Genomic DNA, 72,089 nt, shown 5'->3' with positions numbered 1-72,089 from the left:
TAATGTACACACTATTTTTCAATTTTATATGAAATAATTAAAAAACACTTTTTCAGAGAAGTATAAACTCTGGAAATACATGTTATCAAACTTCAGCCACTCACAGATTTAGCTATTAGAATCAAAGTCAAAATAAAAGTTATCTTAGCTCACCTGTAAGATATATATGTTCTGGGTATTTTTTTTTTAATGTAAGAAATAATTTATTTTTGTTAACCAATTATTTATTTTCTCTACTTCAAACAACATATATTTAATATGTTTAATAGTAAAATCTTATTTTTGTTGTGAAGATGATTAAACAATAAATAATATGAATACAACTTTAGATTATCACCAATATAAGAAGCAATGCATTTTTAAAAATAACTATTACATTCAAGCTTAAAAACTTGAGTTAGTAAAAAAAAATTAAACTAAGAAATTTTGTTTCTGATTCATACTTGCCTCTCAATATCTATTACTTTGGTGAATAAAAGTGCCATCGGCCAAATGTTTGTGTTTCCCCAAGTTTATTTGTTAAAATTCTAGAAATTTTAATCCTCAATGTAGTGCTATCAGGAGGTGGGGTCTTTGGGAGATAATTAGGTCAGAAGGTAAAACCCTCATGAATGGGATTAGTGTCATAAAAGGGATTACAGAAAACTGTCTGTCACTCTTTCCCCCATGTAAGAGTATAAGAATTAGACAGCAGTCTGCAACACTTAAAAGTGCCCTCACCAGAACCCAACAATGCTGGCACAAGGATCTTAGATTTCCAGCCTCCAAAATTGTGAGAAATTAATTTATGTTGTTCAGAAACCACCCAGTTTATCATATTTTGTTATGGCAGCCCAAAGTAAGACAAAAAGTAAAAGGGGAAAGTTAAACTAATAATAAACATTAAAAATTATATACTACCAAACACTGAATTAGCAGGTTCCTATGACATCCACAAAATACAGTATTGTTATACATAGCAACGTCTTCATTTGAAAACATTGAATTAAGTTAATGTGAATTATATTTTTCTAGCTTCAATTAAAATAACATATTAAATGTGATTTGACAAGTATAATTCAATAATGTGGGAAACTATTTTTAAAAAATATCTATAATAAGTACATTAATCAAAATAAAGCAATTACATATAGCCAAGCAAGCTGGTGGTAGCATAACATTTGGAATAAAACTGAGGTCAAGTGATGATGGAGATAATGTCCTGAGAACTGATTACAAATGTCAACAGCCAAAACAAGACTTTTAGAGACTATAATTCACAGACTAGAACACAGCAGAAATAGGGGTAAATAAAAGTTAGTAATTGTGATCTGAGAAACATTATAGTTACACTATAGTGTAATAGAGTAGGTAAGAATTCTTTGGGTAAACACCCAATTTTAGAACATTGTTCTATCTATGCTCCATTGATAGTCTACAAATATCAAATTTGACATGTGGGCACACAAACCAAAAGGACAAGATGACTAGATTAAAATGCAGAGAGAAAGGCAGATAAATAATGAGGACATTTAATCATGAAGCCATCCAAAGGAGAACATTCCAAAGGAGAGGAAGTAAAAGACCTGAATTAGATCCATGATTAAAAGTATGTCTTGTATATCTTAAGATGTTTCATGATCTGATAATGACCTGAGTGTGTGTGTGGATATATATATATATATATAATATATATATACACACACACACATACATGTATATATGGATATATATGTGTATATATATACACACACATACATAAACATATGCATACATATACACATACACTCAGTATATTATCAGATATACATAAATGTTTGCCATGTTTCCAGCAAACTTATAAAAATGAATAAAGTGAAGTGATTCTTAAAAAGCCTTTTTCTTTTTTTTTTTTTTTTTTGCGTATTTGTTCTGGTGCTGTTATATATTCCCTTTTAAATTACAGGAACAAAATTAAAAACATTGCAAATATCCCAGATTGAAAATAACCCAGATTTTTATAAGTATCAATCATAACTGGAAGAATAATGACAATGAATACATTTTTTAAAATATTTAGTGTGCATTTACAAAATTTACTTATATAAATGTAAAAAATTATGTTATTTCTTGTTAATTTCTTAAACATATTGCATACTTAGTAGCCTATTCTCACATGGCAGAGGAGTAACAAGAATAAAAGGAATTTAGTTATTAATACAACATGTCTTCAAAATTTTTGCCTAATTATCAGTCACCTAATAGGACAAGAAGAGAATTATGTCATACTAAAATGTAGGTAGACTTATATACCTTAAGCAAATTGTTATTCTTTTGACTATACAAAAATACTTCCATGGTATTTGCAGTAAAAATTGTTATTTTTATTTTATCATGGCTTCACTTACTTTGTTTTTTATTCCACCCATGCTATTCAAAGAGGAGAAAATAACTAAGGTAACTTGTAATACACAGGAAAAATAACAATTAAAAATAATCCAAATACACTAAAAAATTATTATATACTTCTATTGTCAGACCAGTGGTATTTCTATTTGATGGTGTAAAATGTAGGTCATAAATACTAAATTTATGGTTAACTTTTGTTCCATTATGTTGTAAATTCATCTTCTTCTTTGTCATGATGTGGTACATAAATTCTTTGATTTACTTTCTGGGATAAATTTGCTTATATCTATTCTTTAATTTTTAAAAGATGGGGGTCTTACTGTGTTGTCCAGGCTGGATTTGAATTTCTGGGCTCAAGTGATACTGAGTAGGTGATACTACAGGCATGTACCACTGTACCCAGCTAAATTTACTCATATCTATTAATTGACCCAGATACATTTAATTATTTCACATCTTCTTCTTTTTGTGGCTTGTATATAGAGTTTTGTTTCCTGATAATACATGTCCAATAAAATATTGAATTTATTTAGTGGATGGGATATAGTCATCAGATGAATTTATTTTTTCAATTCAATGTGTTGACATACATTACTTATGTACAATAAGGTAACACATGCTTAATTAAAAAAAAAAGCTAAACAGAAAAAGAAAGATATATTACATACAAGGGAGAAAATATTATAATCATCACTGATTTCTCTCTACTATCATTTTCCTTAAATTTGAAATTTTTTATTTAACAATTCTTTTGGTGCAGATCTACTAGCACAAACTATTCCCAAGGTTTTTTGTACTATTTTGTCTTGATGTAAAATGTTTTATTTCATTTTAATTATAAAAGATTGTTTTGTTGCCTATAAAATTCTGAATAAAGTTTTTATTTTTATTTTATAGTTTCATTTTAGTTTCAGAATGTCTATAATACCATTTTATTGTCTTCCTTTCTTTTGTCCACATTTTCTTAAAGATAAATCACAGGAGATTCTAATTTTTTCTCTGTATGTCATATATATATTTTTTCCCTTTGTCATTTTTCTCTTTATTACTGATTTTACACAATTTTATCATAATGTACTTTAGATTAGTTTAACTTTTATTTTGATTATATATTCTGCTTAGAAATGGACTCTTTAATTCCAAACATTTGAAAAATTTGAAAGTATTAGTTTGTATTGATTTATAATTATTTATTTTACATCACCTATTTTTTAACTTATAGAATTGAAGTATTATGCAAAACAATGTGCCTTTGTGTCCCAGAAATTTTATTTTACTTTAGATTTGTTTCTATCGATCAGCTGATATATCCCATCTGTTCATTCATTAAGGTCATTGTTTACTTTAAATCTTTAAATACTATCAAAGCTGATTCCAAATACTTAGTTGCAAATTTCATCATCAGCCATCTTAGGGTATGTTTCTATTATCTAAGCTTTTCTAGTAAATAGATTACATTTTCCTTATTGTTCTCATGTCTAATAAAATTTCCTTGACATGGAATGTATTTTGAAGAACTCCGAAGAGATTTGGTTTTGGTTATTTTCCTCTGAAGAGGAAAATATTTTTGATTTTTATTCAATAAGACTGTTATGTTGAGAAAAGTAACCTTATGCTTGTTAAAACTTATTCTGCACTTTTAGAGAGCACAACATTTCAAAAATCTGAAACATTTATGAACCCCTTCTAACTTGGTGGGACTTCTCTGCTGATTGTACTAATCAAGAACATAACAAATTTTATGCAGATAGTTGGCCTCATCAGCTTTGATTGTTCATTCTTGAATTTACTGGCACAATCACCAGTTCCTGTGGACTCTACCACCCCTAGTCAATAAGTATGCAGATTTCTCCATGTTTTTTTTTTTTTCATCATAAATAAAGGGTAAATCAGGACAAAAAAGAAGTTAATAAGTGTGAACATTAATTAGTGTGTTTCTGGTCTTTCTAGAATTAAATTTATACATTCTTTCTGTCTATTATCATTTCCTAGTGTTTTCCTTTTTATGCATATATTTTAAAACTTTCTAATTCTTACTTGCTGCAATGATTGTTCAATATAAGGTCACTTGTCCCTAATTCAATTGTATTTTCTATGCTGCATTTCTCCTAAAATGAATTACTTGGAACAGAGACCCTATGACTCAAAAAGCCTAAAATATTTACTATCTGGCTATTTACAAAAAAAATTTGCAGATCTATAATGAAGACAGTAAAATTACTTGAGAGATTTTCTCCCCAAATGCAATAATAATACAATGTAAATTTCTTAAGAATAACTGTTTTACTCATTTTACTTTTAGCTTACAAATTTGAAACCAAGTATTTATCATCTTTTTTCATTTTAAGAAACAAATGTGCAGAGGTGGCTGGCAAGATGGCCAAAAAGGAACAGCTCCAGTCTCCAACTCCCAGTGAGATCAACATAGAAAGTGGTTGATTTCTGTATTTCCAACTGAGGCACCGGCTCATCTCAGTGGGACTGGTTAGACAGCGAGTGAGTGAAACCAATGGAGGGTGAAGCAAAGCAGAGTGGGGGCATCCCCTCACCTGGAAAGTGCAAGAATTGGAGAACTCCCTCCCCTAGGCAAGGGAAGCCAGGAGGGACTGTGCCATGAGGAATGGTGCTATGTGGCCCACATACTATGCTTGTCCCACAGTCTTCACAACCCGCAGATTAGGAGATTACCTCAGGTGCCTACACCACCAGGATCCTGAGTTTCAAGCACAAAACCAGGCAGCCATTTGGGAAGACACTGAGCAAGCTGAAAGAGTTTTTTGTTGTTGTTGTCATTTGTTTGTTTTTGTTTTTCATACTCTAGTGGTTCCTGGAACACCAGTGAGAAGGAACTGTTCTCTCCCCTGAAAAGGGGGCTGAATCCAGGGAGCCAAGTGATCTAGCTCAGTGGATCCCACCCCCACAGAGTCCAGCAAGCTAAGATCCACTGGCTTGAAATTCTTGCTGCCAGCACAGCAGTCTGAAGTTGATCTGGGGTGCTCGAGATTGGTGGGGGAAGGGGTGCCCACAATTACCGAGGCTTGCATAAGTGGTTTTCCCCTAACATTGTAAATAAAGCCTCCAGGAAGTTCAAACTGGATGGAGCCCATTGCAGCTTGACAAAGCCACTGTAGCCAGACTGTGTTTCTAGATTCCTCCTCTCTGGGCAGGGCATCTCTGAAAGAAAGTCAGCAGCTCCAGTCAGGGGCTTAGATGTAACACCCATCTCCCTGAGACAGAGCACCTGAGGGAAGGGGCAGCTGTGGGTGCAGCTTCAGCAGACTTAAAGGTTCCTGCCTGCTGGCTCTGAAGAGAGCAGCGTATCTCCCAGCACAGTTCTCAAGGTCTGCTAATGGACAGACTGCTATCTCAAGTGAGTCTCTGACCCCTGTGGCCTCCTGACTGGGAGACACCTCCCAGAAGGAGTTGACAGATACCTCACACAGGTGAGCTCCAGCTAGCATCTGGCAGGTGCCCCTCTGGGATAAAACTTCCAGAGGAAAGAATAGGCAGCAATCTTTGCTGTTCTGCAGCAAGTGCTGGTGATGCTCAGGCAAACAGGGTTTGGAGTGGACCTCCAGCAAACTCTAGCGTACCTGACTCAGAGGGGCCTGACTGTTAGAAAACTAACAAACAGAAAGGAATAGCAACCACATCAACAAAAAGGACATCTACTCAAAAACCCCATCCAAAGGTAACCACATCAAAGGACAAAGGTAGATAAATCTGCAAAGATGAAGAAAAACCAGCACAAAAAGGCTGAAAATTCCAAAAACCTAAACATCTTTTCTTCTCCAAAGGAACACAACTCTTTGCCAGCAAGGGAACAAAACTGGATGGAAAATGAGTTTGACAAATTGACAGAAGTAGGCTTCAGATGGTGGCTAATAACAAACTCTTCTGAGCTGAAGGAGCATGTTCTAACCCAATGCAAGGAACTTAAGAACTTTGAAAAAGGTTAAAGGAATTGCTAACTAAAATAACCAGCTTAAAGTAGCACATAAATGACCTGATGTAGCTGAAAAGCAAAGCACAAGAACTTCATCTTTCAATCACTGAATTGATCAAGCAGAGGAAAGGATATCAGATTGAAGATCAACTTAAGGAAATAAAAAGTGAAGACAAGATTAGAGAAAAAAGAATGAAAATGAATGAACAAAGTCTCCTAGAAACATGGGACTATCTGAAATGATCAATCCTAAGATTGACTGGTGTACCTGAAAGTGACAGGGAGAATGGAACCAAGTTGGAAAACACTCTTCAGGACATTATCCAGGACAACTTCCCCAGCCTAACAAGAAAGGCCAACATTCAAATTCAGGAAACACAGAGGACAGCACAAAAATATTTCTCAAGAAGAGCAAACCCAAGACATATAACTGTCAGATTCACCAAGATTGAAATCAAGGAAAAAATTTTAAGAGCAGCCAGAGAGAAAGATTGGGTCACCCACAAAGGGAAGCCATCAGACTAACAGCATATCTCTCTGAGGAAACCCTGTAAGCCAGAAGAAAGAGCGGGCCAATATTTAACCATCTTAAAGAATTTCCAACCCATAATTTCATAGCCAGCCAAACTATGCTTCGTAAGTGAAAAAGAAATAAAACCCTTTATATACAAGCAATTGAAGAGAGATTTTTGTCATCACCCGTACTGCCTTGCAAAGGCTCCTGAAGGAAGCACTAAATACGGAAAGAAAAAGTCAGTACCAGCCACTGAAAAACACACCAAATAATAAAGACCATTGACACTAACAAGCAAAATAACCAGCTAACATCATAATGAAAAGATCAGATTTGCACATAACAATGTTAACCTTAAATGTAAACAAGCTAAAGGCCCTAATTAAAAGACACAGACTGGAAAACTGGAGAGTCAAGATCCATTGGTGTGCTGTATTCAAGAGACCCATTTCACATGCAAAGACATACGTAGGCTCAAAATATGGAGGAATATTTGCAAAGTAAATGGAAAGAAAAAAAAACAGCCAGAGGTTGCAATCCTAGTCTCTGATAAAACACACTTTAAACCAGTAAAGATCACAAAAGACAAAGAAAGGCATTACATAATGGCAAAGGGATCAATGTAACAAGAAGAGCTAAGTATCCTAAATACATATGCACCCAGATTCATATAGCAAGTTCTTAAAGACCTACAAAAAGACTTAGACTCCTACACAATAACAGTGGGAGACTTTAACACTCCACTGTCAATATTAGACAGATCAATGAGACAGAAAATTAATAAGGATATTCAGAACTTGAATTCAGCTCTGAACCAAGTGAACCTGATAGACATCTACAGAACACTCTACCCCAAATCAACAGAATAAACATTCTTTACAGTACCACATCTCGCTTATTCTAAAATTGACCAAATAATCTGAAGTAAAACACTCCTCAGCAAATGGAAAAGAAAGAAAATCATAACAAACAGTTGCTCAGACCACAGTGCAATCAAATTAGAACTCAGGATTAAGACTCCCTCAAAACTGAACAACCTGATCCTGAATGAGCACTGTGTAAATAACAAAAGTAAGGTACAAATAAATAAGTTCTTTGAAACCAATGAGAACAAAGACACAATGTGCCACAATCTCTGGGACACAGCTAATGCAGAGTTTACAGGGAAATTTATAGCACTAAAAGCCCACAAGAGAAAGTGGGAAAGATCTAAAATCAACACCCTAACATCACAATTAAAAGAATTAGAGAAGTAAGAGCAAACAAATTCAAAAGCTAGCAGAAGACAAGAAATAACTAAGATCTGAGCAGAACTGAAGGAGTTAGAGACATGAAAAGCCCTTCAAAAAAATCAATAAATCAAGGAGCTGGCTTTTTGAAGATTAATAAAATAGATAGACTGCTAGCCAGCCTAATAAAGAAGAAAGAGAAAAAATCTACCATCAGATAATATTATAAACATCTCTACACAAACTGGAAAATCTAGAAAAATGGATAAATTCCTGGATAAATACACCCTTTGAAGACTGAACCAGGAAGAAGTCAAATCCCTGAATAGACCAATAACAAGTTCTGAAATTGAGGCAGTAATTAATAGCCTACCAACCAAAAAAAGCTGAGGACTGGACAGATTCACAGCTGAATTAAATCAAAGTTACAAAGAAGAGCTGGTACCATTCCTTCTGAAACTATTCCAAACAATAAAAAAAGAGGGACTCCTCCCTAATGCATTGTATGAGGCCAGCATCATCCTGATACCAAAATCTGGCAGACACAACAAAAAAAAAATGAAAATTTCAGGCCAATATCCCTGATGAACATCGATGTGAAAATATTCAATATTTGCTTTGAAGACCAATCAGGGGAGAAATCTTCAATATAATACTGGCAAACTGAATCCAGCAGCACATCAAAAGGCTATCCACCAGGATCAAGTTGGCTTCATCCCTGGGATGCAAGGCTGGTTAAACATACACAAATCAGTAAATGTAATCCATCACATAAACAGAACCAATGACAAAAAAAAAACACGATTGTCTTAATAGATGCAGAAAAAGGCCTTCGATAAAATTCAACACCCGTTCATGCTAAAAATTGTCAATAAACTAGGTATTGATGGATGTATCTCAAAATTGTAAGAGTTAGTTGTGACAAACCCACATCCAATATTATACTGAATGGGCAAAAGCTGGAAGCATTTCCTTTGAAAACTGGCACAAGAAAAGAATGACTTCTCTCACCACCCCTATTCAACATAGTATTGAAAGTTCTGGCCAGGGCAATCAGGCAAGAGAAAAAAATAAATAGTATTCATATAGGAAGAGAGGAAGTCAAATTGTCCCTGTTTGCAGATAACATGATTGTATATTTAGAAAACCCCATCATCTCAGCCCAAAATCTTCTTAAGCTAATAAGCAATTTCAGCAAAGTCTAGCATACAAAATCAATATGCAAAAATCACCAGCATGCCTATACATCAATATTAGACAAACAAAGAGCCAAATCATGAGTGAACTCCTTTCACAATTGCTAGAAAGAGAATAAAATACTGAGGTATAAAACTTACAAGGGATGTGAAGGACCTCTTCAAGGAGAACTACAAACCACTGCTCAAGGAAATAAGAGAGGATACAAAGGGAAAAACATTCTATGCTCACAGATAGGAAGAATCAATATCGTGAAAATGGCCATACTGCTCAAAGTAATTTATAGATTCAATGCTATCCCCATCAAGCTACCACTGACTTTATTCACATAATTACAAAAAAACTACTTTAAATTTAATAGGAAATGAAAAAAAGAGACTGTATAGCCAAGAAAATCCTAAGCAAACAGAGCAAAGCTCAAGGCATCATACTACCTGACTTCAAACTATATTACAAAGCTACAGTAACAAAAACAGCATGGTACTGTACCAAAACAGATATATAGACCAATGGAACAAAACAGAGACCTCAGAAATAACACTACACCTCTCCAACCATCTGATCTTTGACAAACCTGACAGAAACAAGCAATGGGGAAAGGACTCCCTATTTAATAAATGTGTTGGGACACTAGCTAATCATATGCAGAAAACTGAAATTGAACCCCTTTCTTACAACTTATACAAAAATTAACCCAAGATGGATTAAAGACCTAAACATAAAATCTAAAACAATAAAAACTCTAGAAGAAAACCCAGGCAATACCATTCAGTACATAGGCATGGGCAAAGACTTCATGACTAAAACACCAAAGCCAAAATTGACAAATGAGATCTAATTAAACTAAAGAGCTTCTGCACAGCAAAAGAAACTCTCATCAGAGTGAACTGGAAACATGAACGGGAGAATATTTTTACAATATATCCATCTGACAAAGGGCTAATATTCAGAACCTACTAGGAACTTAAATGAATTTATAAGAAAAAAACAACCCCATCAAAAAGTGGGTGAAGTGTGTGAACAGAAGCTTCTCAAAAGAAGACATTTATGTAGCCAACAAACATATGAAAAAAGCTCATCATCTCTGGAGAAATGCAAATCAAAACCACAATGAGATATAATCTCATGCCAGTTAGAATGACGATAATTAAAACGTCAGGAAACAACAGATGCTGGAGAGAATGTGAAGAAATAAGAATGCTTTTACACTGTTGGTGGGAGTGTAAATTAGTTCAACCATTGTGAAAGACAGTATGGCAATTCCTCAAGGATCTAGAACCAGAAATACCATTTGACCCAGCAATCTCATTACTGGGTATATACACAAAGGATTATAAATCATTGTACTATAAAGACACATGCAGACACATGTTTATTGCAGCACTTTTCACAATAGCAAAGATTTGCAACTAACCCAAATGCCATCAATGATAGACTGGTTAAAGAAAATGTGTCACATATACACCATAGAACACTATGCAGCCATAAAAAAGAGGATGAGTTCATGTCCTTCACAGGGACGTGGATGAAGCTGGAAACCATCATTCTCAGCAAACTAACACAGGAACAGAAAACCAAACACTGCATGTATCACTCATAAGTAGGAGTTGAACAATGAGAACACCTGAACACAAGGAGGGGTACATCACACATCGGGGCCTGTTGGGGGCTGGTGGGCTAGGGGAGGGATAGCATTAGGAGAATACCTAATGTAGATGATAGATTGTTGGGTACAGCAATCCACCATGGCACATGTATACCTATGTAACAAACCTGCATGTTCTGCACATGTACCCCAGAACTTAAAGTATAATAATAATAAATATATATATATATAGTGTGTGTATATATATATGTGTGTGTGTGTGTACACATATATATATATATATGTGTGTGTGAGTACACACACACACACACATATATATAATATATCCTTTAAAAAAAAAAAGTGCTGGGAAATACTGAATAGAGATATAGATACTGAATAGAAATATTTCCAAAATAGGCAATTTACGCATTTGTATATATAGAGATTTTTGTCACAATATTAAATGATTTTCAACTCTTCTAAATAATATTATAAAATGATTCTTTGTAAATACTTACAAATTTAATAAATGCATGATATATTTACTTTGGTTAAATTTCAGAATGAATACCTGTATGTAAAATATTTAGCAACATATTTCTCTTTGTACATTTTTTATTTCACACATACATTTTGGAGAAATAAATTTTTTTTTTTACTTCATTCCAAGAATCCTCCACCCACATATATGTTATTTTTATTTTTATGCTTTAATGTAACTATGCACAGATTTTACTAAGTGTAAAGTGTTACCTCTTTGAGATGAAAATGATTGCACATTTCTGATGTTTCAAATGTCTGATTATCTAAAATATGACTTTATTATTCATTTAAGTCACTATTTCTCCTTCTTTACCCACAATATTTTAGCTCCTTTTTTAGATTATATAAGAAACTTATTCATGACTTGCCAGACTTATCCATTTGAATTTGACTCATTACTCTGTTTACCTTTTCATCTGCATTAGCAGTGAATCTAATACATTTATAAACTGATATTTTATACTCGACCTTATAATATTTGCTGGTGACTACTGTTGTAATTCAAGGAAAATATGTGAATTTTGCTGTATATTTTAAAATGCATATATATTATTATTTCCAGAAAAGATGCAAGCCTTAAAATGACCAAGAAAAATGATCAAACTAATGTTTTGAAATAAATTACTTAATTACATTTTTCCGACAGTGAAGACATCAGGCGGGACAACTAAGGGGGCTGACTAGATGCAGGTGACAAACATTTCTCTTACTGAGAGAAGTCATAATATTATATAAGCTATCACACTTTAAGCAGATCTTCTGAGAAAAAAAAATAACTGAAAGTTGATAGAGAGGTGAAAGCTGGGAAGTTTGCACAAAGTTACTGAGTGTTAGTACTGGCTCCAGTCCTAAGGAAGGGGAAAGTGAAGGAACTCTAGGGCACCACAGTTCTGCTGCAGTGCATAGATCTCTAAGATCATAGCTGCAAGAGATCTCATGATCTTACATAAAGATTTGAATGTCCAAACCATAGATCTCTAAGATCATAGCTGCAAGAGATCTCATGATCTTACATAAAGATTTGAATGTTCAGGGGGAACTTCCTGGAATGTAGGCAGAGACAGAGCTCAAATTTGCATGGAACCCAGAAGGTTTCATGGTGCACAATGCTGCTGAGGTAGAATGTGACCATAGGGGTCCATCTCCCAAGCTGTCCATCTCACTCTGATTAATAATAGCCCTGCTGACTGCCAAGTAGGGAGAGATGGGCTGCCCTTCCCATGGACTGGGGCACATCTGATCTACATACCCTTTTGTCTACCAGACCCTTCCAAAACCATCTACCTCGTTGTTTCTACAGGAGGATGCCTTAGATAGTCTCTACTGACCTACCCAAGTGTTTTGCTGGCAGCCTGAGAACAGTTCAGGCCCCTTAGCCCAGCTAGTGGCTAACCCTGAGAGACCAGAGAGCAAAATCATTGGCCCAAATAGGATTCAGGCACACTGCCCAGGGGTATCAAGCTGAGATCTGAGGCCTGAGCTGTAGCAGGGGAGGAGCTACAGCATAGAAAAGTGTGACCTTGGTTTCTGTCCTGACAGGGGAAATTGACATCCCTGCTATGCAACATCAGCCTGGGAAAGGTGTAGCCTATTAACCAGCTGCAGCTTTTTTCCGAGGGAGGCTTGCAACCCAGCTATCTGTGAGGAGAAGGATTGGGACAAGTTTAGCTGGTTGGGCCTGCTCCTAGGGCAAATTGCAAAGGGAGGACCTGTTGGGGAGTGAGAGCTGAGTGTGCTTCACAGCTGTCTGCTTGACTAAAAAGCTTGAGACACAGATGCCATACCAGCGGCACATCTGTGGTATCTCCACCCTGCCAAGGAATCCATTGCCTTTGACCCAGTACATCAACAGAACACCCACAGACATACCTTGCAACTTTCTCTGACTCTGCCAAGCTCAGAGGACCAGTGGGTCCCTGGGAAGTTGCAGGTCTCCTGGTGAACTAAGCTTCAGCTTGACCTGATTTTAAGGGAAAGAGGAGTGCAGCCTGTCAAATCCCCAACCCTTGTCCTAGCCACTAGCCAAAGCTAAGGAAATGCAGGCACAGCATCACTAGTTAGAATGGTCTCTGCCAAAATATGGAATGGACTTTATGGTAGAGTCATCTCTTGTATCTTTTCTCCCTTTTCCAGAGCACTGCTACAAAAACACTGAAATACAAAATAGGTACAGAACTGAACAGGAGCTTATCTGTTGACCATTACTCTTAAGTTCCATCTACTGCATCACAGCCTCAATGACACTACCGAATAAAAATTTCTTTAGCACACAATTCCTGTGAAACCAAATGCAAGAAACAATCCACAACTAAGGAAAACATACAGAGCCTTGACGCTCTGAAAGTCTCCAGAAATGAAGCCATTTGACTACATAAAACATACACCACAGTCAAATACTAAATATAAATATATATATTTCTATATAATATACATTATATATATTTTATATATATAATATATATATGTAGCTCCATCCAAATGAATGAATTTCAAAGAGAAAAGAAACATAATCCACTCCAAAAATTCAAAAAGTCTGTGATTTTCTCAGCTGTAGAAGATTGCACTAGCTCCCTGGCAAAGGGTTCTAACCAGATTGAAATATATGAAATGACAGACATAGAATTCAGAATCTGGATGGCAAGGAAACACAATGAGGTTCAAGAGAAAGTTGAAATCCAATCCCTGGAAGCCAGAAAAATGATTCAAGATTCATATGAAAGATGACATAGTTATTTTAAGAAAGAAACAAACTGAACTTCTACAAGTGATAATTTCACTGTAGGAATTTCAAAATACAACTGGAAGCCTCAACAACAGACTACACACTAAGCAGAGGAAAGAATTCCAGAGGTCAAAGATTGATTCTATAAATCAACCCAATCAGAAAAAAATAAAGATAAAAGAATTTTAAAAAGTAAACAAAGCAGTTGCTATGGTTTGGATGTTTGTCCAGTCCAAATTTTATGTTAAAATATTATTTCCAATGTTGGAGTTGAAGCCTGGTGGGAGGTAACTGGAACATGCGGATGGATCCCTCATGAATGACTTAATATCATCTCATATAAACAGTTAGTTTATATGAGATCTGATTATTTAAAAGAGTCTGGGACCTCCCCCTTCTCTCTAGCTTCCACTCTTGTCATGTGGTGTGCCTGATGTCTCTCTGCCTTCACCATGATTGAAAGCTTCTTGAGTCCTCACCAGGAGCAGATGCTGGTGCCATGCTTTTGTACATCCTGCAAAATTAGAAGCCAAAAATCCCCTTTTTTCCTTATACTTACTCAGGCTTAGTTGTTTCTTCCTAGCAACATAAAAATGGGCTTAAAAAGCCTCCAAAAATATATAAAGAGAAAAAATGCGTAACTCGTTGGCATTATTTGGAAAGAAGACTAAATAGTACCCAATTTGGAAAACATATTTTAGGATATAATCAATGAAAAATTTTTCAAGCTTAATAAAATGTTTATTATGAAAACTCAAGAAATTCAGAGAACCCCTATGAGATAGTATACAAGATGAAGATCTTCAAAACATATAGGCATCGTACTTCCCAGATTAAAGTGAAAGAAAAAAATCTTAAAGGTACCTAGAAAAAAGGTTCATATCACTTAAAAACGGACCGTCATCAGGCTAACAGCAGATGTCTCGGTGGAAACTTTAAAGCCAGAAGAGAATGGGACCTATTTTTAGCACTTTTAAAGAAAATGAGTTCTAACAAAGAATTTTGTATCCTACCAAACTAAGCTTTAAAAGTGAAGGAGACATAAAATCTTTTTGGTACAAGCAACTGTTAACGGAATATGTTAACACTAGATAAGCCTCAGAAAAGATCCTTAAAAGAGTTCTAAATATGGAAATGAAATAATGATGCATGCTGCCACAAAAACACTCATAGATACATAGTCTACAGACCCTATAAAGAAACTACATAATTGACACTACATAGCAACCAGTTAACAACATCATGACAGGATCAAAACCTCAATGTTTTTGATTAACATCAATGTTAACCTTGAATCTACATGGTGAAAATGCCATAAAAAAAAAGAAAACCAAAACTAATACTCAATATTCTTCTCTCTTCCAGAAACTTATCGCACATGTAATGAATTCATAGGCTAAAAGTAAAAACATAGAGAAAGACTGATCATTCAAACAGAAAATAAAAGAACAGATTGCTGTTCTTGCTTCATATAACAGAGCCTTTCAATCAGTAGCAATTAAAAAGAACAAATAAGGTCATTACATAATAATGAAGGGGTCAATTCAACCAGAAGGCTTAATTTTCTTAAATATATATAGATTTAACACTAGAGTGCTCAGATTCATAAAACAAGTATGTCTGGACTTATGAAAAGACATAGATAGTCACACAATAATAGTGGGGGATTTCAACACCTCACCAACAGCATTAGAGCATAGAGGCAGAAACTAACAAAGAATTTCTGGATATAAAATTTTACAATTAACCAATTGGACCTAATAGACATATACAGAATACTTCACCTAACAATCACACAATATACATTCTCCTCTGCCAGTGGAGCATACTCTAAAATCAACAAGATTCTCAGCATAGTACAATTCTCAATACACTCAAAAAAGTCAAAATCATACCAAATATTTCAAATGAGCCATCATTCTCAGCAAACTGACACAAGAATAGAAAACCAAACACCGCATGTTCTCAATCATAGGTGGGTGTTGAACAATGAGAACACGTGGACCCAGGGAGAGCAGCATCACACACTGGGGGCAGTTTGAGGGGGCTAGGGGAGGGACAGCGGGTGGTGAGAAGGGTGGGGAGGAATAACATGGGGAGAAATGCTAGATATAGACAAATGGGGAATAGAGGCAGCAAACCACCTGGTTATGTATGCATCTATGCAACAACCTTGCATGACCTGCACATGTACCCCAGAACCTAAAGTAAAATAAAATAATTTTTAAAAAAAAGTCAAATAAAAATAGAAATTAATAAAAAGAGGATCTCTCAAAACCACACAATTACATAGAAACTAAAGAATGTGTTCCATACAAAGGATCAATTAAACAAAAGTTTTTTTTTTTTTTGAAAGGATAAACAAGTACATTAGACCACTAACTAGATTAACAAAGACTACAAGAGAGAAGATCCAAATAAGCACAATCAGAAATGATGAAGATGAGATTACAATTGATCCCACAGAAATACAAAAGATCTTCACAATTTTGATAACTTCTATTTACACAAACTTGAAAACCTAGGATAAATATTTAAAGTTCCGTAAAGACAGTTTCCCAAGATGACATCAAGAGAAAATTAAAACCCTGAACAGACCAATAATGAGTTCTGAAATACAATCAGTATTAGAAAACCTACCAACCAGAATAAAAGCCTAGGACCAGATGAATTCACAGCTAAATTCTACCAGATATCAAAGAAGAGTGGCAGCAATCCTACTGAAACTATTTCAAAAAAGTTGAAGCAGAAGTATTCCTTCCTAAGTGATTCTATAAAAATAACATCATCCTTATACCAACATCTGTCAAAAAGACAAAGAAAAAATAAATCTACAAGCCAATATCCCTGATGAATATAGAAGCAAAAATTGTCAAGAAAATACCAGTAAACCAAATCCAGCAGCACATGAAAAAGCTAATTCACCATGACCAAGTAGGCTTCATCCTGGGATATAAGGTTGGTTCAACGTAAGCCAATATATAAATGTGGTTCAACACATAAACAGAATTGAGAACAACAACCAAATCATCATCTCAATAGACACAAAAAAAGCTTTTGAAAACATCCAACAAATCTTCATGGTAAAAACCCCCTAGGCATTGAAGGAACATACCTCAAAATAATAAAAGCCATTTATGATAAATGACAGCCAATATTATACTGTACAGGCAAAAGCTGCAAACATTCCCTTTGAGAACTAGAACAAGACAAGGATGACTAATCTCATCACTCCTATTAAACATAGTACTGGAAGTCCTAGCCAGAGAAATGAGGCAAAATAAATAAATGAAAGCATCCAAATAGGAAAAGAAGTATACTAACACTCTTCACTGGTGTTATGTTTCTATATTTAGAAAACCCTAAATACTTTGCCAGAAGACTCCTGGAACTGATAAATTGCTTCAGTAAAGTCTAAAGATATGATATCAAAGTGTAAAAATCACTAGCCTATTTATACACCAATAATGTTCAAGGTAAGAATCAAATCAAGAACCCAATCACTAATCATCAGAGAAATGAAGATAGAAACTACAATGAGATACCAGAATGACTATCATTAAAAAGTCAAAAAACAACAGATGCTGGTGCGGCTGCGTAGAAAAGGGAACACTTATGCACCATTGGTGGGAATGTAAATTAATTAATTTCCTGTGGAAAGCAGTTTGGAGATTTCTGAAAGAACAAAATACAGAACTACCATTCATCCCAGCAATTCCATTACTGGGTATATATTGAAAAGAATTTAAATTATTTTACCAAAAAGATGGATACACTCCCATGTTCATTTCAGCACTATTTCCAGCAACAAAAATTTGAAATCAACCTCGGTGCCCATCAGTGGTGGATTGGATAAAGAAAACATGGTACAAATACTCCATGCAATAGTATGCAACAATAAGAAAGAATGAAATCATGTACTTTGCAGCAACATGGATGCAGCTGGAGCCCTTAACCTAGGTGAATTGACACAGGCACAGAAAATCAAATATTGCATGTTCTCCCTTATGAATGGGAGCTAAACATTGGGCGCCCATGGACAGGAAGATGAGAACATTCAATATTGGAGACTACAACAAGAAGTGGGGTGCAGCAGGGATTAAAAAATTACCATTCAATACCATGGTCACTACCTGGGTGATGGGTTCAAACCTCGACATCATGCAAAATGCCCGTGTAACAAATGTGCACGTGTACTCTCTTAATCTAAAATAAAATTAATGTCAACAAATTTATGTGCTCCTATATTTTGGTATAGATATATGTATTTAAAAATATAGTAAAAAACTGGTTTTAAAATGAAATTAATAATTGTATTTTAAGAGCAAGAGTAATCTGTTTGGAGGAATAGGGAAAAAATTGTCAATGAAATACTTCTGTATTTTATAAATAAATATATATATATACATGAAGCAGTATTCTGTAATGCCTAAAAATGTAGGACATGAGCAAGATTGGTGAAATTTAAAATCTGACTTTCCCATTTACTCATAGTTGTTTCCTTGGGCAATATACTAAACAAAATGTCCATTTTACTTTATTAACATGGGAATAAGAATAGTCCTTTAATCCTAGGGTTACTAGAAGGATTAAATGTATAAATATAATTAAGTTTTTTGGCACAATGCCCAGCACTTTTTAAGCACCATGGACTTATTATTTATTTATGTGTGTATTTTCCTTATTAAATGGCATTACTCTGCATTTGTTCTATGATATTGATTAAACTTCAAATTTAATTATAGATAGTTTTGAATGTAAGACAAAATATATTATGCAACAAATTCTAATGGTAAAAACTACAGTTTAACACAGCAAAGCTTTAATGTTATTGATAGGCTCCATGCAACTGTAACTTCCATAGAAATGATGTATAAGAAAACCAACTTTACCATTATCTAATTGACATAAACAAGAGTGTGGTTTCTAAGCACCACCAAATTTCTAAATAAAGACCCAAAATACTTCTTAAACATTGAAGTCAGTATGAGCTATCCATGTATTTAAGAAAGATTAATCAAAGCAAAAAAGGTAATTATTTATCAAATTTTTGGTGACTCAGTGACTGATGGCATTTAGTCTCTGTGGTGGGTTAAATTATATAAATGTATGCAAAGTGAAAATTGTAATTTGCATCTTGTACCACCACACAGTTCAACAATGAACAGTAGCCATTATGTTAAGTTCATTGTTTATTTTTTAACCATACTTTATTGCTTATTACTGTGCAGTTGTGTGCTTATATTAAGCAAATTGGAAATTTTCCCTAGATTTTTATTTGACAATAATTTGTATTTATTCATTCATTCATTTTCCAACATGCTTAGTCTAGCTCAGGGTGGCAGGTGGCCAAAGCCTATCCTGGAACCTCAGGGCACAAGGCGGGAACTATCCCTGGATAGGTCCCTATCTTATCGCAAAGCACGCTCACACACACATCCATGCTAACTTAGATGGGGACCAGGTAAACATGCCAATTCACCAAACATGCACATCTTTGGGATGTGGGAGAAAATCAGAGTACCCAGAGGAAACCCATGCAAACATAGGAGAATGAACACACTTCACTCAGAGTGGACCAGGCTGGATCTTGATTTTCTTCTCATCAGTATTAAAAGAAAGTGAGGTTGAATGAAATGTTGTTATTCGAGGCCCTGCTGTATTTCTAGAAAGAACTCTCACAAACTGACAAGGTGAAAAACGAACATTCATTAGAAAATAAAAAAGCAATGTGAATTTAAAAAAATAGAAAAGCAAATCAAAATTATAGCCAAGCTTATTATAAGAGATTCAGATAGGTTAGTAGCCAAAAAATACAAATTAAAGTAATAAAAACATATCACTTTATGTTTTATATATGGCTATACATGTTTTAGAAGTTATATAACATCTTTCATTCTTAGGAATTTAGGAAGAATACTTCCAAATATCACTGGTGAACAAGTAGGGTTAGAAATTTTCTGAAAAGAGATGGTAATAGGTATGAAATTTATATGTATGTATATACACATCTAGCAGAGCCTTTCTGCTTCTAATAATTGATTAATAGCTTTTATTAGATGAATCCTCTTACCAATGACAATTAACAACTTTGTAAAGATTCTCTAGGGTGACCAAATATGACTTAAACTGGAGGATACATCCTAGAGATAAGGGAAACCCTCTGGATGAGACCTCTATTTAACTGACTTTTCTAGAAGGCCACTCCATAGTCTGCTTAGCACACAGAGCCTAGAGTTCAATAGAAATCAGTGACCATACTAGGTAGAGATATCAGAGTTTCGGGCTACAGAATAACTGGAAATTTAAGGAAAGGGGAAATCATAGCAGTAGAGCCCACAAATCTACATATAAATTATTTTCCAGTCTTTCACTGGGTCATAATATAGGCATATTTGGGGACAGGCAACAGGATCTGAAAGATAGCAATAGCTGTTAGGCAGAAATACCTGAGCTGAGATTTCAGCAACTGTTGCTACTATGAAGACAGAGTCAAGTACTATCGATTTAGAATTTGGTAAACAATTTGAACTTTTTAGAAAAATTGAGAGAGGTCACACCTTAACAGAAAAGTATCATATTGTGAGAACAAGGTGTGGGTACTTGGACACAAGCAAACTGTAATGAACTTCTAATATCAGCCCACAGAGGATCAAGGTCATCGACTGATAACTTGCCACTCTGCTTGAATAAAATATATCATTTTGTAAAAGAAGGTAATATAATCCAGAATGCACACAACGATGAAAATGGGCAATGTAAATATAAATTATAAGCCTTTAGTGAAGCTGGAAAAATGTGACCTGTAATCTAGAGGGAAAAAAAACACACAAGTTTTTCTGATGTTGAAATTAGCAGAGAGTTATTTAAGGAAAATTATAACCAGGCACTTTAGTTTTAAGTTGTTGAACTGAACTAAATGACAAAAATAGCATAAAGATAAAGGGCAGGAGGGGAAAATGAGATTCTATAACCAAAAAAAATTATATTATGCATAAAATGAAAATTATTAATTATAAAATAAAACCTCTCTCATAAAAAAGGGAAAAAAGATACTACAATTAGCCAGAGGAATAATTATACACTACCTGCGGGAAACAAACAGTAAGAATGCTTACCTCTAATAAGAAGACAATGGCTGAAACCTGAATTGTGCGTGTGCAAGTTTGAATTCAAGGAGCCATGTGGAAAACAACTACTGGAAGCCTGAAGGAAGTGAACAGAGGTTTTGCTCACTGCCTACCACAAGAGAAACGACGGGGTTGTTTTAATACCAACAAGTTAAAGAAGCTTCACAAATGCCGTGGGGCTGTGACACATCCCGTGCTAACAAAGCAGTAAATAAACCTGTACAAATTCAAGGTCACCAGCCGGTCATTAAACTGTATGATAGAATAAAATATGGCTCAAATATGCTTAGAGGGAAACATAACTTCAAACAATTACACTAGAAAAGAAGCAAAACTTTAAATATTTGAATAAAACATTTCCTAAACTTCAATCATATTTAAATATCACATCTATATTTAACAAAGGATGTACGTGTCCCTACTCATAAAACACTCAAGAAATTTAAAGAAGATTTTAATAAATGAGAGGATTTATCACCTAAAGAATTGGAAGGCACTTTTTTTTCTTGAGAGGGAGCTTTCACTCTTGTTGACCAGGCTGGAGTGCACTGGCGAGCAATCTCACCTCACTGCAACCTCTACCTCCTGGGTTTAAGCAACTCTCCTGCCTCAGCCTCCCAAGTAGCTGGGATTACAGGCATGTGCTACTAGGCCTAGCTAATTTTTGTATTTTTAGTAGAGATGGGGTTTCATCATGTTGGTCAGGCTGGTCTCGAACTCCTGACCTCAGGTGATCAGCCCACCTTGGCCTTCCAAAGTGCTGGGATTACAGGCGTGAGCCACTGTGCTGGGCTGGAAGACTCATTTTAATGTATCAATTCTATCTAAAGTAATAGATTTAAAACAATGTGAAATTTTTTAAAAAGGTATTTTAAATTAAATTACAAGTATATAGAGATTTTTTGGTAAACAGAAAGGACCTAGCCTAAGACAACAACAACAAAAAAAGACAAAGAAAAAAACAAACAAAAACTTGTTTGATTATTACAATGACACACTTATTTATTACTTCATTCATGTATGCACTTTTAAATTGACTTTACAGAAAATTGTATATATTGTGTGATGTTTTGAAATATATATATATAGCTCTCATAGAAGTAGAGAGTGAATGGAGGTTACTAGAGGCTCAGATGTTTGGAAGTGGGGGTTTGGAACTGGGATTTGAGGAGATGTTGGTCAAAAGATACAAAATGATAGTCAGGTGAGAGGAAATAAGTTCAGGGTAACTGTTGTGCAGCATGGTGACTGTAGTTAAAAACAAAACAAAAACATTGGAAGTTTGGGGAGGATATACCCTACTTTCTACCATTATACGGCAATCAAAATGATATGGATTGGTGCAAGCATAGAAAAATAAATCCATTAAATAAATAGATACTCCAAATATAAATCCATCAAGTGTTTATGATGTGCAGGTTTGTTACAGAGGTAAACATGTATCATGATGATTTGCTGCACTTATCAGCTGTCCCACTGTGTGTTGTTCCCCCAACCTGTCCATGTGTTCTCACCGTTCAGCTCCCATTTACAAGTGAGAACATGTGGTGTTTGTTTTTCTGTTCCTATGTTAGTTTGCTGAGAATAATGGCTTCTAGCTCCATCCATGTCCCTGCAAAGGACATGATCTTGTTCTTTTTAATGGATGCATAGTATTCCATGGTGTATATGTACCATATCTCCTTCATCCAGTCTATCGTTGTTGGGCATTTGGGTTGATTCTATGCCTTTCCTATTGTGAATAGTGCTGCAATAAATGGCACTATTTATGGGTGCATGTATCTTTATAATGGAATGATTTATATTCCTTTGGGTACATATCCAGTAATGAGATTGCTGGGTCAAATAGTATTTCTGCTTCTAGATCTTTGAGGAATCACCACACTGTCTTCCACAATGGTTGAACTAATTTACACTCCAACCAACAATGTAAAAGCGTTTATTTTTCTCTGTAACCTCACTAGTATGTATCTGTTGTTCCTTGACTTTTTAATAATCACAACTCTGATTGATGTAAGGTGGTACCTCACTGTGGTTTTACAAGTCAGTTCTGCCTCCCATTTGCCGTCTTCCCTCCTTTCCTAAATCATCTTTTTAAAAAAATCTTTACAACCGCCTCACAAAGTAAGCACAATCATAATTGCCCATTTGCTGAAGATAGGATTGAGACTTAGCTACTTCCACATGATCTCAAGACTGGTAAGTATCAGGTCGGGGTTAGAACACATACATCCAAATTCCAGAATGTTAAACATTAAATAAAATGTTGTTAATCCTTAGACTCTAATATGATGCCTAATATGGACACAAAAATTGATAAAACTGTTTGAGTACATATTGAAAATCTCATACTCTGGAATCTAGAAATGTTCTTCAACCTTGTAAATCCATTTGAAGTACAAATCTAAGAGAAAGGCAAAGATAGCTTTATAAATTGTAGGGTCTGTCTGCCTCATTAATGTTGCTGAAATTATAAGAAAATTAAAAATCTGAAATCAGGAAAATTATTAAGCTTATCATGTTATATTCATGAAATTTAATATTATTATTAAAATTATATTCTGTTTGGTTTAATGACCTAGAAATATATGTGTAGGCATATGTAATAAGTTACAGTATTACATGATAGCATTAATAAAATTTAATGAATATAAATGGCCCACAAATTTATGAATTATAATCTCAAGTATAAAAATAACTAAGATATACTGGGAAACAATTTCAGAAATATTAATTCTGCCTAATAGGTGACAATATCTTGTTTTATTATTATTATTATAATAAAGTTCTGGGGTACATGTGCAGAACATGCAGGTTTGTAACATAGGTATACACATGCCATGGTGGTGTGCTGCATCCATGCCCCGTCATCTACATTAGGTATTTCTCCTAATGCTACCTCCCCTAGTCCCCCACCCACTGCCATCTCTCCACTAGCCCCCCACCCTGCCAACAGGCCCTGGTGTATGGTGTTCCCCTCCCTATGTCCATGTGTTCTCATTGTTCAACACCCACTTATGAGTGAGAACATGTGGTGTTTGATTTTCTGTTCTTGTGTCAGTTTGCTGAGAATGATGATTTACAGCTTCATCCATGTCCTTGTAATGTAATGGACATGAACTCATCCTTTTTATGGCTACATAGTATTCCATGGCATAAATGTACCACATTTTCTTTATCCAGTCTCTCATTGATGGGCATTTGGGTTGGTTCCAAGTCTTTGCTATTGTGACCAATGCCACAATAAACATACGTGTGCAAGGGTCTTTATAATGGAATGATTTATAATCCTTTGTGTATATACCCAATACTGCTGGGTAAAATGGTATTTCTATTTCTAGATCCTTGAGGAATCACCACACTGTCTTCCACAGTGGTTAAACTAATTTAAACTCCCCCTCAACAGTGTAAAAGTGTTCCTATTTCTCCACATCCTCTCCAGCATCTGTGGTCTCCTGATTTTTTAATGATTGCCATTCTAACCAGCATGAGATGGTATCTCAATGTGGTTTTGATTTGCATTTTTCTAATGACCAGTGACGATGAGCTTTTTTTCATATATTTGTGGGCTGGATAACTGTCTTCTTTTGAGAAGTATCTGTTCATATCCTTCGTCCAATTTATTTTCTTTTATTTCAAATAGTCAACAATTTTGATGTATAATTTAAAAATTTTAAAATGCAATTCAATAATTTAAAAAGTTTTGAAGTATCATTTTATTTCACTTTTCAGCAACATATTGACTCCCCAAAGTAGATTATATCTATATTCTAGTCTGTGGAAAGATATATGTTTCCCTATTTTTGGAATGTGTGTAGAGATGAGTGTACCAATGTAGAAAACTCTGTCTGCAATGTAGCCTAAATTTATTCCTGAATTCTTCTTTGATGGCCTAATACATAACTGGTTTATTAATATGTGTAAAATATTAAGAACATGTAAAAATTTGACATGTTTCATATTGCATCTGTAATAAAATGTCCAGAGACAGACAATTCTAAACAGATTTCTACACTATATCCTACATGCAAAACATTTTAGGATAAGCTTTAATTAAAAAGTGTAAAAATACAATGAGAAAGTGTAGCATATTTAAGTTTCTAAATAAATATATTGAATTTATTATTGGATATTCATTAACAATATGTTAATTTCGGGCAATTGAAATAAAATTTTGAACATTACAAATGGTCACTTTAGAACAAATGTTTAACATGCAATGTACATATTTTTGAAAATCATCCTATTTTGGGAATCTTCAAATTTTAATGCAAAAGGTATGCTATTTTACTTATATGTTTTATCTTAATAAAACATAAATGTTATATACAAATGTCATTTTACTTATCATATGTCTGAGATTACAAAGTCTTTGGTTATATAGGAGTTTACATTAACAACTCACAAATTAAAAATGTATGTGATTATTTATATCAATAATATTTGGATTAGACAAGTGAACAGGACTGGAGAGTAATTAATACATGGAAATAAAAATATGAATTTTTTTCAAAATGTGGCTTGAAAGAGAAGTTAAGAGAAACTGAGGATAAGTCCATAAGTTTCAAAATCCAGCTAAAAATAGTAGAAAAAAAGACCTAAAGCTTTTAAGAAGGGGAAAAATATATGAAGTAAATATAATCTCATACTTTCCGTAAAGAAGATTTAAAAAGCATTGTTCGGCTGGGCATAGTGGCTCATGCCTATTATCCCAGCACTTTGGGAGGCCAAGGCTGGAGGATCAAGAGGTCAAGAGATGGAGACCATCCTGGCCAACCTGGTGAAATTCCGTCTCTACTAAAGTACAAAAATTAGCTGGGTGTGGTGGCGTGTGCCTGTAGTCCCAGCTACTCGGGAGGCTGAGACAGGACAATTGCTTGAACCTGGGAGGTGGAGGTTGCAGTGAGCAGAGATTGTGCCACTGCACTCCAGCCTGGCAATAGAGCCTCCATAAAAAAAAAAAAAAGCATTATTCATAATAAAATAATACAGATAGCCAACTGAGATTTTTTTAAATGCCTACACCTAAACACCTGTAATAAAACATTGAACGTTTTGTTTAAAGAGCCAATCCAAATGATCACCAAAAAAAAGTCGAATTTCTTTTTATGAAAGATACCAGATGTTTCCTAGCACTGAAAATTTCAGGAAGAAATAATGAGAAATGACTTTAAAAACAAATATTTGACTGAGACTTGTATAGAGATTTAAGTTCAGAAATTTTCTGACATGCAAAGACCCTGAAATTTATCATACACATAGGCTCTTTGACAGAGTAACTAGAGAATGTAATACATCAAAAAGGAAATCTCAAATGAAACAATACAATGGAAAAAAGTCAACAAGTATAAGTGGATATATTATTTTTGTGTTAAAAAAAATAATAAACTGAAGGCAAATAAAAGGTTAGAAAACAACAGACCGCAATTTTCAAAAAGTACTCTCAAGGAGAAACAAGAATTGGGACCCATTTGCTGTAAATAAGTGCAGAAAGTACAATAAAATAGATTTTATTAGATCTGGCAAACTATATAAATCCTTCCAGCAACTGTCTTATGATGCAAAATTCCACTGTATTTGCTTAGATATATTATCTTCAAATGGTACGCTGTACTTTAAAATTATTTTTAAATTTGTAATTAAGATTTTCTTCCTTTTATGAAGTGAAAAAAAAAAACCACTAAACCCAAACTACTTTTTTTGAGAGTAAAGCATTCCATTCTTGACAAGGTTTTAGATTAATAGGATGTGTTTTGTCATTACCTGATCTTACAAATTATTCTGATTCAATGACTCCATTTCAGTATGTTGGATATTTTAAGTTATTATTTGAATGGCTACTCTGTGTCTGCTCTGTACAGTTGTCTTAATTATAGTTTTTAAACATATTTTCATGGCAGTGACAAAATCTGTGAAGGAATATGTGAATCAGGTTCCACTCAGGTAGACTGGCTTTAAATGATCATTATAGCAATGATGGAAGACAAGTTTTGGGGTCTACTTTTGCTTTAAGTCTTACCTAAATGTTGGCTCCTTTAAAGGGAAGAAAATACACTTGATGTTTAGAGGTATGTAAATAAAAAGTCTTAAGACATGTTCCTAACGTGAATAAAATTTATTTTCTCTGCTTTCATCTGTCTCAAGTATTTTATGATTACTAGTAATCAATATCATCAGCGATAGACAGAGTACAGGAAAAACGTATGTGTGTTAGAAAACTAGGGGTCACTTCTACATTTTTACTGATCCATGAGTGCTATTAAGAAGGTTCCTAAGTGTCCTACTGGGTATTGAAGGATATTTAAATATTAGCTGGAAGGTTATTCTGGCATGTTTTCAAGAACCGACCAGACAAAACAAGGAAGAATATTTCAAAAACATACACAATGCTGTTTATTATTTGCTGTCTATTTAAAAATGCGTGGGAAAGTGAAATATTTTACTCATGTATATCTGCATTTTAAGTTTTGACAAAATGCATTAAGGATATCTATAATTTATTTAAAATCATGAAGAAATAGTTCAAAATTTCAAGACCAAGACAAGATACCAAAATATACTTACAAGACTATAAGTAATGATTAAAATTTCAGTATCTTATGCACTTTGAATTGACTGGAAAAAGTCACCTTACAAAGGTTCTGTCTTTATTATCACTGGACTTCTTTCACTCATTCATCATTTTTAAATGATAATATAGGAATTTTATTGGATGATAATATTAGTTGTGCTTCTGATGTCTCCCTGCTCAAATTTCCTTTTTTTTTTTTCAACAAAATTTAAAAAGTTAAAACAGACGGAACATAACAGGGTGTCTTAGTCCATTTGGTCTGCTGTAACAGAATGCCTGAAACTTAATCATTTCAAAATAATGAATTCATTTCTCAAAGTTGTGGCGTTGGAGTCTGAAACCTCCAGAATCAGCAGATTCAATGTCTGGTGAAGGAGTGTTACTCAGAAAAGATTCCTTTTATATGTCTTCACATTGCAGAAGGGGCAAACAAGCTCTCAGGAGTCTCTTTTATAAGGAGACTAATCCCATTCATAAGGGTGGATCCCTCATGAACTGATCAGTTCCCAAAGGCCTCACCTTATTTTTTTGAGTCTTGTTCTGCTGTCAGGCTGGAGCGCAGTGGCGTGATCTCAACTCACTACAAGCTCTGCCTCCTGTGTTCAAATAGTTCTCTTAGCTCAGTCATCCCAGTAGCTGGGATTCCAGGCACACTCCACCACACTCAGCTAATTTTTGTATTTTTAGTAAAAACAGGGTTTCACCATGTTGGCCATGATGGTCTTGATCTCTTGACCTCATGAACCACCCACTTTGGCCTCTCAAAGTGCTGGGATTGCAGGTGTGAGCCACTGAGCCTGGCCAAGGCCCCACCTCTTAATACCAACAAAATAAAGATTGAATTGCAGCATATGAGTTTAGGGAGACACAAACCCTCAGACCATAGCACAGGGAAAAAGGTGATGAATGAGAGGATATGGTGCATTTTCTAGGAATCCCAAATTTCAGGCAACTGCACTTGAGTTCAATCACTGACCCTGAAGGCAGCGAGTTCCAGCCAGTAGTTGCCCATGCCATGAGGCAGATGGGACATAGAAGCCAACTGCTTGCTCCCTTTATAGTCATACAAAAGAGTTATTATAGCAACATTGGATGTTTGTAAGAAAGATTTGAGGTAAGATGCAATTATTAGAATGAGGCTGAGTTATAAAAATGTATGGAACATAGATGGAAAGTGAGTGAGAAATTGCTGGAATAAACAGAAGAAAATCTAGGAATGAGTTAACCGTCCTAAAGGGACACTCAGATTTACACATTGCATTTTGTTATAAATACAATAACCTGATTTGGTGAATATGAAATCTGTACGGATTCAAATTCGTTCATGCAGCATACATATTTTTCCCTTATTATATTGACATATCATCTATAATTTTCTATTAAAACAGTCTGAGATTAAATGTTAAGTTAGGACTGAAATGTCATTTTGTTAATCACAAGTTATACAACTTTTAATTTCCTATATTATCTGCATATATGATCATCTAATGCAATTTTAATTAAATTTCTTATTTATTTATTTATTTTGAGATGGAGTCTCATTCTGTTGCTCAGGCTGGAGTGCAGTAGTGCAATCTCTGTTCACTCCAACCTCCATCTTCCAGATTAAAGCGATTCTCCTGCCTCAGCCTCCCAAGTAGCTGGGATTACAGGCACATGCCACCACTCCTGGCTAATTTTTTGTATTTACTAGAGATGGGGTTTCATCATGTTGATCATGTTGGTCAAGTTGATCATGTTGGTCAAGCTGGCCTCAAACTCCTGACCTCTAAGATCCACCACCTGGACCTCCCAACGTGCTGGGACTACAGGGTAAGCCACTGTGCCTGTCCTAAATTTTTTAATATAAATTAAATTTTATATGCAGTATATATTTAAAATAAAACTAGAATTAGACTGCTCTCCACATTTCTCACTTCTCTTGAATTTTTCTAATTAATTATTTGAAACTTTCTTCCATTGTAATATAAGCATTACTACTGTAAATTTCTCTCTTTAGCTGTATCTCACATATATTGTTTCTGTACTTAATTGAGTTCATTATATTTTGTAATATTCATTTTGATTTCTCCACTGACCCAGGAATTATATAAAAGTAGCATTTTTAGTTTCCAAATATTTTGGAATTTTAAAAACATCTTTTGGTTATTAGTTTCTAATTTGATTTCACATTTGGAAAGTAATTACATGTCATATGATTTCAATATTCTTAAATTTATATAGACTTGGCCCAGAGTGTAGTCTAGCTTGGCAATTGCTTATGGGCACTAGAAAAAAAAAATATGGATTCAGCTTTTTGGGTAGGGGGTATTCTCTAAGTGTTAACTAGTTCAAGTTGCTTGATAGTGTTGTTAAAATCTTTCATATGCTTACTGATTTTTGTATATTTGTTTAAAAACAACTCAGGGAAGAATGTTAAATTTCTAATCACAATTTTAGTGTTTTTATTTTTTTTCATTATTTTTTCTTCATGTATTTTGACTTTCATTGTTAAAATAGATCCACATGTAGAATCGTCACGTCCTTTTCATGCCCTCTTGATAAGTTCATATCCTTTTTACTGGAAAATATATTTTTTATCTCCAGTAATGTCTCTGGCTAAAATATAATTTATTATTAACATATCCTCTCAAGTTTTCTTTTGATTAATATTTTCCTGGTGTATCTCTTGTCTTCCTTTTTACTTTTAAACTCTCTTTCAAAAGAATACATACAGAGATTTTTTTTCATACTGAATGGGCAAAAGATGGAAGCATTTCCTCTTAAAAATGGGCAAAAAATAAGGATGCCCTTTCTCACCACTCCTATTCAATATAGTGCTGAAAGTCCTGGCCAGGGCAGTCAGGCAAAATAAAGAAAAACAGGGCATCCAAATAGGAAGAGAGGAAGTCAAACTATTTCTATTTGCCAACACCATGATCCTATATGTAGAAAATCCCCCATGATCTCAGCTCAAAAGTTTCTGAAGCTGATAAACAGTTTCAACAAAGTTTCAGGATACAAAATCAATTTGAAAAAATCACCAACATTACTATACACCAGTAACAGTCAAGCTGAGAACCAAATCAGGAACAAATGTCCATTCATGATTGCCACAGAAAGAATAAAATAGCTAGGAATACAGCTAACTAGGAAGGTGAAAGATCTCTACAGGGAGGACTGCAAACCACTGCTCAAAGAAATCAAAGATGATACAAACAAATAGAAGAACATTCCAGGCTCATGGATAGAATGCATCAATATCATTAAAATGGCCATACTGCCTAAAGCAATTTATAGACTCAGTGGTATTCCTATTAAGCTACCACTTAGATTATTCACAGAATTAGAAAAAAGTATTTTAAAATTTATATGGAACTAAAAAAGAGCCTGAATAGCCAAGGCAATCTTAAGCAAAAAGAGCAAAGCTGGAGGCATCATGTTACCTGACTTCAAACTATACTATAGGGCTACAATATACAAAAACAGAATTGTACTGGTATAAAAAACAGACATATAGACCAATGGAACCAAATAGAGAATGCAGAAATAAGACTGCACACCTACAACAATCTGATCTTTCACAAACCTTACAAAAACAAGCAACGGGGAAAGAATTCCCTATTCAATAAATGGTGCTGGAATAACTGGCTAGCTATGTGCAGAAGATTAAAACTGGACCCTTTCCTTACACAGTATACAAAAATTAACTCAAGATAAATGAAACACTTAAATGAAAACCCAAAGCTATTAAAAACACCCTGGAACACAACTGACGCAATTCCACTCAGGAAATAGGCATAGACAAAAATTTCATGACGAAGACACCAAAGGCAATTGCAGCAAAAGCAAACATTGACAAATGAAATCTAATTAAACTAAAGAGCTTCTGCACTGCAAAGGGAATTATCCACAGAGTAAACAGACAACCTACATAATAGTAGAAAAATTTTGTAAACTATGCCTCTGACAAAGGCCTAATAACCAGCATCTGTAAGAAACTTAAATAAATTTACAAGAAAAAAAACGACTGCTTTAAAAAGTGGGCAGAGGACATGAGCAGACACTTTTCCGAAGAAGACATGCATATGGCCAACAGTTATATGAAAAAAAGCTCAAGATCACAGATCATTAGAGAAATGCAATTCAAAACCACAGTGAGATATCAAGTCACACAAGTCAGAATGGCTACTATTAAAAAGACAAAAATAACAGATGCCGGCAAGGTTATGGAGAAAAAAGAACACTCATACACTTCTTGGTGGGAGTATAAATTAGTTTATTCATTGTGGAAGACAGTCTGGTGATTCCTCAAAGACCTAAAGACAGAAATACCAGTTCACCCAGCAATCTCATTACTGGTTACATACCTAATGGGATATAATTCATCCTATTATAAAGACACATGCACGTGTATGTTCACTGAAGTACTTTACAATAGTAAATACATAGAATCAACCTAGATTTTCATCAATAACAGACTAGGTAAAGAAAATGTGGTTCATAAAAGCCAAAAGTGACAAATGGGATCTAATTAAACTAAAGAGCTGCTGCACAGCAATAGAAATTATCATCAGAGTGAACAAGAAATCTACAGAATAAGAGAAAAATTTTGCAGTCTGTCTGACAAAGCTAATATACAGAATCTACAAGGAATGTAAAAAATTTACAAGAATAAAACACCCATCAAAAAGTGGGTGAAGGATATGAACAGAAACTTCTCAAAAAAAGATATTTATGCAGCCAACAAACATATGAAAAAAAGCTCATCATCACTGGTCATTAGAGAAGTGCAAATCAAAACCACAATGAGTTACCACCTCACACCAGTTAGAATGGCAATCATTAAAATGACAGAAAACAACAGATTCTGGAGAGGATGTGGAGAAACAGGAAAACTATTGGTGGAAGTGTAAATTAGTTCAACCATTATGAAGGACAGTGTGGTGATTCCTTAAGGATCTAGAATGAGAAATACCATTTGACCCAGCAATCCCATTACTAGTTACATACCCAAAGGATTATAAATCATTCTACTATGAAGACACATGCACACGTATGTTTATTGCAGCACTATTTACAATAGCAAAGACTTGGAACCAACCAAAATGCCCATAAATAACAGACTGGATAAAGAAAGTGGGGCACATATACACAATGGAATTCTCTGCTGCTATAAAAAAGAATGAGTTTATGTCCTTTGTGGGGACATGGATGAAACTGTGAAACTGAAACCCATAATTCTCAGCAAACCAACACAGGAACAGAAAACCAAACATCTCATGTTCTCACTCATAAGTGGGAGCTGAACAATGAGAACACATGGACACAGGGAGGGGAACATCACACCACACTAGGGCCTATTGGGGTTTGGGGGACAAGGGAGGGAGAGCATTAAGACACATACCTAATGCATGTGGGGCTTAAAACTAGATAATGGATTGGTAGGTGCAGCAAACCACACTGGCACATGTATACCTATGCTATATAACAAACCTGCATATTCTACACATCATGTGTCCAGAACTTAAAGAAAAATAAAAATAAAATGTGGTTCATATGTAATATAGAAAATTATGCAGTCATATAAAAGAACAAGATTATGTCCTTTGCAGGGACAAAAATGGAGCTGGAGAATATTATCCTTAGCAAACTAACACAGGAACAGAAAACCAAATACCACGTTCTCACGTATAAGTGGGAGCTAAATGGTGAGAAAACATGGACACATAGAGGGAACAACACACACTGGGGCATATCAGAAGATAGAGGGTGGGAGGAGGAAGAGGATCAGGAAGAATAACTAATGGATACCAGGCTTAATACCTGCATGATGAATAACAACAAATCCCCCTGACACAAGGTTACCTGTGTAACAACTTGCACATATACACCTGAACTTAAAAGTTAAAAATAACAACAAAAAAATATATATATATAATTTTTTTGAAGACAGCATATAGTTTGATCTCAGATTTTCATATACTCTGACAACATATATCTTTAACTTGATATATTTAAACAATTTATATTTAAAATGTAGTTTTTATTTTTTCAAAACTTAAGAGTTTTCTGAATCACTTTGTTTTTATTTTCTCTGCTTAGTCAGTCCTGTTATTTTACTTCATTGTGTGTATACAGTTATCTAGACACTTTGCCAAATCTTATGTTTGAAAAAATGCCAGTAGAGATCATTTGAGGACTATTATATCATGATATACCTTCCAGGCACATTTTTATTTGCTTCTGTCCTGGGGAACTACTAGCTGAATAATCTTATTTTCAAGATTTTAAAATTTTTCTTTCTACTTTCTTGTCCTATGATTTGGACGAGAATACTTAGCACTTTTTCATGAAGAAGAGAAGACTACATACAAAATTCAAGAAAAGAAAGCATTTTATTTTGACAGTCTGCCATGGCCATGGCTGTTTCTGTGAGACATGAGCACTGCCATTTGGCAAAGGCTGTCTCTGAGTAGTCCAATAGAGGACACTTGTCTACTGCTCTTGAAATTCTCTTGGAAAAAATCATCAAAGATACAAAAAGGTTCCTTGTGGAAAGTACATCTTGTTTTGTATTCTGATGCTTATTCATTATCCCCTAAAGGACAATTACTATATCAACATGGCAGGGTGCAAAGTTAACATCAAGCATCAGCCACAATAAGAAAAATAAGATTTACTACATGTGCTAATGGTGACCACCAGAAGGAAGTATCCTTTACTCAAAATGTTTATTTTATAGATTTTTTTCTTCTTTCTTAGTATCATACCATGGTTAGGTCAAATTAGCTCATCTCTGAGATGTATCTTTAAGCTATTTGATGAGATTTTACTATTAATATTAATATGTGCTTTAGTATAATAGCATATTTAAATGCCTAATATTGGATGTTTAATTAGCAACTTCATGTATTCTTAAATTTTGTATAAATGTATTAGTTTTCAAAACCATCTCTATTTACTCTTGGGAAGAACAAAATATTCATGATATTTTCATTGAAAGGCAAAATCTGGATTCTTTTGCTGTATATATTGAATTTTATGAGAATGTCTAATGAATTGCGTCTATTAGTTGTATGAAAATTAATTCATTCTAAAATTATTTTGGATTAAATGTGGATAGAATATTTAAACAATAAATTGTTATTTACATTAAGTGGAACTACTCGATGCAGGTGATAAGCTATAGAAAAGAATCAATATCAAAAAAGTGCAAAATCCATTTAATCTTTTATAAATTAAAATGGTAACTTATAACGCAATAGAGCCATTAGGAGAAAAAGGATATTATGCCAATAATAACACCTGTCTTACATGTTGTTAAGATGGTTAATGTTATTATGTAAAAAGCATAAAATAATATTCAGCATAACAGGTGGTGGCTTGACAAATAATTATACTTATTAGACATTATGGTAGAAATAATCAGCTGTCTAACAAAATTGGTTTATTTTCATATTACCAGTTTGTGAATTGAAAGTGTTTCTCAGCCAGAGACAACATTATACATCCTCTTTGCAGCTAGGTCTAGCTAGATGATTACCATGACCAATGGAAAATGGGTAAAATTAAGATATATATGATTGTGATATATCTACGCTTTTCTTTGCCTTAACTCTAGAGCACATGCGCACACACACACATTTCAATTTGTTGTAGCCCAACCTACCTACCTAAAGCAAACATAGATTAAAATTTATAAATTTAAAGTCATTTATTAAATTAAAATTGTAATATTGTTTATTATATTGCTTTCAATTTGTTTCGTAAAAATCTAGGCTTCAGGTAGACTACATCTGTGAGAAGATAAATCAGACTACATTTTTTTAGCAGTATATATTCACGGATATGCATTCATGAAATTGTGTAGGAATTCTTTCTATTAGCTAAAAGACTATGATATTCTTAGTTTATTTGTATTGTAATTTATTCTCTTCTTTCAAGGTTAATACATGCAATATTTAGTTTTATTCAAAGACAATAGTAAATTATATTTCTTAGATTTTTTAATCCTCGATTTTAATACTTGAGGTAGGATAAATTTTCATATGTTTCTTCGAGCTCTTTCTTAAATGCAAATGCTAAGTCCTATGGTTTGAATGTGTCCCCTCCAAAACACAGTGTGATAGTATTAAGACATAGGGCCTTTAAAAGGTAATAAGTTCATGAGGGCTCCTCCCTCTTGAACAGAATTTAGGCCCTTATAAAGAGGTTTCATTATCTTTTAGCTCTTTGCCCTGCCTTTTGCCAGGTCAGGACACATTTCTTCTCTCTGGAGGACACAGCATTCAAGGCACCATCTTGGAAACAGAGCAGACACTTACCGGACAACCTGCTGACACTTTAATAATAAACTTTTCAGCCTGTAGAATTAAATTTAGTAGTTCTAAATGTAGAAATAATTTTTGTTCTTTATAGCTTGTCCATTCTACAGTTTTTATTACACATACCTGCACAAAAGAAACAGACATATCCATTTTTCATGAGGGGCTTGAAATTATCACATAATAAAATATTATTAATTTGAAAATAATTCTCAAAAATTATCTTTGATAGGTTATTAATGATATGGCTTCAGTGTGTCATAACTTAAACTGACGGTGGTAGATGAGAGTTATTTTAATGAAAACTGTCGAATATTTTACAGTAAATTCATTTGCACTTTTTTCTTCTGGCAGGAGGGAATATTGTCATCTTAATAATGTTAAATCTTTTGATCCATGGAAAAGGGATATTTTTGCAATTTTCTTAGATCTTCTTGTTTTTATTGTTATCAGAGTCTAAGTTTTGTACTTCTTTTAAACATTTTATTCCTAAATATTTTATTCTATTTGATGCTATTGTAAATGGAATTCTTTTCTTTTTTTTTTTTTAATTGTACTTTGGGCTCTAGGGTACATGTGTACATCCTGCATCCTGCAGGATTGTTGCACAGGTACATACATGCCGTGGTGGTTTGCTGTCTCCATTCCTCCCCCTCCTCCCGTCACCTACATCAGGCATTTTTCTGGGTATTATCCCTCTGCACCCTCCCCACCCCCTGCTCTCCCTCCCTTCCCCCCCCTTCCAACCCCCACCTATCCCAGTGAGTGTTGTTCCCTTCCCTGTGCCCAAATGTTTTCATTGTTCATCACCCACCTATGAGTGAAAACATGCAGTGTTTGGTTTTCTGTTCTTGTGTCAGTTTGCTGAAAATGATGGTTTCCAGATTCATCCATGTCTCTACAAAGGACACGAACTCATCCTTTTTTTATAGCTGCAAAGTATTCCATGGTGTATATGTGCCACATTTTCCTTGTCCAGTCTATCATCGATGGGCATTTGGGTTGGTTACAGGTCTTTGCTATTGTAAAAATCACCACAATGAACAAACATGTGCATGTGTCTTCATAATAGAACGATTTTGGGTATATACCCAGTAATGGGATTGCTAGGTTGAGTGGAATTTCTATTTCTAGATCCTTGAGGAATCTCCACACTGTCTTCCATAATAGTTGAACTAATTAATGCTCCCACCAAGAGTGTAAAAGTGATCCTGTTTCTCCACATCCTCTCCAGCATCTGTTGTCTCCAGATTGTTTAATGATCGCCATTCTAACTGGCATGAGATGGTATCTCAAGGTGGTTTTGATTTGCATTTCTGTAATGACCAGTGATGATGAGTGTTTTTCCATATGTTTGTTGGCCGCATAAATGTCTTCTTTGAAAAGTGTCTGTTGATATCCTTCGCCCACTTTTGAATGGGGTTGTTTGATTTTTTCTTGTAAAACTTCCTTAGTTCTTTATAGATTCTGGAAATTAGCCCTTTTTCAGATGGGTAGATTGCAAAAATTTTTTCCCATTCTGTTGGTTGCCAGTTCACTTTAATGATTGTTTCTTTTGCTGTGCAGAAGCTCTGAAGTTTAATTAGATCCCATTTGTCTATTTTGGCTTTTGTTGCCATTGCCTTTTGTGTTTTAGTCATGAAGTCCTTGCCTATGCCTATGTCTTGAATGGTGGTGCCTAGGTTTTCTTCTAGGGTTTTTACGGTGTTAGTTCTTACGTTTAAATCTTTAATTCATCTGGAGTTAATTTTTGTATAAGGCATAAGGAAGGGGTCCAGTTTTAGCTTCCTGTATGTGGCTAGCCAATTTTTTAATATTTAAACTTAGAATTTAATGCTAAGATTAAAAAAAGGCAACAAAAATGGTTATTTTAAGACAGATATATAATATAACTTGAATCTGCAAAACATCTACAATAATCTATAGCTTTATAGAAGTGACATATTTATACAATTGAATATTTTCAGATACAAGATACGGTATTTGAACTAATTTTTTTTCTGAGACAATCTCACTCTGTCATGGAGGTTGGAGTGCAGTGGCATGACCTTGGCTCACTGCAGCCTTCATCTCCTGCGTTCAAGTGATTTTCCTACCTCAGCCTCCGGAGCTGGGATTACAGGCATGCGCCACCACACCCAGCTAATTTTTGTATTTTTAGTAGAGACAGGATTTCACCATGTTGGCCAGACGGGTCTCAAACTTCTGACATTGGCCTCCCAAAGTGCTGGGATTACAAGCATGAGCCACCACGCCCAGCCACTGAACTAAAATTTTTATTGGGCTTAGATCACCACAATTTAAGATACAAGACTATCTGTTAAACATTGTATATAATGAAATAATTTATAATTTATTAATAATTTCTAACTAAACTGTGAACAATTATTAGCATATTGGGGCAACTTTTGAAGATTATTATGTAATTTTGCAAAAGGACTCAATTTTAGTTAAAACTAACTTGATTTCAGTTTAGTTAGTATTTTACATACATTTTATAAGATACTTTTTTTTTGCAATTACTTTTATAGTGTATGTTTATAATAAAAACATAAAAATTGTATCATGTGTATATCTATATCTAATAGCTATATCTATATTTAACTTATCATATCCATGTAAATGATGCTTATACTGAATGATATTTTATTGACTGTTAATTTTGATATTAGAAATATTAGTTTCTAAAAACATACAAAGTACATCACAAAATGATTGTTACAACACAAATTGTGTACCTGTTGAATAATATTTTTAACTGAATATTAAAAATTCTACTCTAAATCACTCATATTAAACCATAAGACAACTAGTTTAATATCAAGTTATTAGAAAAATTGAAAGAATTTCTCAAAGCTTTTCAATAATCTCAGAAGAATAAAGAGTAAATCTGGTCAAAATAATACTTTATCTTCACCTATTTATGTATAAAGCATTTCTTTAGGCACATTTGAGGAAACGAACTTAAAACTGTACTAGCTTATATTGATTTAATGTGTCCTATGTACAGGATCAAATCTAAGCACTTCACTAAAATTATATAATTTCATTCACAAAGTAACTGTAGAAGTTAATAAAATTATTTTTGTTGTTCTAAGAATGTGTGCAAGAGAGTGGCTAGAATATGAAGCTTGAAATTTAATCTAATCAAAGAAAGAAGGTCCTGATAGATTTTAAGAACTGTTGAAGATGAAATGTTAGGGTGAGCTTTAAACTAAAACAGATTTACAAGAAAAAAACAAACCCATTCAAAAGTGGGAGAAAGACATAAACAGACACTTTTCAAAAGAAGCCATATATGAGGACAACAAACATGAAAAAATGCTCATCATCACTGATCATTAGAGAAATGCAAATCAAAACCACATTGAGATACCATCTCATGCCAGTTAGAATGGTGATCATTAACTAATCTGGAGACAATAGATGCTGGAGAGGATGTGAATAAATAGGAACACTTTTACACTGTTGATGGGAGTGTAAATTAGTTCAACCATTGTGGAAGACAGTGTGGCAATTCCTCAAGGACCTAGAAATAGAAATTCCATTTGACCCAGCAATCGCATTACTGGGTATATATCTAAAGGATTACAAATCACTCTATTATAAAGACACATGCACACATATGTTCATTGCAGCACTGTTTACAATAACAAAGACTTGGAACCCACCCAAATGCCCATTGATGATAGACTGCACAAGGAAAATGTGGCACATATACACCATGGAATACTATTCAGCCATAAAAAATTATGAGTTTGTGTCCTTTGTAGGGACATGGATGAATCAGGAAACCATCATTCTCAGCAAACTGACATAAGAACAGAAAATCAAAGACTGCATGTTCTCACTAATAGGCGGGTGTTGAACAATGTGAACACATGAGCACAGGGAGGGGAGCATCACACACTGGAGTCTGTTGCAGGGGACTATGGGTGGGACAGCTGGGGGTAGGGATGTTTGGGAGGGATAACATGGGGAGAAATGCCAGATTTAGGTGACGGGTGGATGGAGGCGGCAAACCACATTGCCATGTGTGTACCTATGCAATGATCCTGCATGATCTGCACATGTACCCCAGAACCTAAAGTACAATTTAAAATATTAAATTAATTAATTATTAATTAATTAAAAGTAAGAGATAGGTCATAATTGGGATGCTTACAGTCAGATTTCAAATGACAAACATTTTGACTTTGACAGTGAAATTTCTCATGTAGACTGAAGTGTGATGCATGGAGTACATAGCTGATGGAACTTGGGATAATCTGAATCCCTTTACATGAGTGGACCAAACAAATACTATTGATTTCTATGTGTATCATAATATGAAAAAGTTTGGGAAGCAATGGACTAAATGGCATATTTATCAGTTTTATCTTCTCTATGAGACAGAATTGCAGAACATTGAGATTTACCTATATAATAATGCAAAGAAAAATTATTTCTGCTCAGTATTCAACCACTTTTTAAGTTTTCCTATATATTTCCAGTCCCCTAGTTTTTTATTATCTATCAACCAGCAATAAACTAGGAGTTCCTGGTCCTATCTCAAAGCATGTAACTATATGAGAATTATCCATGTTTCTCTTCAATTTCATATAACAGAAAACATTCTATCTAGTTTAAGAAGAAGAAAATGTAATACAAAATATTTTCACTCTTTCAAAACTATTGAAAGCCCATCATAAGCAGATGCTAGCATGGGTGGGTGGAGGGGCCAGGAAATTCTCTGACAACTACCAGAGTAGATCCATGAAGGAATTAGCCATTCTATGTGATCTTCTCATTCCATAGCTATGAGATAGGGACTGAGTAGACACCACTATGGTTTTGATTCCAAGGGGTAGGGTAGTTGCTACAATCTAAACTATTAAAGTAGACAGTTGTTGTATACCATCTCTTTTGACACTTACTAACCAACCAAATGCCAACCATCCTGGGTTAATCCAAACATACACGTTGTTTAAGTGAAGGAAATTGACTTTTACTGTTCCAGTCTCTTCTATTGATGAAGGCACACTAGAAACAGTTTAGAATATATGTGAGTGAGCCAATCTATTGCATCTGCTACAATTACCTTTTGAAATTCAAATTATCTTCTCCTTATTTTGAGTTTTCTCAACTATAAAATTAGGTGGCTGTATTAGAAAATACATAAGATTAATTCCATTTGAAGCATTCTATGAATGTAAGTTGTATGTAAAATCATAGTAAGAGATGGTCATAGCTAGGAATAGAACAAGTCAAAAAAAAGTACATACCACAGGAAATATTGAAGACTAATGAGTATTAAAATATATGTAATATTGACTAAAATTATAACAATATCTTTAACAAATAATTAAGTTGATTTTTTAAAATAATCATTAAGACTTTTGATAGAAATGTGAAATTTATGGTTGTTCTGGAATCATAATTGCTAATCTAAACAACTTCTTCCAAGATTCTCTTGTGCATCATCAATATAAATACATACATGCACACACACACCCTTCGCACGCAAGGCATGTGTTTACATCATTTTTACTTAGAAATAAGATGAAAGGATTAAAATGAGATGGTGTTGTCCAAAACTAAACGATTCCAAATTCTTTTTGCGTAACTTATGAACAGCTTCATCCAATACTTGTAAATACAATTTATGCCTTTTGTATGTAAGTCTAAGTAACAACAACACAAATATAAGGACAATTTGTATTGCCTTATCTAAAATAAGTGATCACGATTACAATTTGCTTACAAGTGGAAATTCCATTTTCCTGCCCTGCAATTAGTAGACTAACACAGATAGCATTTGAGAAGTATTGCTAATTAATTGTTAACAACCTGCTGGGAACATAACCAAGACAAACACCAAATTGCAAAACTAGTTATCAAGTGTGCTGGAGCAGAAATGATTTAAGAATTTTAATCAGAATTTTTGGTACAAAGTACTTATTTAGCTTGGCTACCTAAATGAATGAAGCATTAAGTAGAGAAAATGGGGATGGCAAGCTTAATTTACTAAGCACAGAGTTCTTTGTACTCTCTTAGTTATTTTAAACAATTTTATATGGCTTGGTTTCTTTATGATATGATTTGACAATTTTTGCAAGGTATGACTATAAAATTAGTTGCTATTTCACTCTTTGATTTTGCAGATTTAAAAGGTCGTCAACCACCAGGACTGACACATTTTTAATTTATATTGAAATCTGAATATATAAAAATATACGGAATTTATGAGTCAGTGAATAGTATTATAACCAATTCTGTAGAGTCAATTTAAACTAGCCTTTATCAAAATAAATAAGGCATAAAATACAACATTAACAAAAGCCCCAGCATTTTTTTTTATACAGTCCCTTTGTTCTCTCCTTGTATTTTTAAGTTATTATGCTTCATAATTTGGCAAAGGTTACATTTTTCTCCTCCTCCTGTTTATTCCACCTATCCCAAATCACTCACTACTTGTTTCTCCATTTTTATTTTCACATTAAACTCTCACTGTTTAATATTTTCTCATATATTGATTTTATGAAGTTAAAATTTAGGAGAGAATTAGTACACATTATGTTTTGCTGTTGAAGCAAACTGGCAGTTTATTTATCCACTGATATATTAAACTCATTATTATTACACATCTTTATATTTGAGGTGCTGAACCAAAAACTGGGGCTAAATCATTGATTTTAAAAATTATGTCATGCCCTTCTTAAGGTTTTAATTTAATGAAAAATATACTTGATATAATGTCTGTCAATGATGGATGTTTTTTAGGGAAAAGTAAAATGCATTAATGGAATAGAGCATGGAAAAGGGGTAGCAAGAGTTTCCTTTTTAAATAGGCTGATCAAGAAGGACAAAGAGTAAAGATACTGGAAAGTTCTCTAAGAGCCACAAAATTCAAAGTCTATAAACCATTATAACCACTTAACACTTATGTGTTATGTGTAGCCATTGGTGGCATTTTGAGCAGAAGATGAGACCATTTTATTTTCTTTTTCAAAGGATTGCTTTGTTTGAAGTTTACAAAGTTGACTCTGGAGGCAAAATGGAGATTGTAGTCCTCTTTGTAGGATATTTCAGGGGTCCAGGTGAGAGACAAAGAAGTTAGAATAGATATATTGAGAAATGGTTACTTAAAACATAATTTGCAATGAGATTGGAAACATATACCTTAATCACAAGGTTAATGAAGACTCTAAAAGCAGTCATTTTAGCTTCTCAGTAGAAAAGCACTGTAAAGCAAGGGGTTTATTAATCACAGCTAGACTCATCATACCTCTCATGAACATATATAGAGAGAACTATGACAGAATGCTTCTAGATTGTTTTTCTGTTTTTCCTCAGTAATTCTCAACTTAATACTCTATTTCTATAAACTTTTTGCTTCATTTTATACTTATTTCCTAATTTTATGAGTTGTATTTTACATTTAAAATATACCTTTAAACCATTTTTCCAGAACTAAGCCCTTTTCTAAATTTTAGAAATAAAAATGTATTTCAATTTCAGACTAATAAGTTATTTCAGAATATTAAGACTAAATAGTTTTATACTATTTATTTAAAATTAGTGAAAGCATTTTTCTATATTGAATGCATTCAAGTAGTATAAACAGAAAAATGATACAGGAAGAAAATGTTCGTGAAATGAGAGATCAATGATTACTTCTGAGAATCAACTTCATCTAGTCTATGCCAAAGATAACCAATACTTAAAATATGCATTAAAAACCGCAAGAGAAACCAATAATAAATATCAAAAATTATAAAATTGATCAAAGTTAATCTAGAAAAAATTGTTGTATGGCACATGTAAATTTAATGTCAGTAACAAATGTGAAGTCAGTTATAAAATTTGATAAGATAAATAAAATATATTTTCCATGTAGGCTCTGTGTATAAAGTGATAAAGTAAACATATGTGACATGCCATGTTAGATCTTATGTCTTATTAAAAGACAGAGATATCTAATAGGTAAACACAAATGTAACAATGTTGATTGCAAAGTGGAAAAATGTACACTGAAGTGTATATAAAGAAAACTACTGGAGAGGTTTAATGTAGATTAAATGATACTTAAGAGTCAGATATATTTTGAAAAAGCTTGTTTATTGAGAATCAGAGAATAAGTCAGGGAAAATGTATAAATTCATCATTGATTAGCCAGGTTCCACCAAAACTAGAAGGTGCATATATGTTTTATAGATAACGAGAGAAAGAGGGTCACTCAATGATTTTGAAGTAGGTGATTCAGAATAGGCATAATGGAAGGGTTTAGTTGAGCAGGTATCCTGGGAGAGTCGATTCACAGAGGCATTTGTATTTTAGTGCAAATAGATAAGCAGACAGGATTAAATATATGATGGATATGGTGGACCAAGATTATCATGAAAATGAGGACGCTGAATTGAGGAGAAAAATTATGCCTACAGTTTTGTTCCTATGGCTTCATAAAAGAGATACAGCAGATTACAAGGCAGTTTCCTCTGTCAGTGAACAGTTACCAGAGTATATCCACCTTTTTGTGTGGTTGCATTTACAGATTTCACAGAAGCATTTGTGTGTAGGTGAGCAGGGGCATTTCATTATTTGCACAAGTTTGAATTTTCTAACCAAAGGATCCAAGCCAATCAACTGGAAAGTGATTAGTTTTAAAATGAGATTTCCACAAGGGAAACAGATACGTCAACAAACAGAAATCAATATAGATATATGTATTTTTTCATTTATCAGCAATAACCTACTACATATAATGAAAAAATCTTTCATTCACAATAAAAAGAAAGACTTTGAAAATGTTTCTAATAATATATTTTAAAACAAAAAAGAAAGGATATAGTTAATGAACATTTATTTAATACATTACTGAAGAGCAATGACAGTTTATATAAACTGTTTTACTGAATGAGATGACTTAATATATTTTAAAAATATTATTAGTCTCTAACTTAATGAAATTTCAACAGGTAAACATAATTTTTAATGAAATTCCATAGGTACCAAAGTTTATCTGAAAGAGAAAATGTAATCAAATAGCTAGTTCAGTTTTTTAAAGAAGCAGAATAATTAGAATTAGAAGGCAATTTATTGATTGTATAAAATATACTACATAACTACATAATTATAGTCATTAAGACAGTTTTGTATTCCTAGTGATATAGAAACTTAGAAAGACAAAATAGAACAGGCAATTCAAAAGGAGACAAATATTTATATGATTGTTAAAAGGAACACACATATAAACATACACACAGTTTGAAGAGAAGAACAAGCATTATAACCAGATTCAAATATGGCAGAGAATTTCAAACTAAAGATGGGGAATTTAAAATAACTATGATTAATATGCTAAGCTTTCTAATGTAAAAGACTGACACTATGCAATAATCAATGGGTGTTATAAGCCGAGATGAAAATGCTCAAAATTAATCATAAGGAAATGCTAAAACCAAAATATTATAACAGAAATCAAAATGTCTTTGCTGTATTTATCAGACTCATGATAGCCAAGGAAGGACAATTGAGCTTGAATATGTGTCAATGGAAATATCAAACCTAAGATACAAAGAAAAAAATAAGGGAAACAAAAAAGACTGTCCAAGAATTGAGGAACAGATATAATGTATAACTTATGAATAATGGGAAAACTGGGATACTAGAAAAAGAGTAAAGAAAGCAAGAAATGGAATAATGGTTGAGAGTTTTCCAAAATGAATGACATAAACCAAAATAAATATCCAGGAAACTCAGAGAATGCCAAACAAGATAAACATTTACAAATCTACAGTTAGACATATCTTATTTGAACTGTAGAAAGTGTAGGAAAAAAGCCAGATTTTTTGAAAAGAAAATCTAGAAAGTCTAGAAATAATCCATATTTTTAAAAAAATTCTAAGAGACATTATCTATACAGGAGAAAGAATGAGACTTATGTGAGACTTATTTTCTGAAACCTTTTAAGAAAAAAGGAAGTACAATTAGATATTTAAAATGTTGAAAGTAAAAAGCACCAACCTAGAATTTTGAATTTGGTGAGATTTTTCTCTAATATATAAGGCAAATGTAATAGAGAAATTATCAATAAGGAAACAGATAACTTAGACAACACTCTAAACCAACTGGAACGAACAGCACACAGAGTATTCTACCAATAAAAGCAAAATGTACATTTTTATCAAGTGCACATGGGGTAGTATTTGGGGATGCACAGTGCTCTCTGAACCTATACTGCTTTTTTAAAGTCTATTAATTTTAACAATAAAAAGGTTAATAGTCCTCCCAGATAAGAAAAGCATAGGCAGGTAGTCAAACGTTGGTGAGGTGTCTCCATATTGTCTTCAGGGACTTAGGCTTCTATAATTTTCAACTCTCATCCTACCATAATATCATCTACCTTCATGTTTTCAAGATGGCTACTGGTTGTGTTCCAGCCTAAAGACCATATCTCACATCATAAAAAGAGGTAGGGGAGGAAGAAGAGCAAAAATTATGGTGTTTCCCAAGAAATTTTCTGGAAGATCTGCCAGAGACTTACATTTTATAAGTTCTTGAAAACTAAATTGTATTAGCACCACTAACTGCAAGGTAGGCTGAGAATTCTAACATTTTGCATGAATATTTTATATTAAATAAAATCGAAGTAAGCAAGTAAAGAAAAAAAAGAACACGGAAATTAAATTGGCAAGGACTTGTCCCTGTCACAAAAGTATAACCATATGTTAGAAAACACAACATAAATTACTTAAACATATTATTCATTGTTAGTTGCAGGAAAATAAGTGGAACCATGAATATTTGACATCAGAACTTTTAAAGAAATTTGATATAGCAAGAAAATGTGATTATACCATGAGCAGAAGGAAGATATTAATAAATACAATTATTTGTCCATGTCAAAAGCTATATAACATTAAACAAAAGAACCCAGAAAGCTGCCTGGGTTAATTTTCACCAATTTCTTATTTTGTCTTCAGGTAATGATTCATATCTATGCTCATTAGCAGTCTTGAGTATGCAAGAAAAAAAGGACCAAAACTTCCTCGGATTTTAAAAATGGGCAAAACAAAAATTTTGAGTGCTAACTGAAAACTCCTTCAGTCTACTGGATTTCACCAAACTGCAACCAAGCAACCTCTGTTATCATTTTGCTGTCAAATCTCACTTAGGCAACTGTTCAGTTGTTAAGTTAATGCTTTTTTCTTCCTTTTTAATTTTTTTATTTTTTGCTAAATATTGTTTTATTCATTAACTATAACAAAATGTTACATTGTTATTGATTTACACTGCAAACATGGTTGTCCTGGTGTAGAAGAAAAATTGTTTTGCCATATGGTACTTTATTGCTTTACTTACTTTATTTTGCCATATGGTACACATTTCTTTATTTAATAAACTTACTGTGAAATTGTTAAATATTTGTATAATTGAAATTGTAAATGCTTTCTATTATTCAAGTTTGTTAAATAACTTGTTAAAAGAGTTTTAATTGTATATATGGGGGAATTGGATGGGAATTTTCCTCTAAATTATTTCTTCCATTTAAAAATAAGAGAATATGTACTCCTGTTTTCTGAAAATTACCTATCCAACAAATTTGCAGGAAGAAATTAAAATACTGAGGAATGCCTATATTGGAGAAAAAGTTTATTTGCTGATTGCAGGTTTATTATTTGTTCAAATTCAGTGGGAAATGTCGATCTTTATTTGGTTGTATGCTCATAATTATTTTGCACATTAATTTACAGCTCAGTCTTTTTGAAACTGCAATCTTCATTTGCTTTCACTGCCATCTTCCTGTTGGTATCCAGCCTGCACAAACACTGCTTGTACATGATCCTTCTTATCATCCTTATCACCTACCTACACTTTAAAATTTGAGGCATTTCAGGTTCTATTCTTTGTTCTCTTACCTATATAGACTTGCTTCTTGGTGATCTCATCCAGGCCCACATCTTTAAATACAATTCATGGACCCATGATTTCAAAACACGACCCATGATTTCAAAACACATATCCTCACTCATAAGTAGGTGTTGAACCATGAGAACACATGGACACAGGGAGGAGAACATCACACCTCGGGGACTGTTGGGGGTTTGGAGAGCTAGGGAAGGGATAGCAGGGGGTGAGGGGATTGGGGAAGGCTAACATTAGGAGAAATACCTGATGTAGATGACGGGGAGATGGATGCAGCAAACCACTATGGCATGTGTATACCTATGTAACAAACCTGCACGTTCTGCATATGTATGCCACAACTTAAAGTATAATAAAAAAGTAAGAAAGAAAAAACATATAGGATCACCCTCAAACTTCAACTCACATTGTGATATCTACATCTATCTGAATTATCAGTATTTTTACACGGATATCTAATGGATAGGACGAACGAAAGCCCCAGTTTTCTATGAGCATCTCCAGTTTTCTCTCATACCATGATAGCTAACAGTACTCAATTTTTAAAACATATATCCTGGATTGTATAATAAAGTGTATGGTCACTCTACTAAGCTGATAAGATATCAAACTTTATGTGTCTACAACCAAAGTCATAAAAAATGTTAAATTTGTGTAAAATATCATCAAAGAAATGTTTTATAGGCAGATAAGATAGACAAAATATATTCATTAAAAGTAATAATTATATACTATAAACCTGTTACATCAATGAAGAATTAAAACATTATCAATATATTTTAATTCATCTTTATAAAACTGATGGAACTTCATCCTTACCATTCTTTCTGAGGCATATCTAACATTCTGAATATGTATATCCCATCCTCTTGCTTTTCTTTAGGGTTTACTATTGTGACTCTGAATATTTATTAGTTTTGCCTGAGTTTGAGATTGTATTAATAGAATTATGTTCTATAAAGTTGTAGAATAGCATACTTTGCTAGTGGTAGTTTTTAGCATTGATTCTGGTTAGTGCAGTTCTATTTAATCCTTAGTCACTTATCTGAAACATTTTTAGGTTTAAATTTGCATACTTATAGGTGTATATGTGTTTCAATAAGGTCAGCGATTTGACTTACTCAGTTTTTATGCTACCATGAACCTGGGGCTAAGATATATTGTACATGTGTCAGAATATCCATTTTCAAATTCCTTTAATTCATATACCGAGCAGTAGAATGCTACATTGTATGCCATATACATGTTCACCTTTGATGGGCAATGCCAAACACTTGGAGAAAGCAATTGTAGCAATGTATTCTCCTTACTAGTAGTGTATTACTTTTTTTAAATTCCAAATATTTATATGCTTTAAAAATGGAAAGTACCCAATCTGGGAGTGTGAAATTATGTTTAGTAAAGTGCATTAACATTTTATCAATCAATAAAAATGATCATGGTTCCTCTGTGAAGTGCTATTTTATTTTACTGATTTTTATATTGAAAAGTATTTTTATTCCTGAATAATCACATTTTAAAACATTCTCAATAATAAACCTTTCAGTTCTTTATGTTGAAAGTATCTCCTAATTTTGTTGTCTTTCCATTTTTTTCATCACATGTTGATGAACAAAGATTGCTACAGTTGTTTTAGAAAAGCTTTACTTTATAATTTTTGTTGTTAAAAAATATTTAAGGCCAGATCCAGGAAGTGGAAGCAGACTTTCTCTGAGGAAGTTTTTGGTAAGTTCCTGGTGCCAGTCTGCCACAAAATAAGGCTGTAGAAGGTAGGTATGTATATCCTTTGGTTTGGGAAGTGGGTGATAAGACACTCTGGAGACTAAAGTTTACTCATAGTGTCCCCCTTTCTGATTTGGGCCAGAGAGCATAGAGAGATCTCCAAGTTATTGACAGCTCTCAGACTCATGGACAATATTAACAGTACACAAATATGTACTGTATTTAGTACATACTTAAATAAAGCTCTTGAGCAATTCAGTAATAATAATACAATAAATTTACTACAATAAAGCTCTTGAGCAATTCAGAAATAATAATACAAACCACAAATAAAAATGGACAAAAACCTTAAAAGAGCACATAGCAAAAATATATATGTGAATAGCTAATATATTTGTGTATATATGCAATATATTTTGAAAATTACAGTTATAAAAAGTAGCATACAACAAAATGGAGACCTATAAGTCAATAAAAAAAAGCCTTAGGATGAAACCTACCTTGCCAGCACCTTGATCTTGGACTTCTCAGCCTTCAAGACTGTGAGAAATAAATTTCTGTTGTTTAAGCCACCCAGCCTATGGTATTTTGCTATGACAGCCTGAACACACTAATATACTCTTGTACACAATAACCAACCATGAATGGTTTTATCTTTGGACACAAGAGAGACCAACTAACCAATCTTCAAAGCTAGAACAGGAGTTATAAAGGCTAAATTTTCTGATAGGCAACTCCATGATGGGTACCTATATCAAGAAAAACCACGAAATCAACAGCTTTAAGCAACATGTGAAGTGCAGGGACTTTTACTGTGGTATCTTCAACATTCAGAACAATGCGCCGTACTTGGCATGAAGTAAATCAAGAAATATTTATGAATAAATAAATACATGAAAGTGCTGACGTCAATCATGGTTAGAGCTAAACTTTGCAGAAGGATTTTAGGAAATACTTTTACTTTCTTAGTCTCTGGGAATACATTAACAGTAGATGTTAAAATGAGAGGATATATAGGCTTACATATTATTTAAATAAATAATATAACCATTGTTTTTTTAAAAAAGTACCACTTACAATATCACAAAAATTTAAATACTTGTACTTAAATCTTACTAAATATATGCAAGATCTATAACATAAAAACTAACAAATGGATTTAACAAAAAGCAAAGAATTTCTAAATAAGTGGAAAGAGATGCCACGGTCATGAATTGGAAGACTCAGTATTGTTGTCAATTGTCCCAAAAGGTATCTATAGATATAGTGCAATTCTACTCAATCAAAATTTCAAGATTCTTTGTTGTTACAGACAGAATGATTCTAAAATTTATATTAAAAGGTAAATAAATTAGAATAGCCAAATCAATTTTGTAAATAAATAGCTAAATTAGAGTACTTATACTACCTGATTTTCAGACCTACTATAAAAGGTACACTATGAAGACAGTATGGTATCAAAAAATAATAGATATATAATGAATAGAATAAAAGAAAAAGATACACAAATAAAGACATAGATACCCAACTGGTTTTTGGTGAAATTTACAGAGATTTTAAATTTTTAAATTTATTTAAATTTATTTTTTAGAGATAGGGTATTGTTTTGTTTCCCAGGCTAGATTGCAGTGGTGCAACAACAGCTCACTGAAACCCCAAACTTCTGGGATCAAGCAATCTTCCTGCCTCAGCCTCACTAGGAGTGGGGATTACAGGTTTGCACCGCAATACCCAGTTAATTTTTTTTTTTTTTTTTTTTTTTTTGAGGCGGAGTTTCGCTCTTGATACCCAGGCTGGAGTGCAATGGCGCGATCTCGGCTCACCGCAACCTCCGCCTCCTGGGTTCAGGCAATTCTCCTGCCTCAGCCTCCTGAGTAACTGGGATTACAGGCATGCGCCACCGTGCCCAGCTAATTTTTGTATTTTTAGTAGAGACGGGGTTTCACCATGTTGACCAGGATGGTCTCGATCTCTTGACCTCGTGATCCACCTGCCTCGGCCTCCCAAAGTGCTGGGATTACAGGCTTGAGCCACCGCGCCCGGCCCCAGTTAATTTTTTAAACTTTCGTAGAGATAGGTTCTTGCTGTGTTGCCCAGGCTGAGCTCAAACTCGGGCCTTAAATGATCCTCCCACCTCAGCCTCCCAAAGTGCTGCCGTTATAATGAGGCACCACACCCACCTTAATTCAAAAAAGCACATTCTACTAATGATTATAAAACAATTAGATAGTCGTATTCACAAAATGATGCTTATGAATGCGAACAGTGGTTGCCACGGATCAAGGATGGAAGTAGGGATTGGGTATAAAGTAGCACAGAGAAATTTGAAAGTTTCTCCACTTCTTTGCATCAATATTGCTATTGTTTTATTGAACTATAAATACCATAAAATTACCATTTTTAGTTAGGTAGCTTGATGACCTTAAATAAATCTATAAGGTAGTATAAATATCATCACAACTAAGAGGTAAAACATCCCCATTACTCCAAAAAGGCCTATTTCTTTTTCTTTTGCAGTTAAATTCCTTCCCTTCACACTAGGATTTGTCGACCACTAATAAGCATCATATTGTTTTGCATTTTCCAGAAAGTCATATAAATAAAATCACATATTATGTCACATTTTTTCATCTGGCTTCCCTCCTTTTTCAAAACACTTTTGAGATTTATTCTTTCCCCACCAGCTCTATTAAGGTATAATTAGCAAGTTAAAATTATATATATTTAAAATATACAATGTGAATTTTTAAATATACAAATACATGATGAAATTATCATCAAGCTAATTAACACATCTGTCACTTCTCATAGATGCTTTTATGGTGAGAACACTTAGTGATCCACTCTACTATCTGTATGTATACTACCTTATTGTTAACTATAGTCACCATGCTGTACACTAGAATTTCTAAATATTGATTTTGATGATGCTTAAATGAACATATATATTCTTGTTTCCCAAAATAAATGCAGTATTTTCTGGTAGTTTTAATATCTGTGTAACTTTAGTGAGAAAGTTATAAACATAAGAAATCAAATCATAATTCTTAATTCAAATTCATATATTTATTATTTATCTAATGATTCAGTATAAACCATTGGGATTTATTTAAAAGTTATTTTTAAATAAGTGGAAATCTTCCATCATCTCATCTTTCATTAAGAATCACAGTAAATGTATTTTACTTCTTCAATTTTCTCATCTTTCTGTTTGGTGTGTATGTATCTATGCATACACATACATACACACACACACACACACACACATATATATATCTTTCTAGAAATATAATCAAGACTGACATCTAGAGACATGGTACAACTACACAAATCAAAATTTTGTTGTGCTTATTTATTAAACATCTAGTCAATCTCATATATTAAAAATTCTAAGACAATTTCATAGTGTCTTCAGTTTTGTAATTCTCTGATCCTTACTGAATGAGAACATTTTCCATACATTTTTGGTAATGTTTTGCTTTGAGGTTTGCAATTCCACTATTAATTTATTAAAATTATTATATAAAATATAAATATTTTGTCTTATAACACAGATTATAATTTTAATTCACCCTTTGCTCTACTGTTTAATTTTATGTAGTTGACAAATACTAGAATTTATTTAACTCAACCTGTCAATAGTTTCTATCTTAGATAAAGATTGCTATGAAAATGACATGTGGAAAGGACTACTGCTAAAATATGTTGAATAAAGTAAGGAAACTTTCAGGATTTAGGTATATGAGAATAATGAAAAAGCAGAGAGGGCAGAAAAGCCAGTCGGCATAATCCTCAAAGCAACAGATTTTATATAAGAACTTAGAGAAGTACTAATCTAGGAGGAGAAAAACAACTGGGCTTCTGAGTTATATTGAATACGAAACAAAAGCAAGTTCAGGTAAAGTGGTGACCTGCAAAGATACTCAGCTTACAACTCAGATGAAGCTTTTAAATAATATTTAGGGAAAATTTGCCTTCTTATCGTGAATCAGTTGCTCCATAGTTCAGAAGTATAAAGTCATGTCAGAGTCGATCATGCCCAGAACATTTTGAGAATGGCAGTAAAGTCAAGAAACAAACCTGGAGGCTTGTGTTTAAACGTTGATCAACACAAGAATGAGTAATATCATGGCCTGGTTTTTGTTTTTGTTTTTGTTGAGACAGGGTCTCGTTCTGTAACCCAGGGTAGAATGCAGTGGCATGATCTCAGCTCACTCCAACCTCTGCCTCTCAACTTCTAGCGATTTTCCTGCCTTAGCTTCCCGAGTAGCTGGGACTATAGTCACCCGCCACCACACCTGGCTAATTTTTGTATTTTTAGTAGAGACACGGTTTCCCCAAGATGGCCAGGGGTCTTGAGCTCCTGACCTCAGGTGATCTGCCCGCCTTGGGGTGAGCCACTGCATCTAGCCTATGGATTATTTTTTATAGCTTTTTGAAAAAAAAGTGAAAATTTTGTTTCTAATAGAAATCAATTTGAATTTCTGAAGTTTATAAGTGAACTGATGTTCTCCTGAGTAGCAGATGTTAACTGTGGAGATTGGCAAAGCTGATAGAGAAAGCAACAACAAAGACCAAAGTAACGTAGAGTAAATCGTCCTGAATTGCGTCATGGACAGCACTCTGAAAGCACACATAAAATATTTGCTTCACTTTTGTCAATTGATTTATCTTTGCCAATACTGAATGTTTGAATATGTCCCTTCCAAAATTCAGGTACTGCCAATGTGATGGAATAAAGAAGTGGGGCCTTTAAAAGGCAATTAGGCCACGAGTTTCACAGCCTCCCCTCCAGAGGATGAAGCCCTCAACAAACAACAAGAACAGACAGCACCTTGATCTTGGACTTCTCAACCTCCAGAAGTGTAAGAAAATATATTTTTGTTTTTATATAAATTACCAAGTCTCAGGTATTTTGTTATAGTAGCAAAGAGTGAATTAAGTATGTAAGAACATGCATGTTCACTTTTTTAGCTTTTTCTGGTTAGTTTTGACCAATGCCAATCATTTCATGAATTTAAAAATACATTACATTATTAGGTTGTTTTGTCTAGCCAAATGTTAAAAATATGTCTATACCTTTAGCAATCAACTCTTACACTGTAGAAAATATGACCTTTGGAGGCATTTTTAGGACACCAAAAAAAATGGCTTACAATAATTTTAGGGGTCGAATTTCTCTATGAATTTTCCCTTTATATAGTCATATGTATTATCATCTTAACATGTTTTGTTATCATTGGGATTTTCCTTATATTTTTAACTTTTAAAAATTAGAAGTGAAATTTCCCAAGCCTAGATTTCCTAAGAAACAAATAACTGGAGTTTTTCACTTTCACTGTATAGTCAGCTTCTCTCTCCCTCTCTCCCTCAATTAAATTGGTTCACTATTTCAATTTTTTTAGTTAAACTGTAATGTAAACTCTATACTCTTTTGTAGAATTAATGTTAATAAATTATTATTTATTTTTTGATAACTTCCAATCCCATTGCATCCTTTCTTTAGTAACTTCAAATCTCATTGCAAAGTAAAAAGCCTGACTGTGAATCACACACAATTATACAACATATTAAATGTATATTTATGCTTGCCCTGGCATTGTTTTCCTTCACATAACTTTTTATTCTTTATGGGTCCTAATTCTACATTTATTTTGTACATTTTATAGTATACAAATTATTTTGATTTTTTTTCTCAAGTAATTTCTTGAATGAAATAGAGTATAATTACTTTGGGAAAAAATACAATCAGACAGTTCAAGGAAAAGAAACGTGCTTTTAAGTGTCTTCTAGACATTTGTCAAATGATGATTATTTTTTAACTTTTCTATCATTTGTTTTGTGAATAGATTTACTAAAATTGTTTGTAAACCACTAATCTCTATTCCATGCTTAAGGTTAGTAATGATTTCTGGTGAAGAAGTAAATGTTGCAGCTTTTTTAACACTATGAAGAACTTTTTTTAATGACTGTGGTAAGGAATCAATACATTCCAAAAAGCTATATTCGTTAATCTTTAAAAAGGATCCCATAGTGATGCTACTTTGAAAAATAAAAATAAAAAGTGGAATTAAAATTAAATTAAAATATCCTCACTTAATTACATTCTAAAGATATTTCATTTCGACCTTTTATTTTTTTCCAAAAGAACTACTGAAAATACCAAGTTCCAAATTGTTGAAAGTTTGACTCCTTAAACTGTCCAAAACCACATCTAATTTATTTCTACAAACAGTACAAATAAAATAACAGCATTGCAAATGGAAACACACATAGAAAGTCAATATAGTTTTCTTCGTTATTCATTGAAAGATGTAGCAAAGATTATTTAAATGCTAGTTCATAGTGACAGTGGTCATCTTATTAATCAATATATTTTTATTCGAAGATTTTTTTAAAATAGTGTTACATATGTTACTGCTTCTTAAAATGACTTTCAGTCATTGGATTCTGTTTTAGAGAGAAGCTACATGGAGAGTTAATGAATCCACAAAAAATGTGATAGGTTCAAGCATTTCCGTTCTCATAACAGCCAAGCCCCTGAGAAACTGATTTGATCAATGCATAATCATTTCCTTCCAGATGAATGTGCCCACATAACTAGAATGTTCATTTTGTGGTCCAGTAATTTTGGTTGACTTAATGACACAAGTAGAACAACTACGAGTAACTATGCAGTATCCAATTAATTTCTTGGTGATAGATTTTCAAGGAGTCAATCTAGTCAACCGCATAGCATGAGATACTTTCAAATTATCTCACATAATCTAGTGAAATTTTATTGCAAGAAGTATTTACTGCAGATGTCTTGTCTTGTGTATAGATAAATTGATATATAAGCTCCTTGAAATCACCTTTATGTAAAAATAAGTTATGACTTTCCTTCATGTAGTGAGACATCAATTATGCTTATTTATAGAAATCAACCCCTATTTATATTTGTGGTAAAAGTAGCAATGAAAAGTACATATGTTAGTAGATGAGAGAGAAACATGAAGTAGAAGAGATTTTAACTCTGTAGGACAAATCTGTGTAAGCTGACATTCTTATTGTTAAAGAGAATAAAGTCTTTATACATAGACAAAACCTATTTAGGCATAATAATTATTAAATTATGAGATAGCAATTTAATAACATTACATATTTAGAGAGATATACCTATGAAGCATTCACTACTTACTAGGCACCAGTGACATAAAGATAAAAATATTCAGTTTTCTTTACATAGCTTACAGTCTGGTGTCTACCACTGACCTGTGTAAATGTGTAAGAATGGTCAATGAGGTTAGCGAATTCTCACCAATAGATTACAGGCAATTACTGAAATGTGACATGAAACAATATACTTTTTTAAATGAGAGAAAAAAATCTGAAAAATAACTAAGCTCTAAGTCCAAACTATAAAAGGAAGATTGGGAGTAACAGGACACAAAGCAACCAGGATGAAGCAAGTTACGGCAGGAGAATAGATCTTTATGCGTTTAAACATTGTTAGATGTAATATGCCTTTGCAGGGTCTTTGAAAATACAGCAATATTCGTATTTCTTTTTCTTCTTCTGAAAAGTTACAAAAAACATGGGATAGAAAAGTAAATAATAATCTACTTTTGCTAACAATATAAACATCCATTTTTAAAAAGTCAGTTATCAAATTGGCTTAATTCTATAGATATCATAATGATGTGAAATAATTATACCACTACAATTATGTTGTGTCTAAATTTATCATATTGAAAATAACAAATATATTACTTTATGCTGTTTAAATCATACAGTGTTCAATTTCTGACTTCATTTTTTAAAAAAATATAACATTGTTTCATTTTAAATATTTTAAATGTAAAGTGATTGAATAACTTTTATTGAAAATGCACACTTTTAAGGCAATTAATAACTGTGATGAAGTATGACACTGAAAAGCCACCCTGCTGATATATTATCAAAAATCAAGACAGCTCACAATCTATAATTCACCATTTTTACTTTGATCTGCTTAGGAAAGAAAGCAAAAGAAAATAGCTTTGTCTCTATTTTACAGCTTAGAAATCAATATTAATAAATCAATGTCAACAACATTATTTTGCAAACTCTATCATATCACTTAAATATGTGACCTAAACATGAGGCATGTATATTATGCTTTGTGATTGGAAATGTGAAAGTGAGGTTTGTGAAACATCTTTCATTACAGACCACTGTTATCAGTCAATCACATTTTTATAAATAGATATCATTTAGGATGAAATTTTTATGCTTAGACTTAGCCTGCAGTTGATTTTTTTATGTCTAAAGAACATTTTTCCAGTCGTTCGTGAGTTGTTACAGAGTAGAAGAGTGGCTTTTTCCTATTTATAAAGTTTCTAGATTGACAACTTCCAGACCCATCTTTTCAATCAAAAAGAAAATACCAATCTGTGCAAAGCATGGACTGGAGAATGTCTATCTTTTAGAATTTTAGAGTATAAAATTGATATTGGCCTGAGCAAATATATAATGTTGCTGAGATGTAAAGGCAACAACATTTTTATTGTTTATTTTACCAATGGCATTTACGGAAACAATATATTTGTAGGTCTGAAATGATGGATGGCTGCACTAAACATCACACTTCTACTTCTAACCTCTCCTCTTTCCTCGATTAAGTGAAGAACAGATTTAGAAAAAATGAAAAAAAAAAAGGCAGATTTTAATGAGAATTCTATAGAAAAGAAATGAGAAGAAAATGATAGTTCCAGATTGTGTAATGTATAAAAATGGTAAATCTATAAACTGGAGAAATAAAATAGAAGCAGAGATGTGAGATTAAGTCTCCACTCCATTAATGATTATTTTATTTTCCATATATATTATATCAACCTTGCAATGTCAATTTTCATCTATCTATCTGCCTATCTATCTATCTATCTATCTCTACCTACCTACCTATATCTATCTATCTTTGCACCTCAGCCTAGAATATAGTTCAATAAATAGTTGTTGGGAAAATAAGCAAAAAAGGCAATGCTTTGGGAGACATTTCAATTCATGAAAAGGCACAGTTGAGGAGACATAGAAGTTTAGACAAGTTAGATACTTTATTATTTTATAAGCATCTAAAGCAGAAAAGCAATAGATAAGATCCACTTTTAATATCCATCCCAAATTGATATTTTCTGATTAAACCCTTTCAAATTCCTGTCCACAACAGCCCCCCAAAATTAATTTTTTTATTATAATACTTAATTCATAGGTGCACTATGTTGTATGCCTTGTAATCATTTGATGGCTTGTATATGTGATTCACTAAACTGTACTTGAAGACCATTGGCGTGTTTATCATTGTTTAAAAATACATGGTGATAGCACATATAATTACATCTAGAGTTATAATAATACTTACTGATTTCACATAACTAAGTTAAAGAATGTAGACTCTAAAGTGTGTATTGATATTAGGCTACAGAGAGATCCTGAAGTCTTCAAATAAGAAATACAGATCCAATATCAAAGGGAACATATAAATAGTTTCATTTTTTAAATTCTATTAATTTGACTAAGCAACTAATATTTAATGTGCCCCCCTTTTATTAAATATACAAGAATAAACAAAAGAAACATAGTCTTTGTTTCCTAATGCTTATGGCCTAAAATTGAAGATGTAATTTGTATTTTTAATAGCTAAAAATGATAAAAAATATAATTTTTTAGAAGTGTTTTTGAAGGAGTGTAATGGTGTACTGATTTAAAAATAACAAGGGTTGACTTTCTTTGTGGGTATCAAGGAATGACTTTCTAAGGTGGTAACTTAAAGGATAAGGAGTCAGGTATGTGTGAAATAAGGGAAAAGACAATTTTCAGCAAGAGATAAAGAATAATTAATTCCCTGAAGGTCAAATCTAGTTATATTCTAGGAAGTGACAGGCAAGAGTAACTGAAGCACAGTGAGTGAAAGGAAAGAGCATGAGATGAAGTTTTGAGGAATTCAGGGGCTAGATGATATAGAAATCTAGTAAGAATTTGAATTTAACTTTTAATGAAATCAGAAGCCTTTGAAGGGGTTCAAGCAGGGTACTACTATCATTTAATTTGTGTTTTCTAAAAATTATTATGATTCTTCAATAAAATATACATTAAGAGAGTGAAAGCCAAAGATATACAAAAGTAATGCACACATATGTTCCTGTAATAATACAGGCAAAAATGTTAAGAGCATCAGTCTGTAAAATAAGCAAAATTGAAGAATACCCAAGGTATATAACCAATACAATGGAAAATAAAGTTTGCTATATGATACATAATGGAAAATTATACACACAATGAGAAAGAATGAACTGAAACCTGATACAACCATATAGATTAACGAAACCAGGTGAAAATGAATACATACGAAAAGGTTCCATTTATAGAAACTCTACAAACAGGCAACACTAACCTGTGGTGTTAACCTAATGGTTATCCTTAGTGGTTGGTAACTGCAAAGAAATAAAAAGGTGGCAAGGGGCAATTCTGAATGTTGAATATTTTACTTCTTTATCTGGGTGCTATGCATGTGTTCAGATTTTGAAATAGTCTTCATTTGGGTGTATAATGGGTATGAGTAGCTCTGTAAGTTATATTCACTATGAATATTAATTAACAAAAGATTTGTTTCTTGATAATGTAGGAATTGTGAATCTGAGTGTGATAAACCTGATAGCAGAGATACCAGTTAAGAAGGCTTTCAAGTAACTCATGGGAATGTTGATAGCATCTGGGGCCATCAAGAGTCTGGAAAATGAAAGTGATAGATTAGAGTTATTTTGGAGGTAGCTAATGAATTAGATATGGGAGATGAAGAAGAAAGAATGTGTCAAATATAATTAATTATATTGAGCAATTGAGTGTTGGTGACATTTATTAAGTTGGTAAAAATTCTAAGAAATATACATTTTTGAATGGGGATAGAGCATTGCCATAAGAAACCAAGGAAGAAGAATGCCAGAGGAAGGAAGTAAAAGTTTAGGGTAATACCTTAGAAGCCAAGTAAAATGGTTTGAGAACAAAAGAAGTTAATATATTATATGCTGCTGAAATAGATTAAATAATACTGAAAAGTTTAATATGAGAAAAACAAGAATTTGTTAAATTTAGCAATATAAAAGTCTCTTGGTTATTTGAAAAGAACATCTTAAATAAGAATTTTTCAGAGTATATAGTCATAATTCCAAAGATCTGCTCTGACATTAGTTTATTTGGCAGCAAATGATACAAGTAAATTGAAGATATTCAGGTATTCTAGTGACCTTGATTGTATTCCTTGAGAATGATTTCTTTATTTTTACAAAAGTAAATTCAGTAACCTCTCCATATCTTAGCTTTAGTTTGCATAAGGGAATTACACTTAATGGCCTACCTAAATTTTATTAATTAGCAAGCAAATATACACTATTTACAGTTATCTCATGTGGTTTGTAACTTTTATCTTACAAAAGTTTACCCTAAGGAGGTTCTCTCAATTATCTTTATGTATATTTTAATCAATGAATAGCCAACAGACCAACAGTGTAGCATCATTTTATAACCTCAGGTAACCCAGATAAGACTCAAAGCATTCAATTACAGGTAGACTCCAGTACATCACAATATAGAAGCAGATGACACCACAACTAAATGATTAGAAAAATACTCAGAAATAAATCATATATAAATACATGTAAATAATAAAATTTTAAAATAAATTAATTTGCCAAGAAAATTTCATCAATATGAAATGCAATACTATAAACAAATATGAAAATGATATTTGTAAGAAATTTTGAAAACATATTCAAAATAAAATATTTCCTTAAATAATAGATTATAATGTTACATATGATAAATTTTCAATTATATTGCAGTATATAACTGTACTCTACTATAGGTAACATATAGTTATCTATAGATAGAAGGATTATAAAGATGTGGTATAAAATGTGATATCTGCTTAGAAATTTAAATGATATCAAATCAAATGTAAATATCAGTGTAATCATTGATTTTGTATAATAGCAAGATTATGTTAATATTGCATATAATTTTGTGTGAGTTTTACTTTCTTTACTTTCATAATTGCATATTTTTATATTTCCATAATTAAAATGTATTATTTGATTAATCAAAGAACATATAAAACTAATGTTAAATATCCAAAAAATAAAAAATTATCATAAAATGAAAGGGTAAATTAAGGATATATGAGATTAAATTGAGAATGCATATAGTGAATTTTACCTAAAATATTGGGGGAAAATGAGTAAAAAATGAAGCATTTCGATAAATATTTTGTGGTAAAACATTTTTATGAAAATAATGTAAAGACAATTTTGTGTATTAGTAATATCTAGCTATGGTAATATTTGGATCCTGTTGCAAGTATATCTGACATCTCATTCAGGTCAACATAATTTCTAGTAGTTTTTTTTTTTATGACTTCTATGAGCAGGTTTAGGGAAAAATAGGTCAATAACAAATAAGTCTCTGTATCGTATATACAATGATGTCAAGTAGCTGTAAGAGTTCTGGATAAGAGGTAAAACTAATGTAGCTGACATGTATTTTTTTATTTGGATGATGTACTGAATTCCCTTCAGTTTCTCTGGACAAGAGTTTTAGCAAGTATCCAGAAACCTCAAATCACCCAGCCCTCTCACTTCTGCCTCACAATACCTGTTTCCAGATTTGAAGACTGTGATTACCCAAGGCCTTAAGAGACATAATGAAGACAGCACTTTGCACCCTTGCATTTTACTCACTACATACAGTAAAGAGGAATCTTTTTTGCTTCTATTTAGTTTCTTTATTTTTTTTTTTTTCAATAGCATCTGAAAATTAGTTCTCAATGTGATTAGTCCTTGTAGAAAATTTTGTTATTGCAAAATTGTGCTCAACTGCCTCTTTTGCTCTTTAAATTATCTGGTTAATTCTCAGTGACCATTGAGAGGGATTATCTTCAAAATACATTTGGCAGATATTATTCAAAATGTTGAATATTTTAAAGAGAAAGAGTTAATATGACATAAGAAAAGTTCCAAATCTAAAATAGTAAATGGATGCTGGTGACAATTACTAAATCAAAAATAAATAAATTGAGTTAGGTTCCATTATTCTGATGATATCTCAGATAAATCCAAAACAAATACACTGACTTTCTTCACTTTAGTAAGCCGCAGTTGGAAAATTGTTAATATCTAAATTTAAACTATTTATTTGGATAGGATTAAAACTATGATTTTTCCCATTACTATTCACTTGTAAATGAACACTATATTCATATTTAAGCAGTTTTACTCAAAATTATAAAGCATAAAATGCAAGAATAAATTTTCATTATACACAACAGTTTCTTGTCTGCATACTTAAAATGAATTGGTCCTAATCTATGATTGAACCTACTCCATAAATATTTGTTGAATAAATGAATAGCAAAACTGTTTGGGAAATTATATCTCCATTACTGTGATTCAAAAATTTAAATAATAATTTAAAAAATTAAATAATAGAGCTTTAAAATGAAATTAAGTTCAATAAATATTTAGTGAATACTTACAGGCATATATCTATGCTAAATGATGCTAAGTTGATACCATATAATGATGCTATTACCATTATAGATTTGGTCATAGTCAAAGCAAAAATTGTACTGGATAAAATCAAATATATAATGAAGGCTGTATTGAAGCCTATTATAATTGTGGAGAGAGACCACATCTCAGTCTGAGCTCCACTCTGCTATAACAAAGGCCTTTAGAGTTTGTAAGAGCCGAGGTGGGGGATGATAGGCCATCTCTGTTTACTAACTGGCTTTGTTCAAACAAAAGTAAAATTCCCCATATCTTTGTGACAGGAAGTACCTTTACAACTTAAAGCAATTCTTTTAAAAATGTTAGACTTCTACTCTCCCACAAAAACTGAGAGACAGGAGCACTGTCTTCATTGATAATTACATTTCAAAGCAAAGTCTGCCAATCTTTGAGAAAGTCATTCCTGGGTTTTAAAAATGGAAAGAATCTTTTGAAAAAAATGTTTATATCAAAGGGGCAGAGCATAAATTTACAATAACAAGTTTTGTTATGTAAATGCTCTAAGAAAAGGGAGGTCTGGGGCCTACAGCTGGGAAGAAGCCTGTCTGAAACTCAGTCAACCTGAAGAGACTTGAAACCATCTTGGTCACTGAACACCACAAAAATCTTGAAAAGTCACTACTCTAAGCCATTTTTAAGAAAGAAGAAGTTACATTCTTCATTGATCCCAGAACAACTTGCAAATGAAAGAGCCAATGAAGAATGCCAAGTGTTATATTACAAATAGTTCAGTTTGTGAAATCAAATGCACAAGAATTAAGAGATTTTACAAACTATAGAACCATACTTATTATTCAAATAATTCAGACAATTGTGAGATATAGATGAAGCATGGAGCAGTTTGAAACTTTCAGAGTTCTTTCTCAACTCCTTTTTCATTACATTATAATAAATTTCAGTCTGGATTTAACATGTGGATTTATACAATGCTTGCACTAAAAACAGCTATTTAGTCTTGAATGATCTCCACTTTATAGTCATTATTATATAATTTACATGACATGTTTTGGCCAGGTGCATTAACTCATGCCTGTAATCCCAGCGTTTTTGGAGGTCAAAGTGGGAAGATCACCTGAGGTCAGGAGTTTGAGACCAACCTAGCCAACATGGCAAAACCCTGTCTCTACTGAAAATACAAAAATTAGCTGGGCATGGTGGTGGGCTCCTGTAATCTACAGTATTACAAACATACACTTCTTTATCTCCCTTGTGGATTATTAGCCAATTTCCTCTTGGTCCCATTTATCAATCACAGCAGCAAACCCTATAATTTCTTTTTTGGCTTATAGACTCAGAGGCATCAGAGTGCAAAGTGGCTGGGGGGAAATCTGCACTTCAAGTTGAACGGGATCAGCGTTTTTTTCTCCTGGTGGAAGCATTCCTCTCTCTAAAAGATCTAAAAGATTTCTAAGATATCCAGACCAGCAGAGCATGAAGTCGTGGAAAAAGAAAGCAAAAATTCTCTGACTCACTAGGTATAATGGTGAGTAATGCCATTTCATTTTTACCCCATGATTTCTGTACTTACACATATTAGCTATTGGAGAAACATCACCATTTATTGGACACTAATTCAAAGCATCTCCAGGCTTCTGGAGATCACTACTGTAAAACTTTAAGGCAGGGGTTCGCAAACCCCAGGTGATAGACCAGTCTGTGGACTGTTAGGAACTAGACCACACAGCAGGAGGTGAATGGTGGGCTAACTAGTGAAGCTTCGTCTGTATTTGCAGCTGCACCCCATTGCTTGCATTATGGTCTGAGCTTTGCCTCCTGTCAGAACAGTGGTGGCATTACATTCTCATAGGAGTGTAAACCCTATAGTGAACTGCACATGTGAGGAACCTAGGTTGTACACTCCTTATAAGTCTTGGCTGCCTGATGATCTATCACTGTCTCCCATCACCCCAGAAGGAACCATCTAGTTACAAGAAAACAAGCTCAGCATTGCCACTGATTCTACATTATGATGAGTTTTATAGTTTTTTCATTATATATTACAAGGTAATCATAATAGAAATAAAGTACATGATAAAGGTAATGCCCTTGAATCATCCCACAATCATCCCCCACCTCTGGTCTGTGGAAAAATTATCTTCTCCAAACCGTTCCCTGGTGCCAAAAAGGTGGGAGACCACTTCTTTAAAATATGGACACCTAAAGACACTATAATTGAGTCTGTAGAAGTGTATTTCACTATTCTGTGAAATTAGCTGCCTTAGCATGGTGGAAATCTTGGTATGATCAGTGAATTCCATCAACAGGCTCCCATTGGCAGAGTACTTTAGCTGTGAAGTGAATTCCTTGGTCAGAAGCAATGTTATGTGCTATACTGTGATAGTAGATGAAGAATTCTTTAAGCCCATAGTAGTAGTTTTGCAAAAGCATTACTTGCAGTAAAAACAAAACCATTTCCAGAGCAAATGCCTCTATTTTAGTAAGGATAAAGCATTGTCCCTTCCATGATGAAAGCAATTCAATACAATAAACCTGACACTAGGCAGATGGCTTATCATCCCAGGTAATAGTGCCATAAGAGGGGCTTATTATTTTGTAGTGCTTTGTTTCTTTGGCTGGTCGGTTAGTTTTTTGAGATGGACTTTTGCTCTTGTTGCCCAGGCTGGAGTGCAATGGTGCGATCTCAGCTCACCACAATCTCTGCCTCCCGGGGTTCAAGCTATTCTCCTGCCTTAGCCTCCAGAGTAGCTGGGATTACAGACATGCACCACCACGTCCGGCTAATTTTGTGTTTTGAGTAGAGATGAGATTTCTCCACATTGGTCAGGCTGGTCTTGAACTCCCAACCTCAGGTGATCCACCAGTCTCGGCCTCCCAAAGTGCTGGGATTACAGGCGTGAGCCACCGCGCCCAGCCTGCTCATTGTTGATCTCTGCTGCTGAACTCACTCAAAATGCAGCTTTTTAGGTAACTCAGTAAATGAGCTAGAGTAACACACCCAAATGAGGAATATGTTGTCTATAAAACAAAAATAATCCCACTACATATTATCAGCCTTTCTTGTTGTGGGAGAAGCCAGATGCAACAACCTCTCCTTTACCTTAGAAGAGATATCTCAGCATGTCCCCCACTGAAACCCTAATAATTTTACTGAGAATAGAAGGCTTCTGAATTTTATTAGGATTTATTTCCCATCCTCTGGCATCTCTTACCAATAAGTCTAGTGTCATTGCTATTTCTTGCTCTCTAGGTCCAAACAACATAATGTCATCAATGTAGTGTACCAGTGTGATACCTATGGAAGGGAAAGGCACTCAAGATCCCTGTGAACTAAATTATGACAGAGAGCTGGAGAGTTGATATACCCCTAAGGTAGGAAAGTGAAAGTGTCTTGCTGACCTTGCCAGCTGAAAGCAAACTGCTTCTGGTAGTCCTCATGAACAGGTAGGTAGAAAAAGGCATTTGTCAGCCCAGTAGTTGCATACCAGGTACCAGGGAATGTGTTAATTTGCTCAAGCAATAAAATTACATCTGGTACAGCAACTGCAATTAGAATCTCAACAAAGTATTTTATACAACAGTAAATCCATTGACACACAATACTCAAAAAATGCAAAATTCTGGCATGTCTCATATTTTTGATATTTTCATTACCTGGCTAATATATGATTTTACCTCTTCATCTGTTACCAAATAAAACTAACATTTTACTGCATCTTAGAAGCTTAACCTAGAAACTATATTCCTGAAACATTTCACAGTGTCTCTTGCAACTCCAAATTAATTCACAGAAAATTATTTGGTACAATTCTATGTTATTCATTATATCCATATCATATCTATATTTGAAATCTTTCCCCTGCTCTTGCCATATGGCATTCTGTCTTCAGTCGTCTTAAGCATTATTGCCTTTCCTTTTGCCCTGGGTCTCTTCGATCCAGAAGAATAAGTAGATGTTTGTTTTGTTCTCAAGTGACATATTTACATTTCTACTCTTTTTTTCTTCCTAAATAGCTGTGCTTTTATAGTTTGTGATAGTAATTTATGTTATGTGCTTGCTTTACTATGGTCATTGTTTAATTTGCTTCTCATTCACCTGGTTATCAGCTTATTTTCAATTTTGTGCATTATCTTTAGTGATATTATTCTAATTTATATACTTAATACCATGTTAAGAGAGAAACCTCAACCAGCAACTGGAAACTCAATATAGGCACTTCAAAAGCATTCATTTATCTACATGTCAGAAACCCACTTTCCTAGTCATACTCCAGATTTGCAGTGTTTAATGAGGGAACTGAGTAATGAGAAGTGGATACAGTAACTGAGATAAATTTTTAATTTTAACTAATTTAAATAATAAAAGTAGAGTGAAATAATTTTCCATTAAATAGAATATAATTGTTTTGGTAGGATTACATTCCATTAAAACCATTATAAGACATAAGATAGTACTGTCATACATTAGTACATTATTCAGACCTAGGCACTATTTCTGATATTATATATAAACACATCATCATAGGTTTGATGTAAATAGATTAATTTCACATAAATTATTTCTGTCCATGTGATGGCAGCAGCAGGCCATCCAGAGTGGCCGCTGGCATCCCGATGGCTGCAGCAGAGAGGCCAGGGAGGTGGCAGTAGGAGCAGCTGTGGGAGCAGCAATGGCGGCAGTGGGTCCCCTGTGGCCCACATCCCCAAGGCAGCTAATTGTGCTGTTCTCACCCTCGCACAGCCTGGCAGGACTTGCTCCCAGGCCCAGAGCTTCCGTCACTCCTAACCCTTGCCCTGCCTTGTAGTTCTCACCTTGCAGGGGAGTTGCAGGAGGAGGTGGAACCGGGCCCAGGATGGTGCCACACTCTATGGAGTGGGCAAGAACCCCACCCTGCCAGGCACAGGACCCTGGCATTTCTGCACTCTGCACCCTCAGGAGCTCAGGAAGGCCCTTCCTGTCCCCGCAGGCTCAAGGGGTGTCTTTTTCCACTGCCTGGCCTCTCCCCACTCCTGGCACCTGCTCCGATCTTGAAGCGGGATCCGCGCTGTCGCAGGCCAGGTGTGTGCACACTTGGAGCAGCACTGGCACGCCAGCTACCTGCCGTCTTGGGCCCCCCAGACTTCGGGTTCTAATGAACGTGAGGGGTAGGCCAAGGAGGGTCTGAGGGCAGCTCGGTTTGGACCTGCAGGTGCCCTTGGCACAAGCAGCCTGGGCACCATGGACAGCAGCAGGAGGCTGACAGGCTCCTTGGTGGAGGGGAGTGGGTCCCCAGTGAGGCCCCACCTTCAGGCCATGGAAGGCCTGAAGGTTGGGGACTGGACTGTCAATCCCATGGACTGGAGTGGAAACACGTGCCTTTTGTAGGCCTGCCTATTGCTGCTCATGGACCAATAAGGCCAGCACTTTCACCCCTCTGAGTCTTATAAAAGCCATGGCTTAGCCAGAGCTGAACAGACAGTGGGACAACCAGCTGCAGAGAGGAGCTACCCTCTCTTCTTATAACTGAATGCTACTCAGGACGACCAGCAGCAGAGAGGAGCTGTCCTGGGACAACTTGCCTAGCAGAGAGGAGCTACCCTCTTCTAGGAGCTGAACACTCATTGGGACACCTTGGCTGTGGAAAGGAGCTATCCTGGCGGGTTTCTGTTGCTCAGTAAAGCTACTCTTCATTTTGCTCACCCTCCACTTGTCTGCGTACCTCTTTCTTCCTGGTTGCAGGACAAGAACCCAGGATGTACTGAATGGCAAGCCTAAAAAGTCTGTAACACCAACAGGGCTGAGACATGCCCCTTGCTTGCCACATTATGGGCAAAGAGAAGGAGAAAGAGCTGCGGTCCCTTTGGGGAGCACAGAACTGGGAGCTTCCTGAGCCAGGGCTGTGACTCTCTTTTAGGGACCCTGCAGTTCCTGGCATCTTCAAGCTTTCAAGCGCCATCATGTTTCCCAGTGCCAGCTGTGGAAGCTGTTTGTGGTATACCTGGTCCAGCTGTATATTCTCCTTCTCTTTCTCAGCCTTGCAGAGAGCTGGTGCCCATGCCAGTACCTGAAGCTGCCCACTTTACTGCAGCAGCTGGAATCTGACTGTGCAGTGTCTGGACCCCACACTGGCCCATACACCTCCTTGCCACTCCACGCCTGACTCGTCCTTGGCAGGCATGGGAACCAGGCTGATAATGTGAACAGAGCACAGCCTGCCAGGCCGAGTGGGCAGAAAAAGCCCAGTGGGCCCGAGCAAAACTTGAGCAAAGGAGCCACTGGCCACAGACTTTTCTGGCCAGAAAAGCGACACCCCAAAGATCCTATAACACTTGCATGAATGTAACATGTGATTTATTTCCAAATGTTATGCAAATAACATAAGGTAATGTGTTAATTATGACATTAGTAATCAGCAATTAAACTGGATGATTTCTTAAATTTTTAACTGTAAATTAAGTAAAGCATTATAGGTCTTAAATTTTTAAGTCTTAGCATTTCATTTAAAAATGCATGTTCATCATAGGCTTTGTTCTCTTGCTACTGTTTTGATAAGCCTATGACACTCTTTTGTAGATATTGAGAGATATGTGTTAGTCTCATCTTGTTGTATCATTTTTATTTTTATTGTAAAATCATAACATAAAATTTACCATCTTATCCATTTTTAAGTGTATGGTTCAGTAGTGTTAAGTATATATTTATATTGTTTTAAAACAGATCTCCAGAACTTTTAAATCTTGCAAATCTGAAACCCTATGCTCATTAAATAAAAGCTCCTTTTTTCCCTTCTCTCTCTCTCTCTCTCCATCAGCAAGACCTGGCGACCATCATTGTACTTTCTATTTCTGTGAATTCTGCTACTTCAGATACCTATTTTTAGATACACGATTTGTAAATATTTTCTCCCCTTCTGTAGTTTGCCTTTTAGTCTGTTGATTGTGTCCATGGATGCACAGATATTTTAAAACTTGATATAGTCCTATTTATCTATTTTTGCTTTTGCTTCCTGTGCTTCTGGTATTATATACAAGAATCCACTGCCAAGTCTAATGCCGTGAAGCTTTTTCTTTATGTTTTCTTCTAGAAATTTTGTATCTTTAGGTTTTACATTTAGGTCTTTAGTCCTTTTTATATGTGGTGTAAGACAAAGGTGTAACTTTATCCTTTTGAACAGGGATACTGAGCTTTTCCAACATCATTTCTTTCCTCGTTAAGTAGCTTTGGCATTTTATAGACATTTTTAAAGCTTAAAGTCAAAGCACACTAATAATGTAGACTTGAGTGGAGAATGCAGAATCTAGTACTACAACTAAAATAGGGAAGCAAAAAGATATTGGAAGAATTGTTTTTGTTTTTTGCAGATTTCACAATGTCTATTACTTGCAATTAATTGCAATAGCCGAATGAAAGAAAACTCATTATTGTATAAAAATATTTTAAAAGATTAGAAAGTGTATGATAAACATACTTATTGTAAATTCAAAGTAAATTGCATTAGATATTTCTTCTCAAGTAAAAATCATTTAATAAAATTAATCACTTAAAATCAGAAATAAATGTCCAACAATAACTTCAGTTTTAAAAGATTTTCAGCTTGCAGCTGTCAGACTATATAAAGGTCTTGGATTCCTATACACACACATGCATACACACACACACATACACACAAACATGCATATATATAGACATTTTTGGTTGAAAACATGGTAAATTTTCATTACCAGAAATTTTGTTTGAAAATTATGAGAAATATAATAAAAAATGATATTTTATCAAAGTGAAATGTCTTGAGTTTTCACCAAACAACTGCTAATAGAATATAAGACTTTCCTAACATCAAACTTCAATTAATTTAAAATTTGAAAAATTTCATATATATTTTTCAGTTCTATGAGTGATGTACTATGAGACACTGTAATTAGTAATTTATGATTTGCATCAAAGGACTTCCAAGTTATTAAACAATGTATAATTGTGGCCTCAAAAATCAAACTAATCACATATATTTTTAATAGCTTCTACATCTGACAAAGAACTTAAATCTTACATATGAAAATAAAATAATTTCTACCCTGATGGATATTGCTCCAGTTATGATAAATTAAACATCTGTATATATTGGGATTTTAAAATAAGTAGCTGATATTTTGATATTTCCTTATTGTTTCACACGATGGCCTAAGACATCTTAAAACTATGTTTACTGTGTTTTCTAAAGTATCATCAGTGAAAGATGTCTTAGATACAGTTATTTCAGGAAATTTTCCTAAATGCTATCAACCATTTCAACTTTAGAGTCTTTGTTCAACTTTTATAAGATATGTCTTTGAATTCAGTGTTTCTAATTTTGAGATTAAATAACAGATATGTTTTTCCTCCAAAGTCAAACCAGTTCTTTCAAATAGATAAAACAATTGCATAATATATAGATGTTAAACTAAAAATTTTGACAGTTTATTCAGTGATTAGAATATATAAATATTTAGAATGATTTCAGCAAGTACATAGACTTTTTTTTTTTTTTAATGGAGTCTTAACAGTATCACCCAGGCTGGAGTGCCGTAGTGTGATCTCGGATTACTGCAACCTCTGCCACCTGCATTCAAGTGATTCCCCTGCGTCAGCCTCCCAAGTAGCTGGGATTACAGGCACGCACCACCACACCCAGCTAATTTTTGTACTTTTAGTTGAGATAGGGTTCGCCATGTTAACTAGGCTAGTCTCAAATTCGTACTCAACCGATCCATCAGCCTCAGCTTCGCAAAGTGCCGGGATCACAGGCATGAACCCTTGTGTACCCACATAAATCAACTATTTCAACTTTATGTATTA

This window comes from Aotus nancymaae, unplaced genomic scaffold, assembly GCF_030222135.1.
Source record: "Aotus nancymaae isolate 86718 unplaced genomic scaffold, 86718_ANA_hifiasm-v0.15.2.pri h1tg000088l, whole genome shotgun sequence".
Classification (NCBI taxonomy): Eukaryota; Metazoa; Chordata; class Mammalia; order Primates; family Aotidae; genus Aotus; species Aotus nancymaae.
Note: the sequence above shows the minus strand (reverse complement) of the source record.